We start from the raw sequence: 72,089 nt of genomic DNA, 5'->3' as shown, positions 1-72,089 counted from the left end.
GCGCCAAATGCTAAACTTTGAGATTAAATCCAAAAAATCTACACCCAAATTGGTGTTTTGATATAAAAAGAACATAATACTATTTAAAACTACTGTAATAATTTTTCGAATTGAACAAAAACTGACTTAGTAGAAAATTGTTGAAGTCTGAAAAGATTAAAAAATGGTATTTAAAACTGTAATAACTTCTCAAATTGAACAAAGAATGACTTATTAGAAAATTGTTGAAGTCTGAACAATTGTTTTTTGACGATAAGTTGAAATTTTGAGGATCTATGAAAAATTTCAAGTGCCATAATATGATGTACTCATTCACATCAACAACCTCTGGTAGGTCACTTCAAAAGTAATTAACATGTTTCAATTAAATTATTTACTTTTTTTTAATTAAAAAGCGATTATTTAAACAAAATCATTGTTTTGCATGAAGAATATTTTTGAAAGGATATCCTGGGCGAAACGCATTATTTTGGACTACAGGTCAAAAACAAAACATCAAATTGAATTTATTTCATAAAGTCCATAAAACAAAAACAAATTCTTGTTTACGTTTTCTTCTTCTTCTGGATATTAAAATATACACAAAAAAACACAAATAAATCAGTTTAAACACAATTTCTTATTTTTTTTTTAATTTTGTTGAATTTGAAAACTATTTTGTTTGCTTTCGCCTTGGTTTGGTCAGAAATTAAAAGAATGAATTTCAAGCTTTTAAAAAAATCAAAGCAGGGTACTCTTGTACTGTAGTATGTGTTGCCGTTGTTTTTAATATTTTTTTTTTTTTTTAATTTTAAGTCAAGTTTTTAGAAAGTCTCATAGAACCATCTAAATTTCAATGTTTGATTTAAAATTGATATGACAGGTCAGTTTTAAAATTAAATTACATAGTTAACTTCAGAAATAGAAACAAAATTTGGCTCAATGCTTTTTATATTTTTTACTTTAAATTTGAGGCTAATTTTTTTTTTTAATGTTATTTATTTAACATTTATTTTTGTTTTTTTTTTTTTTTTTTGTCCTTGGGTAGGTGTTGAAATCTTCAAAAGATTCTATGAGGACCGGAAACCGCGTGCTCATAGATATGTGAGACTCTTAACCACTAAAACCACCTCCTCCTCCCTTTTGCAACTAAGTTCAGATGGAACTTACTAGCAATTTATCTGTCTCGAAGTTTTATTTTTTTTTTACTTTAAATTTGAGGCTAATTTTTTTTAAATGTTATTTATATAAATGAAAGGTGTAAGAAAATTTTAAAACTAATTTTTTTTTTTTAACGGGGAGAGATAGACCCTCCCTCTTGGAGTAACATATGCTTGTATTGTCTCCCTCCAAAAACCTTCCTTTTCAATTTAAGTTAATTCAAAAATAGTAAGTACAAAATTTTATATCAGAAGAGAAATGTACACATAATGACATATATTTCATCAAAATTTCGACTTCAAAGTAACTAGAGAATAAAATCTAGTAAGTACTACTGTCTTTAATGCAGAAAATATGCTTTCTATGAAAAACTCACAAAAAAATAAAATAAAATTTGTAGGACCAGGATTTCGTCCTTGATGTTTGTCTGTGTGACTACACACTATTGTGTATTATCAGTTCTCAAATTATCTGTCTATAATCTAGAAATCGCAGCTTTGTTTATTTATTCTGAGGCGACTGTCCAAAGACCGCAGTAAACGTTGAACAGATAAACGAACAAAGGTATTAAACAAAAGAAAATTGAATCAACAACAAATATAAATGAAAAGACGTTTTGTTGTATTTTCAAATAGTGAAGTGAGTTGGCAACCATAAACTTCGTTGAACTATTCTTTATAAAATTATCTAGGCGCTTTGAAGAAAACGTCGTAAATAATAAAAAAAAATAATTAAACGATTCAAGGTTGGCTTACAATCAAAGCCACTCCCCCTGGTGTGATACTTTTTTGAGAACGTTAGCGCTAGGCAACCTTTGCTCAACGAAATATCAAACAAGAGTGATTTGTTTTGAATCAAGCTCTGCCTTTTATATGATTTTTGAAATAATTTTAAATCAATGAAATATATGATTACAAACATAAATTATTTTAAAGAGATTAAACATGAAGTATTAATATACAATATTGAACATTGAAATGAGAATTATATGAATTAACAGTAAATGGATGTCTTATAAATTTAAAAAAAAATGATTGAAAAATGCTTACACTGAACCAAATCCTTACGTAAATACAACGAAAAATTTAATTGGCTCAACGAAATGGCTTTCATACGTTAATGAAGAACTTCATCAATCAACGAAAACTATAGCATTTTAATGAAATTTTTCATAAAAATTTTTGATCGAGAATTAATGAATTTTTACATCACTTTACGAAATTCTTTCATCGATTAACGTAAAATTTAATTAACCACGGTGATATTTTTCGTTAGTCAATGTATTTTTTGATTAATTTATGAAAGAACTTTCGTTAGCTAACGAATTTTTCGTAAATTTTATGAATATTTTAATTAAATTACAAAATAATATTCGGTAGCTAATTGTATTAATTATTTTTTTTAGTAGATTATAGTATATATACTGGACTTGTTAAATTTATTAATTTAATACAGTCCAAACCAAAAATTGGCGTTTCGACCCGGTGGAGCTCACTTGGACCCATCAGTTGACTTATTGTGAAACACCTTGTCAATACGCAAATATATTTTATATTTAGCTCAACTTACATAGATTTTTAAACAAAAACCTAATGTGAACTATATCCAGCAAGATTAAATTTTTAATCATTAAAACAAAAATGCACCCAAGTCTACGTTTTTTTTTTTGTAAGGCAACGATTTTTTTTCGTTTAACTGATGTATTTTTTCATAAGCCAATGTAATATTTCTTTAGTGTATGAAGAATTTTCATAAGCTTATGAAGATTTTAGTTAGTTAATGTTGAATTTCATAAGTTAATGAATTTTTTCGTTACTTAATTAAAACTTTGATAAAGTAAGGAAAAAATTCTTATTTTTATTCTTTAAAATGAGTATGAAATTTTTCGTTAATTGATGAATCTTGAAGAAAGGAAGACTCTACACCGCAGTTGTGCGTCCATGAACTCCAAATTTTCTGAAAAATTAGATTTGAATGCCATCTGTTAGACAAACCTGATATCTGCTGTTCCTTAAACTGAGAATCCCCTTAAGGTTCATAGTTTTTATTTTATTAGCAAATTAGAAAATGAAACCTCATACAAATGCCTCCAAAACGATTTTGTTTTTTTGCTCTCCTATAAAATTTGCTAAAATGGAGTTACATACTTTTCTGGTTTCACCGACGATATGTGACTATTTATAGTCAATAATGACTGTTAAAAATAGCTATCCCGGTTTTAATTATTAAAATAGTTATATGTAGATATTCCCTTAAGGAGAAATTGAATTATTTTCTAAGGTCCAAAAATGGTATACTTCCAATAAAATATGAGAGGCTTATTAAAACAAAAAATAAAGATAAATTTTAAGTGGTCCTCTGTTTTATGTTCTCCTGATTCTGTTTAGTTTTAAATATTCGTTCAAAACTTACCAAAGCCCACAAAAAAAAATAGCTTTTAAAAAAGTGTTTTTTTTTTTTGTATTTTATACTTCCCAGGATAGCTTACATGTTAAATATCCAGTTTATAAATATTTAAAAGTTTAGAAAATAATCACAAACAATAATATGGTTGATAACTTTAAAAATTTTAAATTAACTTAAATTAAGTATGTACTCTTATAGAAAAAAAAAATAATAATACGCATACGCCATAGTGACCCGTAGTTCCTTCGATTTGCCTCTTAAATGACCTGCGGATTTTTATTTTTCTATTTTGGGGTATTTTTTTTTATAAATAACATTCATATATGTATAAGAAAAAGTAGTACTCCATATTATACATATTTTATTTCTAAAACACAACTTTTCATTTAAGTTCGCAATCTCCGAAACAAAACCTACCAACCAACGCCAACGAGACAAAGGTGGAAATGGAAAATATAAGCTTTAATCAACTTTTTTTCAATGTGTCAAATGATGTTCCCGTTATAAAAAAATAGGGATCGGGTCAAAATTCTGGCTTCAAAATTCTGCTTTTCAAAATTCTGCTTTTTTAACGAAAATTCTGTTTTTCAAAATTCTGCTTTTTTTCTATTCTGCTTTTCAAAATTCTGCTTTTTAAAATTCTGCTTTTCAAAATTCTGCCAGCATTATACTTAAACAAAAAAATTCTGCCAATTCTGTTTTTTTTTATAGCATATGTGCTGACTAAAGAAAAATACATCTCATTAATGTAATTCAACATTGGTACTTTCCTAATTTTTTTTGTTTAAGTGTCGGAAATATTTTTAAATTGCATAGACTGACTTTCTTTCGAATAAAATCTATAACTTATTGGAACCGATGTTGTTTGATACAAAATATTCCTTTTCTTATTCAAATTTTTGATTATTCATCTTTATTTGATAAATTAAAAAAAAATTGAAATATTTTCGGAAATGTTTAGTATTAAAACAAAAATTAATATGCATTCAAAGAATGACAAATTATGTTGTTTTCTTGCACTTAAACAAAGCATCTATGGTGCAAAATATATACCAAAATAAAAGAATCCTTTTAAATTAAAATCAACATCCTTTTATTTTTGGTAAATCTTTTAGCTTTAATAAGAATTCACATAAAATTAATTAGAAATCATTTCATTCTTAGCAGATGCTCTTAAATTTTTTGAAAAAAAATCTTATTAAAATGAAGTAAAAAATTCACTTTGATTTTAACAGAGCTTAAACGGATTCAATTATTTTTATAAGAAATCTTATTATTTTAAAAAGATAAATTTAAAAAGAGTATTATCTTTATTTAAAGTGCCTTAAAAACGAACGCTTCAAAAGACCAAATATGAAAGGCAAAGAACAATTACTTGGACATAACCACTTCACCAATTTTTACTTGCGATATAGGTACTATATATGAAGATGCTTCGTATGACAGCAGGAGTAACAAAGCTTGATAGAATTAGAAGTACGAAGATCCGAGGAAGCCTTTATGTTAAAAACACCATCTCCCAAAAAATTGAACACGACCGACTCAGTTGGTATTGCCATGTTCAAAGGAGAGATCCTGAGAACCCCGTCAAAAAAGCAATATCATACAACGTTCCAACACGAAATAGAAAGAAAGGTAGGCCTAAAAACTCCTGGTACAAGCAAATGCAAAACCACCAGCATTCAGTTGGCTTTAGAAATGGAACAATACAAAGCCGGGAGGCTTGCCGCCGATTTCTGAGGTCAACCCGGCGAACCCCACAGGCGGATCACTAGTGTGAAGCAGTTACGTGGGATAGTTATGATCCCCTCGACATCGAGATCATAAGAGCGCCGAGAAAAAGGAAGAAGAAGAAGATGAATCTTTTTATTGAATTGGATTTTTTGGCACTAAAAAGGGAGAAAAAGTGTATGAAACGTTTTCATTAATTGATGAAGGTTTTCATATTACGAAAAATTACATATTTTCGTTGAGCCAACGAAAGTTTCGTTGGGCCAACATAAATGTAGTGTATGAAACGATTTTCGTTATTTTAAGAAATTTATTATTTTCAGTGTAGGAGATGTAGTTTTATCAAAATTTTTGTTATCTTTCAATTCATATATAAGTATAAACGTCTTCTTTTTGTATTCTAATATTTTTTTCGCTTAGCTTTGCCAAAAATTAAATAATTAGCTATTTAGTAAAAATTTTAAAAATCCAAGTTTTTCAATTACATATTTTTAGATTCGTTTTTATTAACTTTTCCTACTCAGCTTTATTTTAATTTTTTTTTAAGCTATTTATACAAGCCCAAAAAATTAAAAGAACAACAATTTTTTCTTTATTCTCACTCAGTGAAAAATGATCGTATAATGATAAAAATAAAAAGAACGTAGGTAAGAGCTACATTCTTTAAGTTTTACGATCTTACAAAATATTTGTTTTCGCAATTTAAAATACAATCTTTGTTTGGCCTAAAAAACTTTTTATTTACTCTATATAACCCATGCTAAGATAGATTCTTTGGCCGACCATTAAGCCTGTTTATCTTTCTCTTTAGGGAATAACCAAATCTAAAAAAAATCGTTTCAGCAACTTAGTTTGTAGTTCGACTCCCAAGCAGACAAAAAGAAAAATGGATCGGATATTAAAAAGGACAGCTTTTTGGATAAATATTTTCTGATTCTATTTCGTTGAATTCTACCTATATACAAATTACAATGTATTACATATACCAATTTCTCCAATATAAATATAATTTGCCAATTGATTTTTAAAAAGCCATTATACCTTTCCATTACTAAATTGACCTTTCTAAAATGTTTAATTAGTTAATTATGACCATTAAAAATTATTCTTATGACCAGGTGACCATCCTCCTTGATAATAAGGCCAACTCTGTTAAAATTTGGTTGTTCAAAAGTACAAATTAGACCTAATAAAATTAACTTTTCTAATTTGGTCCCCATTTTAACAGTGCTAAAGTCCATTCTTTTTAGTATCGAAATTTGACCAAGTCAAATGGAATCCTTTTCGTCATTTAATACTTTTTTCTTGTAAACTCTTGCAAAACTCAAGGTGTCGTCGTTAAGAAACAAGCAAAGCCCAAAGAACTACCTAACTCAAGGATACTGGACACGAAAGGTGTTTCTTTTTTTTTTTTTGTATGTTAAACTGACCCACTTACCCTTTTATTGAAAAAAAAAAAAAATAGGTAAAAAACCATTCAAAGTCTTGACTGAAGTACTTTTATTTGGCAAAAAAAACGTCCGTCCAACACTTTTCAAGACTTTTTCAATACGAAACTTCAAGAGACACTTCAAAAATCTTTTTTTTTTTGCTCTTTTTTCTCCATCATCTAGGAAATTTTCTGTGCCTTCCTTTTTTTCATTATGGTACCTATTTAATGTGTATTTTTTTTTTTTTTTATTTCTTTGAACCGATTTCCATACCAAATAAAAAAAAGGACATCAAGGTGAGCACACCAAAGACCACCAAAGCAGAGGAAACGGCATAACGAGCAAGGAGTGAGTTTACGATTTAATTGCTCCTCATACAAAACTATACTACAGCAGCAATTCGCTGAACTCGTGGGAATGTATGGAAACAGTGGGTTTGTCCAATGTTCTAGTTCTATATCGATATACAGGACTATATTCCGGCCGATATGGCCGTCGTCGTCGTCGATGGTCGCAAATGTGCAAATGCAATCGTTTGTGTTAAGCCTTTCAGCTCCAGTTTGCTGGATTCTATGGCAGTGAAAATGACGACACGACGAGAATGACGAAAATTATAATCAGAGTCTTTGTATTCTGAGGCATACTCCTGGCCCGACTATGAACTGAACGGCCGTTTCTTGTATAGTTGTCACCATTTTGAGTACCCCCATTCCTAGTCGCAGTCCGGTAGGACTTTTAGTATCCTGCTAATGGGTCACGATCTGGTTATTGCAAAATGTATTGAACGAAGGTTTAACATAGCTACTCACTCTCTCTCTCTCTGTGGAGGTGGAGAGGTGTCTCTAACCCTGCTATAAGGTACCTTTATTGATGATGATGATGAGAACGATGATGATTGGAGGGGGGGGGAGGAAAAGGGCAACCAATGGAGCATGCCATTTTGTATGCATATTTTACCATCGTCATTGCCACCATAATCATCATCATCAGCGTCGTCATAGTCATCGTCATCATCATCATCATCATCCAGGAAGGAATAAGTTTTTCAATGTGAATTTTGATTGCCTCGCCAATTAGCATAATGAATAACGTATAAAAGTGCTTCTTTTAAAGTTATCATTGCAGTTGGTGATGAGTTTGGACTTAATTGCTGTAATTTCTTTTACTTTTCTTTTTTTTTTTATTTTATATCTTTTTGAACAAGGTAAGAGAGTAGAGGTAGGAGGTATTCTAATAATTTCAAGGAGTAAAAAAATAAAATTAAAGAAGAAAAAAGGGCAGATGGCATTGCTGCGTGAAATGAATTCTGAGTTTTAATGATGGAAAACAACAAACGGACAATTATAATGTATAAAACCCCTTTGAAAAGATCATCAGGATCTGGGATCTTTACAACATTGTGTGACGATGACGAGGATACAATTTAATGGTCCGTTGACGAGAGTATAAGGTTTATTGCGCATATAATTATAATGTTTCATCGTCAATGTTCTTTTATTTTTTTTTTTTTTTGTTTTTTATTAGTTTGGAATTAGTTCTATATGGAAAAGTCCTTAGTTTTAATGATTTTTCATTCTTGTTAAACAGTCAAATTGGTCGTTAGAAATGTTTATTGTAATTACAATTTCAAAAAGATTGAATTCTATCAAAAATTCTTTTACGATTATTTGAAATGCTGTAACTCAACGAGATTAAGATTTTTTATAGCTATTTAGTTAAGAGGCCGAAAGGGAGTGAAGGATGGGTCCTTTCAGTAAAAAGTTTACATTCTTGCCAACTTGAATATTGCAATTTCAAACCGTTGGATTTAAGCTTGAATAATAGAACATAATAACGGCCATATTATTCACTAGTTTAAAAAATACATCTGGATGTAAAATTGTCAAATGTCAAAAATAAATCCAAATCCAAAATAGTTATCCCGATTTTAACTATGAAAATAGTTTATAATGACTATTTTTTTTCTGTGTGTGATAGTGAATATCATATATTTGGATTTATTTTTGACATTTCAATTTCTTTTCATCAAGATGTATTTTTTAAACGAGTGAATAATATGGCCGTAAGAGACCTTTCTTTTAATGTCTCGCTCGATGGATTTGGAGGAAATTTTTTTAAAAGCATTATTGTTTCGAGGCTTATGTAGATCCAAAGACATCTGCTTTTCTTTTGCGTGTTTATCCCTTTTTAGGGTTCAATGCAGGGTGTAAAAAATCATTTTATTTTAAATTTTATTTTATTACAAATAAAAAAAAAAAAAAAACAATATTTATTGCAAATACAAAATATTTGCATTAAAAAAATATTTATTAAAAATAAAAAAAAAATTGCACTAGAAAAATGATATTTAGTAGAGTAACTAAAGCAAAATATTAGGGTACCCGGCCGAACAGCTCTGATTTTGACGATTTTTTTTTTCAAATGTAGGTAATTAAAAATACTTTAAAATTAAAATTAAATTTTTTTGAACAAAAGATTCTCTAGGTAATTTAAGGAAAAAAAAATATAAGGGAGTAAGGGACAATCTTCCATCGTTTAAGCGATAAATGCAATTTTCTCACAAACTGACTTCAAACACAAAAAAAATATTTTGAACACAACGGCAACACCTACAATATTTACAGACACGTTTTTAAAAAGCCAGAATCTCGTTTCTATGTGTAAAATTTAAATCCACTTAATTTAATCAAGTGTTTTTGAAAGAATAGTCCTCAACTCAAAATTTTGGAAAAAAAAACATTATTAAAAAATTTTAAATGGCTTTTTTTCAAACTTTTTCGTAGCAAAATATGAATTTATTTTTAAAAAAATTTTGGCCATAAATATTATCAGTTGAATTCCGAAGAGGAAAAGGTAATATATTGGTATTACAGTTTTGAAAAAAAAAAAATATATATAAAAATTACTTCAATTTCATCGGATTTTCTTGATAAAAACTGAATTTTTGTATTGAAGTAATTGATTTTCTCAAAGACTTTGGCAATTAAGAACTTTAAACTTTTGCTATTTAACTGTAAACAGTAAGGTCTATTGAATGAATAAAAAATAACTTTATATTTAAATGTTGAATTAAACAAAAAATAAGTTTTAAATTTTTTTCAAAACTTCTATTAAAAAAAGTTCTTCGAAAATGAAATACTTTTAAATTAAATAAAATTAAATACTTTAAATAAACCGTAATATATATTGACATTTCCTTTTAAAATTTCAAATCATAATAAATGTGGCCAAAAAATTTAAAAATAAATGGATTTTATATTACGAAAAAATTTTAAAAACTACATGTTAATATTTTGTTATTTTGAAAAATCTGAGTTCAATTTACCATTCTTTCAAAAGCCCAATTAACTTAATTCTAATTTTACAAATATGACTAAGCTTCTAGCTTTTTAAAAATGTATGTATATATAAATATTGTAGGTGTTGCCGTTGTGTTCAAATATTTTTTTTGTGTTTGAAGTCAATTAATAAGAAAATTGCATCTATCGCTTGAACCCTCCCCACCCTCCCATAAATTTTTTTTTTTAATTTTTTGTTCGCAAAAATCTTCAACTAAATTTAAAAAATCAAAACAGCAACACCGGCAATTTTTAATCTATAGACCTTAAAGTATTTTTAATTACCCACGTTTGAAAAAAAAAGATCATCAAAGCTGTTCGGCCGGGTTCCCTTATATTGCCAATTTATGAGCTTTAGTTACTCCACTAATTTTAACTGAAAAATATTTGCATTGAAAATAAAATTTGTATTACAAATAAAAATAGTTTTTTTGCATTAAAAATAAAAATCTACCTATTGCAAATAAAAAATTTTCTGCATTGGAAAAGAAATTAATGCAAAATGTGTGCATTTAATATTTTTTGTCTAATATTCTTCGAGTTTCTTACAATTTTGGATATTTGACCATACTATTCATTATCACTAGCAATTTCAAATTCGACGAATATTAAAAAACAATATTTATTGCACACATTTTGCATTGATTTTTTTTTTTTTTTTTCAATGCAGAAAATTTTTTATGCAAAATAGTTTTATTTGCAATACAAATTTTGTCTTCAATACAAATTTTTTTCAGTTGCAATAAATATTTTTTTTAATTTCAAATGTTTTTTTTTTCAATTGATATTTTTACAGCTCTGGTTCAATGACATTATCAAATAATCTACAAATCATGTATAGCGTGAAAACTTATGTATATTTTCTGATTGTGTAGGTAGGCAAATATGTATCAGAATGATTCATTATAATAGGCTATTTTATCAACACAAAATCAAAAAATAACAAATGGTCTAAAAAAAATTACATGATTCGTTATCCTCTGGTCATTGTTGTTAACATACTTTTTTTAAATATTTTTATTGTATTTTTTTTTTTTTTTCTGTTAGCTTGAAATGATATCAAACAAAATATTTCAATATTCTATTGTGTGCATTTGACTACCTGACAATATTTTCCAGGTATTGTATATACATATTAATTTTTAGGGCTTTAGTCTCGGAATTTCAAAATAGCAATATTCAATTTCAAGTTAAAAATTGCCAGGGGTTAACAAAATATACTATCAAACATTTTCCGGTTAAATTTTGTTTAACGCTGTGATTGTGCTTGCACAGTTTTTTATTAAAATATTCTTTTTGTATGCATGATATTGTACATTTTTTGTTTGGAATTTGATAAATTACTTTTGGATATGAAACTGAAACTGTTTGGGAGAGTGTGCAATCAGCAGCAATTCCTCATGTTGAGTAGAAGGAACCTTTAGGAAAAATATTAAAAGTTTTAGTAAGTTGCACGGTTTTAACTTTACACACCATACTCGTACAACAGATAATAAGGTCTTATACGACTTTAATATGTGTTAGGCATTTTCCCTATGCTCAATTTTTTTTTTGATTTATTGGTTTTTTTTTGGCAAAGCTATCCGCAGTAGGATTTCCCAAATATCAACACTGACAAAAAAATAATATGCACACACCAAGAGAAAGGAAAACGTTAACTTATACACTTCGTCAAAATTCTATCCGCAGCTTGGTTTAGCTTGTATTCCTATCGGCAGCTGCTTGTTGTTTTTGTAGTGCATGTAAACGCCAACTGCGGATACGGATAGCAATGCCAAAAAATACACCTAATGACAAAAAAATGGTTTTGAGAAAAAGTTTTGAGCTTTAAATACTGTGGAAATTAATCTGTGATTTTTGGGACGTACATCATTTTTGAATTTTGGGAAAGATATACATAAGTCAATACAAAAAATGGTGAAAAAAAAATCAGAAGCTTTTTTAACCTTTTAAGAATAAACTGCCCAAAGTCCCCCCAAAATTTTCATTTGTTCAAGTAAGAGCAAAGATATTTATTATATATATTAAAGTTTGGTTTTGTGTACGTTCGCTAACCGGCCACACAGACTGACTCATTTTCTTAATTTTTTTTTAAATCAAAGAGGCATAAGAGGAGAAGGTTTAAGGCAAAAAAAATTCAAGATTTTATAGGGTAAGTAGGGGTAACACGACATTGAAAAAAGAGGCTATTTTCTAAACGGTAAGTCGTAAAGAGTTGACTTTTTTTTTTAAAGATAGACAAATTTATTCAATAGTTAAAAAAGGTATTGAAAAAATTCAAAAAAATTTCAAAACCAAGTTGTGAGGGTTTTTTTGCAGTCATAGACCTTCGACAAAAGACTAATTAGAGGTACGCAAAATTTTGCACAGAAATTTGAGTTACACCATAAGAAAGATATTTAAAAAAAAAATTAGGGGTCTAAAACGGATTTTTTTCATAGGCCCTGTATTTTGAAATAAAAATTTTTGAAAAACAACCTAATTTTTAGGGACATTTTTGAGTAGTCTTTTATTTTTTTTGAATTTTTAAAAGTTTGCAAAAAAATCAAATGTATAGGAAATATAGGTTTTAATCATGCGCATGCATGTACAAACTTTTGAATTTTTAAAATGATTTTTGACCGAATAACGGAAAAACAATTTTTTTGTGTCCCAAGTTTTTTGGCCGTTTTTAACAGTTTTTTATTTTTATCTTTTTTTCTTCAATAGATAACTGAATGAAATTTACAGTGTAGATAGATAATGAGCAAGACTATATTTGTACATATGTAGTCTCAGTTAATTTTGTAATGACAAATTTGAAATAACGGTAAAATAAAACTCTATTTTTCAACACTTTACATCTTTTGATCTGGAGCTTACAAAAATTTGATTTATCTTTATTGAGCATCCTGATAATATTACCTTTCATTTGATATATTACACATAACGCTACATTCACTACAAGCTTCACAATGGTAAATTAAAAAACTTAAAAAACGTTTTTAACATAGGCCACTTTTTTTTAAATTTTAAAAGTGAATATTTTTAAATTAATTGGACGAACTTTTCAAGTTTTGATTTCCTTTTTGTATTGGGAATTATGACAAATTACAAAGTCGAAAATAGAAATAAATACAAGAAATGGCCGAACGAAGTCCGCCGGGTCAGCTAGTTTATCTATAACTCATAAATGTCGAGGGCTATCTAAAAGAAGTTTGCGAAATTATGTGTTCCTTTTTGAGGACACATTTATTTTTTTTTTCTTGAAGCTTTTTAGTACTTAACTTTAAAAAAAAAATTTTGTTAGGCATTTTTACTTAATTTGATGGAATTTGTTGTTTTTTAAAAAACATTCTTCTTCGGGCTATATCATTTGGAACATATTTAAATGTTTTCCACCCGAAATATTTTGTGTATTTTTAGCTGAATCTATAGAATATGTATCATTTTTTCTACAAAAGGATTTGCACAAGTAATTCTGCATTCGAGCTTCCGTTTAAAAGACATTCCGTTTTTAAAAAAGGTATTGGTCTGGCTTTTAGAAAAAAAAACGTAAGTATGTACAATGTACATATCGTCGGCGTAAAGCAAAATTGTTCTAAGTCCTTAAGAAATCCTATGTACTTAGAACAATTTTGCTTTACGCCGACGATATATATATGTATATATGTATATGCTACATTGGGAGGGATACAATTAATCAACTTAAGTCTTGATTTGATAACAGGTAGGTTCTAGTTTGGTTCCGGTGAGATTTTAATCTAGTTTTGTTTTTGTATGTTTCCTTAATGGCGCAATATTAATTCCAAAACGTATGAAATTCTTTATATTGGTTTCATTTGAACCAGGAATAAGAAATTCATATAAGCTCCGTGAAAAAAAGATAAAAATCTCATATTTACGACAAAAATTAAGAATCTTAGGGGAAAACAAAAAAATTTTAGGCAAAAAGGTGTTTTTCGTTTTAATTTTCTATGATTTACCTATGGCATCTAATAAGCTAATTATATTTTTGAAAACTTTATAGGAATCTTACTTACTGTTTACTTCTTTGCTTATCACAGGATTATTTACAATGATGTCTCTTGAATTTCAAGTATGATATGACTCTTCTAGCAACCTTTCAGTTCCGTTTTTGGCAGTAACCCACTTTGACGCATCTACCTCTATCTACGCTGTAAATTATTCCACACCGTTTTTGTATTCAAAAAAGCTCTTATGGTAGGTATTTTTTTTTTTTTTTTTTGAATTGAGCACAAACATAAGCTTTTAATTTACATTGATGTTTGATGACCACAGGCAACCCTTTTTTCCAAATTGACTTATCTTCAAAAGGGTTCCTCAATTTTCGATTGGGGTAAGACACTCGCTGTTTTCTTAATTGAATTTATTATTTTTAATGAAATTCTTAATATAATTTACAATAATTAAATTATGTTCGCCACTTGTATGTGATAGTAGAAATTGGCCGCCGCCGGTTTTCTCTTGAATGCACATGTCTACTATTTGAACACCAATAGAACTTATATGCGTATGTAGGTACATAATAATTTAACAGCTTATGGAAAGAAGATAAATTTAAAGGCTTTATAATGTTAACTTAAAACCTTCATCCCCTAACTATTTTAATTATTATCTTAAGCTGAAAGTATTAGCCTTGAGACTTCTGCACATTGGGTATAGTAAAGAATTTAAATACAAATGCTCCCCCATTCTGCTAACTTCTACCATTGAAGTTCATTAGTCATTCAAATAAAATTAAAAACATTAATGTAGATATATGCTTGTTCATTCATTAAAATTTAAAAGACTACCCATTTGACTTTCTATTAATAATACATATGTCTTCGACCGATAAGACTGACTATGTTCTTCAAAGCAAAAAAATATCAAACAAAATTATTATTGATTATTTCCTATTTTAAAATTGTATACGCGATGTCGTTGTCGATGATTCTTGCATTTTTCATTAATGGTGGTTCGAAATACACGTGAGCAGCCATATTGCTACTTGACAAAGTATTGCACACGACATAGTCAAGTCATAATAAATTGTAGATTGCGATAACCAGGACAAGTTGTCACCGATTAGTTTTTTTTTTTAATGACCGATATTAGTTCACCATGTTATGTTTTTTTTTTCATTTGATAAGATTTAGTTTTATGACTTAAGATTTCTTAAAAAAAAAAGTAAACAAACAAAAAATAAATAAAACAAACTTCAAATGCAAGGTAATAAAAACTGTTACATATGCACTTTAATCAGTTTACAAATACTCTGGTATATCAATCTTTTTTACCTATAGATAACCTATAGGCCTAAATATTTTTAATAGTAAAAATAGATCTACAGTCAATAATAATCACTATTTTTTTTTTAGAGCACCGCTCCATGCCATTATTGCCTTAGGAAAATATTTAAAATACAAAATCAAATACAACACTTTTTTCCAAGATAAATACAAAATACTTCAAAGAAAAAATAAGAAAAAACAAAAAAAAACTTAAACTAATCCTCATCTTTGATACAATTTTCTACCAATTCTCTAAGATTTGGGTTTTCCATTGCTGCTGCTATTCGCTCCTTATCGTTTATTTGTTTGTTAACTGAAAGTAAAGAAATAATAATTATTGCTTCATTTTAAGAAATTTGTAGTTTTTTTTTTTTTTATAAAAATAGAACAAAATGTCGCGCATACGCCACAGTGACCACCTGAATCGGTGGTTTTTAGAACAACATATCGTCGGCGTAAAGCAAAATTGTTCTTAGTACATAGGATTAAGAACTTAGAACAATTTTGCGTTACGCCGACGATATGTAAGTATATTTTTTCGAAAGAAAATATATTTCCACTATAAGTAGGTACGTACAATTATAAGATTGGTCAGTAAATTAAATGTAATTATAATTTTAATTTACATTAGATTTCTTACAGCAGACAAGTTGAATGAGTTCTGATTACTGACCAAATCTACGATTGATTGCTTCATTCGTTAACTCTTTTAGTTAACATACCATAAGCACGCAAGTTACCGTAATTTTTGTTAAATAAAAAAATAATTTAAAAGATCCCACTGTGAGTTTTACGAAAAACACATCATACGAAGTTAAAGACTGACAGAATACTTTTGCATTTTCTATCATTTTAACTTATTATTCAAGATAAGTTTTTTTTTTCAGAAAAAGTATTATTTATATTTGGATAAATGGGTGGCCAAATCGCATCGAATCCCAATGGCGACAGCCTTTGTCGAGAACAACGTGCAGTCGGTTGAAACACTGCTATTTTGAAATGAAACGATGCTGTGTGTTGAAATTTGGTGAAAATTTCAGTGCCTATCGCAGAATTCAACAGTAAATTACATCTTCCCACACTTTCTTTCAAATTACAAAAGAATTCTGGTATGCGATTAAAAATTGAATCTCTTATTAGCACTCAATAAAAATCAAAAAAGGAATTAATTACCACTACATTATGAGGATCACTGCAATTTGAAAAAAAAAAAAAAGTTTTCTTAAATCACATATTTGCTCTTTATTATGAAAATGTGACTTTGTCCACTCTCATAATTATGGGCACATATGCCTTGGTCAAATATAAAGTGTTTCAATTCAAGATGTAACAGAAGTCATGATGTACACACTACACAGCACAATCTTGGTGGTATTGATATTAAGATATAGAGTACAACACCAAAATACATGCTCAATATAGAAACAGGGCTATCCCCTTTGAAACTACATTTGCTAAAGTATGAATATAGCGATGAATTCAAAGCAGTGACATCAAGGAAAAAGACTACTTTCAAAGCTTAGTTCCTATGTCACCTTCATAATAGAGATAAAAAGCCGCAAGAAAGGATCAAAGAATTAAAGTGCCCAGCACAAAACAGAGAGTACGGAAAAGCATGTATCGTGAGCCTGTTGAAGTATCTGATCCGGCAGATGATGCAAGCTAGGCTTTTCAGCAACTACGGCATGCCAACATGAACAAAGTTGCAGTTATCTTCAAAATTGCAGCGAGGGGTTTCAGAAATTAAGGAGCGAATGATAATACCCATGAAGTAATAACAAAGGTAAGATGCCAAGCAGTATCAACCAAAGATTTTTTTCAATCAAAGTTGTTGTGCACCAGTGAAGCATCTTGAGTCCTTCGCTCTTTATCACAGTCCTTGGCTTTTTACTGTTTACAGTTATTTTTTGGTAATGATTGAGTCATCATCCAAAATCTTTGCAACGAGCAATTGAAGTATGCGTGCATAATCTGGAGGAATGATATCTTATTAGCGCGAAAAAGGTAGAATACCTACGCTGTCCTCTGACCCAGACGGTCCTATTGCGGACATTAACTTGAATGGAACAAGGGCAAAAAGTTCAAATACCGTGGATCTACATGTATTAAACTAAGTTCAACCCGGAGAACTCCACACCCCTCACTAATGTGAAGCAGATATGTGGGAAAGTAATGAACTTCAGAAGCACAGTGTGCAATTTTACATATCTAGTGGAACTTTATTAAAATTCGAAGTCTTCCGAATAGAAATATTTTGGTGTAGAATAAAAGGATAAATTCCATACAATGAAATGTTAAAAAAGAAACACAAATTAAAATTGCGTGCGGCGCGGCGTTCTGCAGTGTCATGAACATAAGATTAAAATAAGCAAAAATATATTTAAAGCCAGTTGACTTTTTCGAGTGAAACTGATCGTTGCGTATTTTATTATTTATCAAAGATAGCTGGACAAACATTTTTTTGGTATTCTATTATGATGTTACCACAAGAAAATATGTGTTGTTAAGTCTTAAAATGGAAGAATATTTGACCTTAGGCCTTTTATTTCAATTATTTGTTCTGACTTCGTCAAGCGTTTTTAAAATGTATCCGCATATATACGTTGTGAAATGGTGCTTAGGACCTTGTTAAGGGTTTTTGTGAATAGCTGCGGCCCCCATACATTATTTTTACTTGCGATATAGGTACTATAGGGCAAGTTTAGGATTCGTAAAAAAAAATCGAACTCGAGATAACAATTTTACATGACATTGCGATGATGGAGAATGCCAAAAAAGTGGGTCCGGCAATTCTGTCTGTCTGTAAGAACCTCGGGCTACAGCCTAAACTACTGAAGCGATTTTCTTCAAACTTGGTAGTTAACAGTTTTGGGTGATTCCCTAGAGGAGAAATTGAAGTTTTTTTTCAGGACCAAAACTAACGGTACCTGTCATATAACGGAAACAGAAAAGTTGATTTATTTCAAAAACGGCTCTAACGATTTTGATTAAAATTTTTCTGCTTACTGTTACAGATAAGAGCCTCCTTTGATAATAAAAAAAATATTTTTTGTACCGTTATTAACCATACCTGCCATAGAACGGTTTCTTGGATTTATGAATTTCTCAAAAACGACAAAATAGATTTCGACCAAATTTTTAATACAGAAACGTTTAAACAATCATTATTTAAAAAAATTTTAATTTTTCAAAAAAAACATTTTTGGATTTTTAAAAAATATTTCAAATTTTTTTTTTTGAAAAATCAATTTTTTGGAAACGACTTGGTGAAAAATTTTGTTTTTATGTGTAAATTAATTATTTATTCAAAATTGCATATCAACTTTTTTTTTTGAAAAATGTTAGAAAATTTTTATATATGGGCAATTCTATGGTAACTCACGTTACATTCACAAAAATTTCCAACACATAAATAATTTTTTTTTTCAATTTTAATGTAAATTGATACGAAATTACTATCCATGAATGGAGCATAACTATTACTTTCATAATTAACTAAAAAAATTGTCTTTATTTTTAACATTTGCTTGGGAAAAATAAAAGTTTGATGGTAACTCACGTTACAAAAATCGGACACGAATTTTAAGAGTCCGACAGTATGAAGTTTTTATATGAAATTAAGAATCTCAATTTGTTTTCAATGAAGATTCCATACATACAAAATTACAAGCTTTTAATATGAGTGACAAAACCAAACAATTTTTCAATATTTCGAGGAAAAATTTTAAAATATTTAGGTAACTCACGTTACATTATTTTGGTAACTCATGTTACCTGCGATTTGTGGTTCCAAAAGTAAAGAAAAGATGCATTTTCACTCAAGTTTTTTTTGTAACGAAGCTTGCTTAAATGTTAACTTATTTTAGCACTCACGAGGGGGTATTGTTTTCGTCACTATTAGACTCGTCATATTTTCAGTTTGCTTGTTTTTCCGTCATTTTCATGTGAAATTCTTCTGTTGTTGGCAAGCTCATGATATAAAAATGCTTTAAGATTATTAAACTCCCTGAATCTTATGTCTATCCATAAGGGAATACAACAAAGAATCTTTTCTTGCAACTTGCATAAAGAGTTGCCGTTTGTAAATAGTAATTAGCTAATAAAAAAAAGTAAAAAAGACTGCATAATTTGTTCAAAATTCGTGTCCACTTTTTCATGGAATTACCCTTCAATAAATTCGAATTATTCATTTTTTTCAACTAAAAATTATTTTAACTAATTTTTCGCGTCGGCTTTTTTTAATTTCTATAAATGCAATTTTGTAGACCGTTTAATTTTATACAAGAAAATGATTAAAAAGTTATAAAATTCCAAACTCAAAAGCACAATCTTTCCCATGTAAATCATATGGGAAATACAAATTTGCGATGCGGCGGTACTTAATGTTAATATTAAGGACTGAAACTTTTACAGTATTTTTTTTTTTTTGTCATTTCCAACAATATTTTCAATAATGCTTTGAACAAAAAAAAATTTTTTTTGAATCAGTCTGTTGTAGATCTTTTTATTATCTACAACTTTGCCTTACAACTTTTTTCCATAGGACTTGTAGTTCTGCCGGAAATCGAGATATACCATTTTTTACCATGAAAAACTCAACCCACCCACTTCCCGAACTCGGCTCGCCCGTAATTTATTTTTCCTTTCATTTTTATCATATTCATCTCAGCGTTACCGCTAAGCGACTTTAGTCGCTATTAGCGACCTTTTTGAAGCCTTAGCGACCAAGCGACGACTTTTTATTCCAAGCGACCTTTTTACCAATTTCTTTATAGCGACTTTTTTTCTAAAAATTGTATTTCTTTTTTACCTCTCAACATTTAGAGCTTCAATTTCTTTTTTCGTTCTGAACGTATTCTGAGCTTGTTCAGAGCGCGATCAACGGAATCAGAATAAGTTATGCTCTCTGAGCAGACCGAGTTGAATGCTTACCAAGCATTTAGCAAATAGAAACAAATTTCAAACAAATAAAATAATGGTACAAGAGTGCAGTAGTCGGTCTAGTTTTTTTATTTTAATTTTAAAGAATTTATTTAGATAAAAAAGATTGATATTTTTGCTTTTTTTGATGAAAACTGATTGGGTTCAAAAAATTCTAGCTCTTTTCGTAGATGTCGTGGAGAAATGGCTGATATGAATATTTACAGCGGAAACAATAGGCTTTCAGATGGTATAAAATTTATTTAACAAAAATGGATTTTTTACCTTTTCTTTAGAAAAAATATTAAACTTTTTAATAGCGTAATTTTTTTGTAAGTTTTTCATATACAAAAATTGATATTATGAGAAAAGAAAAAAAGGTATTTGATTTAACTTTTTCTTGTAAATTATGATAGGATTCAAAAAGTTATTCCGTTTTTCCACAAATCATACAGTTATACACATATATTAGGGTGTCCCTTATATTGCAAATTTCTGAATTTAAATACGCATACGGGCTCAAAAGTTTCGCAATAAATAAAAAAAAATATTCCCAAAGTTTCAAGTCCCTATCTCAATGCTAAGTGGACGCGACTTAATTTTTAATATTTCCATACAAAATATCGATAAATTACAGGTAGTTTTGAAGTGGTTTACTCAAAAAATTCGGTAAAACTGTAAAAGTTAATAGAATATTTTGAAAATTTGCAAATATCTTCAGCACTATAAGGAGTGTACGAAAAAATTGCTGAGTCAGTAAAAAGTAGGTAACCGTTAATATCACTGTTCTTATGATATTTGCGGTTATGTTTTACTTACTAAGCATTGTTTACAAAAGAAAAATATTTTTAAATATATTTTTCGTACACTCCTTAAAGTGCTGAAGATATTTGCAAATCTTCAAAATTTTCTATTAACTTTTACAGTTTTACCGAATTTTTGAGTAAACCACTTCAAAACTATCTGTAATTTATCGATATTTTGTATGGAAATATTAAAAATTAAGTCGCGTCCACTTAGCATTGAGATAGGGACTTGAAACTTTGGGAATATTTTTTTTTATTTATTGCGAAACTTTTGAGCCCGTATGCGTATTTAAATTCAGCCATTTGCAAAATAAGGGACACCCTAACATATATGTTAGGTCTTAATCTTTAGTTTAAGTAGGTACTTTACTATAAGATTTATTATATCTTATAATTTCTCTTACAAGAAAGTTGGCAAATAAATAATTTTTAGATCATTTTTTTAACAAAAGCACACGACCTGTTTTCTTAAGACGTTATCAAGCAAAATCATCATCCGTAAACCAACTTTACAGACAACCACTTTTTAGTTTCTAATTTTGTTATTTTTTTTTTTTTTTTGTTGTTAATAAAAACTTTGTTTCAAGACAACTTGTGTTTATTTTTCTATTTAAAAACATATGAAAACGGTTTAGCGACCTTTTTATTCTCGTATAGCGACTTTTTCGACAAAAAAGCGACTTTTTTTTCAATTTTTTAGATTAGCGACCTTTTTTTTCTGAAAGCGACTTTTTTAACGACCTTTCAAAAATTTTCAACGGTAACGCTGATTCACCTCCTTTTCCAATGGGTTTTATCCTACTATGATTTTTTTTTGGTTTCAAAAATTATTGACCCTGGGCTACAAATGAGCAGAGCTTGTTGATTATAAATTCTACACCGATTAATGAGATACGAACTACTCGCGAATGCTTTTAATTGCAAGCCACCTCAAGAGTAATAGCAAATGATTACTCGCTTTTGCTTTTTGTCAACTACATACACTAAACTTGATGCCCTGCCCTAAGCAAAAGATTCGTTTGGATAGATAATAGAGTTTTTTCCTGATAAGTGACTAACTATGCTAGCGACTGCTCTTAAATGAACTAAGGAACTTTTGGATGAGGATTTGATATCAACCAACGACGAAGAGAACATCCCCTTCTACGCTGATCTTGGATCAGCTCACTATCGTAACTGAAAGCCTCACCCCCTCCCTGATCCAACCTTCACAATGACAACCGGACTTGAACAACCTGAGTTAAGAAGCTGCCAGCAGAATTAATATTTAAAACAAACACAATTACAATTAACTGTAAATTTAGCTTATAAAAAAAAACAATGTATAAACGTTAGACCCCTTTTGTGCCAACATAATACTAATATCATTGAATAATTACAAATAGAAGTGGACACCCAGGTTACTGTCGCTAATATCGTGCGTTGAATTAAAAAAGCAAATCAAACAATCCAAAAGCAAAGCCAACAATCCAAAAGCAAATCCAGCAACCCAAAATCAAGTCCTAAACAGCTTATATGTACATATAGATAAAAGTTTACCTATTTCAAAAAGTGGAGATAGCCTAGAGGATAAGGTGAATGTCTTCCACTGCCGAGTAAAAGTGGCATCTGGCTAGATCAATATCTATATTTCAATAGACATATGGATGCTGCTCTGGCCAGGGCTAGGGGAGCTTTTGCCCTGACGAAACGGCTGTTTTATAGCAGTCGGCTTGACACCAGGGTTAAGGTGATTTGCTACATGGCCCTCATCCGGCCGATGATTGTCTATGGATGCCCTGTGTGGTTCAACGTTGCTCCATCTCAAATGGAAAAGTTTCGGGTGTTTGAGAGGCAGTGTCTTAGACGTTGCCTTGGTTTGCACAGAACACCCGAATCTGATTACACGCATTACTATTCCAATGAGGTTTTATACAATAGGGCCAACATAAATAGAATTGATAACTTTATGCTGAAGCTTGTTCGGGGCCACGTTTCAAGAGCGATGGCCTCTTCAAATAGCTACATTTTTGGGGCTTACTACCCTAACGACGAATACTTCATGAGTGTGTGTTTAAGCGGCTATATTCCGCCTGAGGCATTCCTCTATTTAGATAGTCGGGGGCTTGTACAGGATAGATTGGCAGTTCCGCTAATCTACCACGTCAGGCGAAGAACCGTGGACAGGCGACTGCTGTATGACAGGGACATCCTCGCATTAGGCGGAGAAGGGCGTCTTCGGTTCAGTAGGACTGTGTCCGATCGGGACCGAAGAGATAGGGTAAGGCAGGAGAACCAGTTTTGGTGGCTTCATAATAGTGTAAATCGTTAAAGTGGTCTTTGTTTTTACGCCTTGGCCGGCTTACATAGTTTTAGGTGTTTAGTTTTAAGTAGGGACAGTCGGGGTGGCACAAAAAAAAAAAAAAAAAAATTACAAAAAATACAAAAAAATACAAAAAAATACAAAAAAAATACAAAAAAAATACAAAAAAAAAAAAAAAAAAAAAAAAAATTGATTGCTGTGGCTGTTCTAGTTTTTGAGTAGTTTTAAGTAGTTTAAGTACCTAGTTTAAGTAGTTTTAATTAGTTTGTAAGTTTTAAAATTAAAAAAAAAAAAATAATCAGAGTCCAAGTTTTTTTTAAATTATTTCTTGGAAAAAATAAAACCTTGAAATATATATTTGAATTAAATTAGTTTTAAGTAGAGCTCTTGATTTCGACCGGGTAGTACCCGTCCTCACAAATACCCGGGTACTCGGGTACCCGAGTTTTCGGGTATTACTCGAGTACCCGGGTACCCGGGTATTCGGGTACCCGGGTAGTTCGGGTACCCGGGTACCCGGTAGTTTCATGTATTATAATACCCGAGTACCCGGGTACCCGGGTACAATAAAGCCATTTGTTTGTTTTATTTGGAAGCGTTTGATTTAAGAGTATTAGGGCCATGGGATCTATGAAGGGTGGAAAATTTTTTTTTTACCAAAAACCAAAAATGATTGGTATATTCTAAGCTACAATTTAAGACAGTAAACACTAACGTTAGGTGTGTTTTTTTGTTTATCTATATAGATTTTGTGCAAAACAACGACATCGGGATTTTTGAAATCCATGAAAACATTTGGCACCACTGTACATACACTTTGGCAGCTGTCTGTCAAAAATGTTGCTGCTGTTTTTTTTTTATTTTAACTCCGAAGTGGGGAGGCCATTACATCCATGTTGGATACAAAAAAAATTTCACAAAAAAACAAAAACCATTTGTATAGCCATGGCATCCATGTTGGATTCAAAAATTTTTTTTTCACAAAAAACCAAAAATCATTGGTATATTCTTAGCTATATTTTGAGCCCATAACCATTAACATTAGTTGCGTCGTTCTTGTGCTATAAGCGTTTGAAGGTAGCCATATTGATTTTTTTTTCGATTTTTAAAAAATCAAAAGTGGAAACTTTTTTATTTTTATTTCTAAGTTTTCAAAAAAACTTTGGCAATTGTATATCGTCGCTTTTCTTTCTCAACCTCGTATCTGCAAAATTTTGATTTTTTGTTTTTTCCGGATATGGCATCGTTTCTTTCCGTCTCATAAGTGTAACAAACCCATATCTAAATAGCTATCTTAAGTTCTCCAAAAATGACCATGCAAGTTCCTTTCATCTTACTTCCTTTGTCCTTGTTTACTGCAAAAACCTCGTAACTCGAAGTTACGAGGTTTTCAACAATTCCTCGTTACCCAAACTCGAAGATACGAGGTTGTTACACTTCATTCATTGCAAGAGAGACCAATGATATTACTGTTGTTTTGTTTTCAAATGCAGATTATAATGAAGACGAAACTTCTCTTGAAATTCTTATGGGTAACCTTCAAATTCACCGTAATAAGAGTGATTTGTACAAGTTTGATTGATTTTCGTTAATCGTGTAGTCAACAAAATCGCGCTGATAAAAGTATTAAAAGTGTTTTGTGAAGCAAAATTAATTTTCCTTAGCGCATTTTCAAAGGTATAATATGGGCTTTTGTATTTTTATTATTAAAATTTTATACTGATAAAATCCATAGATAGTGATATTTTTAAGATGAAAAAGTGGAGCAGGGGTGCAGAGTTGGTAAATTTGGCAAGGGGTAATGCTGATGATGACGAACCATCTACGTCGAAAAAAAAAACACCTGGTAAATTAAATAATCTCATTCCTACTATATTTTACTAATGGCATCAAATATGTTGTATATAGTTTTGTCATCTTCAGTGCATTCGTTAAAAACTACAAAAGTTCTAACAAATAAAGAGGAGAATGTCATTTTAGATGAAACGACTGGACAGTTTGTTTATCAAAATGCAGAACCGGCAAAAAGCGAGGCTATCAATGTAGACAATTTTATTTTGGATGAAACAACTGGTGAACTGAAGCAAAACCCATCATATTTGAGCTCAAATAGTGATGATTCCCATTGTGACTTCTCGGTTTCAACTGACGATACAAATTATAAGTACAGCGAATGCTCTAGCGATTCAACTGACCTGGGCACGTCTTTCAGGACTCTTGATGAAACCAGTGGTCTATGTTTGAATAAAAAAGCCAAGAAAGGGCAAGGCAATAAAAACGGATGGATGAGAAATCAATTAAAGCGAAGAAGACAAAAGGGAAAGCAGTACACCTCAATAAAAAGAAAGAGAGGAGAGGGCGTAATTGGAATGGAAGTGCGGGAACAGAGAGCTATGAAGCCCAAGTGTAATTCAAAGAAATGTGCGAGCAGCAAGACCAGAAAGTGCCAAGAAATATCAGAAGATGACAGAAGTGAAATTTTTCATACTTTCTGGGACGTTCTTTCTTGGGATCAACGAAAGCTTTATGTAAATTCGATGGTTGCACTAAAGCCTGTTGAAAAACAAACCACTGGCATTCCAAGCAAAAGATCACATACGCTTGAGTATAATTTGAAAGTAAGTGGCGAGATGAAATCTGTCTGCAAAAAAATGTTCCTAAATACACTCTGTATCGGTGAATGGTCAGTTTTGAATTGGGTCAAGAGTGCTAAAAATGAAATTAGTATGACAAATAAAGCTGCAACAGTAAAGAAACTCAAACCCATTAATATAACAAAAACAGAGCACATCAAAACATTTTTGGATGCAGTTCCTAAAATGCCATCACACTATTGCCGAAAAAGTACGAGTAAACAATACGTTGATGTAGATTATGGGACTTGGATGGAACTGTATAAAACTTTCGAAATCTACCTAAGTCTACCTAAAAAAAAACAAAGAGCTCTTCGTTCCTGCAGACTTTGTGCGAATTATTAAGGAAGCAAGGTCTACAAAACCATATAAAGTACGTTACTTAAGCCACGATTTCTTTCTTAATTACGGGACAGCAATTAAATACTTCAAATCTATACGCCCAGGGAAGAAATCTGGAGATCCTTGTGTAGTAAATATCAAGGCACTCAAATACACCAATATTGGAATGCACTACAAGTTGAACTTCGACGATGACTGGAAATTGTTGCCCCAGCGTTTTGAAAGCAATGCCTCAAGTGAAGTAGAAAGACTTTACAATCATCAGTTACTAATTACAAAAAGGAAAATGGATGATCTTCAGAGTTTGAAAGAACTTTTGCCGAAAGACTACCATACCTTTTATGATAGTCTAGCTCATGAAGAATAATGCTCCAACACATATGTATTTTGTTATTTCTTAAAATTGTTCTTTTCTTTTGGTAAATAAATAAAAAAATCTTGTTTCTTAATGATTAGTTTTAATACAGCAACCTCGTATCTAAAATTTTCAGTAAATCGCTTGGACTGGAACTCTTTATACTGTAACCTCGTATCTAAAAATGTCTCTCTCACCTGGAGAGCGTAATTTAATACAAGATTGAAACACGTGCAAATCATGCGTGTTGTAAGTTCAAATGAAATGGCATTTAAACATTTGGCTTAAAAAAATTACAGTACGAAATAATAAGTTTTTTCTTCCTACTGAAAACCTATTGAAAGACAGATACGAGGTTGAGAAAGAAAGACGACGATATATATATTTGTTCAACAATCTTATCAGGATCCATTTAAGACTTTGATCTGAAAAATGCATTGCATATATCTCGAAATATAAACATTTCAATACAACCATGTCAAACAAATTTTTGATTATTTTTTTCTATGGGAGCTTTTTTCAAACCTCATTTTCTCCGCTTTTTTTTTTACTTAATATTTTGGAAAATTTTTAAAAATCAAAATAAACAAAATGAAAGGTATCTTTGCACACGGCAAGGACCCTTTTCCGGTGGGCATAGTTCGGCCACCCAGAGAAATGGAGACGATGCGGATATTGCATCTTTTGATTTTTGCTAGTAAACCAAGTTAAAACTCTTTTTGACGACAATTCTTCGCTTTGACTGGAGAACTGCTTTGAATTTATTTTTGCCTTCAATCTTATACCTATGGTGTGTTATTTACCGTTTAAAATGCTCAGTATTAACAATTTTCCTAACAAATACTTTTTTTTCTTTTGATACCCGAGTACCCGGGTACCCGGGTATTCGGGTAACTAAACAACCGGGTACCCGGATACCCGGGTACTCGGGTACCCGAATACCCGGGTACCCGGCTACCCGAGTAATACCCGAAAATTCGGGTACCCGGGTACTCGGGCGAGTACTCGGGTATCCGGGTATCAAGAGCTCTAGTTTTAAGGCCGAAAGGCATTAGTATTAAGAAAAATGAAGTATAACTTAGAGTGCCCGTATAGGGCCAGTAAGTTAGTTGTAAGTAATTGATAAGTAGGCTAGTTTTTATGAATTTTTGTCTAGCTTTAAGATAGTTTTAAAATGATGAAAAACAAAAATGAATTTAAAATTGAAAAAAAAGGTGAATGTCTGTTAAGTTAACCTGCCTAGGTTCGAATCTGACGGGAAATTGAGATTGTTTTTTTTTTTTTTTACATTACTAAAATAAAAATTAATTAAATTTCTCAAAAAAAAATCACCTCAAAAAAAAAAAAAAAAACAATTTCAAATTTTACCGGTATTCGAACCTAGTAAAAGGCATCGTCCTTGTTCTCTAGACTAATATGACTTTTCAATATACGAAAACGTATATCAATATAAGCTCTTTGATATGTATAATAATAATTATTAATTTTTTTATGAAGGTTTAAAAAAATTATTAGTTAAGACTCAACTCGAAAATACATGATACTTGAGGCGCAAACCTGTAGTTCATCTATCTTCCGGTACTCTTATAGTCGCATGAGTAATCTGCGGTGTCACTTCTATTGGTAATTATTCAATGCTAATATAATCAACGTAAATTTTTAGATAACTTGCTTTAAGCAAATTGTATATATATAATTACTGTTCAATAAAAATATCGTTAAATCGCTCTTAAATGATAAATAAAACCAACATAAATTCAATTGAGCAGGAATGTGCTTACTTACTTTCATCTTCTGTTGAATGGGCACCTTTTTTAATATAAATATCCAATTTAACGTTATGTGGCAAGCTTCGTTCCACCTTCACTCGAATGCATAGACCAATTAAAGTTGCTAGTGAACAGTGTGGCACAGTGGGATTGAATTCAACTCGAACCTAAAATTAATTACCAATTTAAAACCACATAATTCAAAACCAAAATTAATCTCCTTTTTTACCACATAAACATTAGATTTAGTTGGTGGCAATACAAATATTCCTTCTTCATAAATAACATTCAAGTCTTCCAAAGTGCATGGTTTTTCTGGGTCACGAATGCTACGCAAAACATCTTTTTCAAAAAAACAAAATTAAAACTTATGCAACTTGCAAACCAAAATAATATTTCGCATTTACCAAATAATGTCTCTTGTAGTTCCTGTGCATCTTTGTAACCTAATTCCTTTAAAAGAGCTTCTTCGCCAATTGGAATTTCCTCGTCAAATGAAGATTGCTGGTGTTGTAAATTTTTGTTATCTATTATTGGACTTTTGACTGGTGTTGTCGTTGCCGTTGGCACATTGTCCGTTGTCGACATCTTACGAAAGAATGATAACATAATTGTGGTTTGTTGTTTTGTTTGATTGATTATTGTGTATTTAAAGAAAGTATGTAGTTTTTTTTGTTCAGTGTTTATCTCTTTAAATCGAGGGCTTTATTTTTTTTTTTTTTATTTGATTTGTAGTTCTTTTTTGTTTCGTTTTTTTCTATAAAGTATGGATAAGTGTCAAAAATTGAAAAGTTTTTGACATAAATCAGCTGACTTTGTTAGTTTGTGTTTTGTTTGAGTAGGTGGCAGAAGGAACATTTGAGAGATATCTATACAGCGGTTGTTTAGTGTTTATAAAAAAAAAACTTTACGGTGGGGTGTTTCTATTGAAAAAGCGACCAAAAAATATTTGTTTATATCAAAACTATTTTTTCTGATATTAGGTGTGTTTTTTTGTTTATCTATATAGATTTTGTGCAAAAAAACGACATCGAGATTTTTGAAATCAAAACAATTTACGTGTTAAAAACAAAAAAAAACTTTATCTGTATAGATTTTTGAAAAATCCAGATAATTATCCAGATTTTAGTTTCTCTCGATAAAAACAGTAGTGCCAAGGTAGTTTATTTGTTGTGTTCATACAGAAATATCTGAAAATATTACACATTGAAATTACACGGAAAATTTAATTGGAAATTCTTATTCAACCCTAGCCATATAAATCTTGGAAAAAAATTTTGACCCGATTCCCATTATCGTATCGAACTGAACTTTGTACACATATGAAGTTTGGATTGCAACGCAATATTTTGGGGTCCGAACTCAGGGGAGGGGCATTAGGGGGTTGAAACACCCCAAATCTATTTTATCCCATTCTAAATATCGCAAAAGCTTTTGTAGGTAAATTGCAAGAGAGGGGCTTTGGGAGCTCATACCACCCAAGCAAATTATCATCTTCTTTCAAATATTATACGACTAAAAAGTAAAAAAATAAAGCAGATTAGATTAGATTACCAAGCAACAAAACATATAAAATAATTAAATTGACTCCATGGAGTCCCTTTAAATGCCGTCCAAGGGCTCCGGTTGTTCCACCGGGACAAGAAAAACGGTTGTTTTGTTGTGAACTACATAAGTCACAGTAGGCATTTGTCCCTTCTCGGTGGGCATATTGCCATACCCAACTCCTTGGCTTCATATTTTAGTTTTATTTTAAAATTTATTTTGATTGAATTTGTCGCTTTATTTATAAAACACCTTTTACACTTTCACTATGAACTTAGTAAACCATATGATCTTCAAATAAACGGTGATTAACAAAAAAAAAAAAAAAAAACATGTAACAGTTGGTACACTTTCTTCTGAGAAAGACACAGTAGGCAATATGCAAATATATCTTGGAAAAATTTATTAGTTTTTTTTTAATGAAAAGGCACATCATTATTTTTAATTTTTTAATAAATTATTTATAAGGTCTTCAAAAAGTTCAAATACTATTTTTCCAATTCGAACTATTTATTTGCACAATAATCTTCAGTTGTTTAGTTTTAAAAACTTTTATTTTACCCCCAAAAAGCAAAAAAATCATTTTGTTTCGTATTTACACGTGTAAATATAAATACACGTGTATTTAATAAATACACGTGTAAATAAGATACACGTGTAAACGTTTTTTAGATACACGTGTACACGTGTATCGGGTACACGTGTAATTAAATACACGAACAAAATCGTAGGCTCTAATTGAAATGTTAATATCTCGAGATATACGCAATGCACTTTTCAGATAAAAGTCTTAAATGGATCCTGATAAGATTGTTGAACAGATATGTATATAAAATTACCAAAGTTTTTTCGAAAAATTAGAAATAAAAATAAAAAAGTATTCACATTTGATTTTTTAAAAATCGAAAAAAAATTCAATATGGCTACCTTCAAACGCTTATAACACAAGAACGACGCAACTAATGTTAATGGTCATGGTCTTAAAATGTAGCTAAGAATATACAGATAATTTTTGGTTTTATGTGAAAAAACAATTTTTTTTAATACAACATGGATGCCATGGCCACATGAAAATTTTTGTTTGCATCCAACATGGATGTAATGGCCTTCCCACTTCGGAGTTAAAATAAAAAAAAAACAAAAGCAACATTTTTGACAGACAGCTGCCAAAGTATATGTACAGTGGTGCCAAATGTTTCCATGGATTTCAAAAATCTCGATGTCGTTTTTTTGCACAAAATCTATATAGATAAACAAAAAAACACAGCTATTAATAGCCCTGTTCCTTTGGTAGGTGGCAAAGTATTCAACGAATTCAATACTTATCGTATCTACTCGTTAAGAAGAAAATTAGTAGATGATAATACTAGATTAACCAAAACATCTACTACACGGAGAAAAAATAAGGTGTGAACCACCTTATTTCTGGTACATTTAACTTTAATGTAAAGTTAAAATAGGGATGACTCCCCAATAAAATGAAATTTACCTTACTTTTCTAGTAAATTTATAGCTTATGATTAACTTTACAGTAAAGCCTTATTTGTATGAATTCCTAATTGAAATTACTAGAAAGTTAGGTACATATTTTACCTTACTATAAGATTGAAAATATTGACTTTTAAAGTAAATTGAACTTCTCTATTGAAGGTATATAATTTAATTACAGATTGGATCAAATAAAGTCAATTTCATTTTTATTGATGACATTTTTCTAAATAAAATTGTATGCATCTATCTTACAAAAATTAATTAAAATAAAAAAAGGTTTGTTATTACTGAAAAACATAACTGGGTAACATATACTTTATCCTCAAAGCCATTTAGGAGTAAGTACGTATGACCCTCTGTTATGTTTTTCAATAATTACAAAAATCACTTTTTTTTATTTTAATTAATTTTTGTAAGATAAATGCATACAATTTTATTTAGGCAAATATCGTCAATAAAAATTAAATTGACTTTATTTGATCCAATTGTTTGCGAATTCTTTATGAATTAATGTAATTATCCCGCACCCGCCACATTAAAGCTTTGACAAAAAAAAAACATCCAACACAAATGGAGGACAAATGGCGCACTTTTCAATGACAGCTTTAAGAGTTTTTTTCTATGTATCGAGGGCACTGATCTCTTTTGGGGAAAATTCCTAGAATTCAGTATTATTATTACCTTAGTGTAAGATAAAACTTATTCATAGAATAGTTAAATTTGTAAAATATGTTTTACTAGAATCTTAAAGTGAAAAGATTCATACACTTTTTTGGTTGAAGGTATATTTGACTCTACGTAAAGAAAATATTGCTACTCGTAAGGTATATACTACTTTAATTTGTTCACCATAATTTTTTTGTAAAAATTACTTTACGGATCCAAGAAATGTTCAATACGTAAGGTAAAATTTACTTAAAATCTAGGGCTTTTTACTTTAATTATCTTACTAGTCATATGGAGTATAATACTATGTTTCCACCTACGCTAAATCCGAGATTTAGCTAAGTAGATTTAGCAAAAAACTCGAGATTTATTCTAAATCTCAGATTGAAAATGGTTGAAAATCTTGGATTTGGGGTAGGTGAACCCAAATCCGTGATAAAGCGAAGTAGATTTAGAACAAATCTCGAGATTTATTCTAAATCTACTTAGCTAAATCTCAGATTTACGGTAGGTGGAAACGTAGTATAAGATACTAGATTCATTTTTCTCCGTGTAGTATTAGACTACCACCTCCAATGGAACAGGGCTAATAAAATAGCAAAGTGCCGGGCTACACAGTGATTTTTCAATCGCCTAACTAGTCAGGTTAAGAGGGGTGAGGATTTTCCTCTTTTTGACGTTTGTTTCTAGAAAATGTGAATCGGAACGTGTTTGGGCACAACACTGTGTAGCCAGGCCCTATAATCGAATTTCCACAGATGATTAAGTCAGCTATTACATGAAGCCTCAAGAGGCTTGACTCTTTTTTCGAATTTCCTTTTGATAATCATTCTGTGAGGCGCGTACTATTACACGATGCCTCTTGAGTCAAAGACTCAAATTTGACATTTCTCATTTGATTTAAGTATTGTTGTTGTTGTATTCCACCAAGAAGCAAAAAGAAATGAAAGGGAATGTTGAAAAAAGAAAGAGTGGAAAAAGAAACGTCAAAAAAGAGTCTCAGAATTTTGTGCCCACGACTCTCCGGTCGGATAATTTTTTGTTTTATCTTCTTTCTCTTTTGCACTCATTAGTTTTGAAAAGAGGCGCGCCTCTTGAGGCTTCATGTAATAGCTGACTAACTACGCAAAGTGATAGTTTTTTTTAGCGAAGGTATAGTCTCACTAAAATATTCCGTCTTTTTGTAAAGAGGCATCTATAAAGTCATTTTACGCTGTTCGTCACAAGCTAAGCTTGTGGGTTGCCTGTGAAGCAAGGTCTTGAAGAATTTCGGTAATGAGGGCAAAAATGATTCGCATAAAACCTGTGTTAATGCAAGTAAATATATGATACTTGGGATCTAGAATTCTTGTTGAAGAAATACCTATATACCATGCCTGCGCTCTTTTTATATTTCTGTTTGACATTAAAAATGTCAAATTTTGTATAGTTAAGTCATAACTACAATGGCCTAAAAATTGAAAAAGTTGCCATTTTAGCTCAGATAAAATTTATCGATAATTTGTATGGGAGATAAAATTTAGCGCGAGCAGCGTACCGCAGGCTTTTGTAAAAAGTAGCCGTTGTAGTTATACCTTTGGGTATTACAAAATACGCTATGAATAATTATATTAATTAATAGAAAAAAAAATACGTAGGTGCAATATTAGTTGGACAAATAAGAAGTTAATTTCAATTATGTCCCCCAAACTTACATAAGTATACTTATGTTTTTTTTTCTATTTCAAAGTTTTTGCGATCTTCTCACAAAAACAAAACCATATATGTATATCTATACCTATCCAATCAAAATTTTACAAGATTAAATAACACCCATTTTCGGTTAACTCATTTAGTTCTGACCAATGAGAAAAATGTGAATCTTTTGTTTGTATTTCCATAATTCCATATCGTTCCTCGCAATTGTTGCCAACCCAAAAATCACATGTCATAGCTTAACATAACTTTAGAATTCGTAACTGTAGTTTTTCGTAACTTCGGTTTCGTGTAACTTTGACGCTCGTAACTCTGTCGCCCGTAACTCTGGTATTCGTAACTTCGTCGGCTTAAATCAAAGTTTAGAAATTTTCCATACAAAAATAGAAGAACGAAATCTTAATCGAAAATTTCGTTATGCTTTTCGTTTTTCTAGTACGCAGCTCTGAGAAAAATTGAAGAATTCTCACTTATTTTTTACTCACAGCTTATTGTCCTTGGCTTGTTTTCGATTTTTATTTAATTTTTCTTGTTAAAAAACTTATTTTTTTTGTACCTATTATGTTTTTTATCGATGATATTTTTTCGTTTAGTCTAGTACGCAGATCGAGATCAAGGGGCACGGTAGTGCCCAGCCAAGTTCTCTAGCAACTTTGGCACTACACCCTTATTTACAGGAAACAACTCAGGCCATTTTCGACCCCCCTCTAACTTCCACACCAAAGATGCCAGAAATTTTAAACTATATATGTTGAGCTCGCCGAACCCAAATTCCTCACAAAATTCCAGCTTCTTACGATGAGTAGTTTCTGAGATAAAGGACTTCAAAAATCGCGAAAACCGTAACTGACTCATTGACTCACTGACTCACTGACTCACTGACAGATCATCAAAATTATGGAGACCTTCCCGCTATCGTAGAAACTTGAAATTTTACACGGTGATAGGACTTGTGGTGTATACAAAGGAAAATATCGAAAATTTGAGATTTTCAATTCAGGGGGCGTGGTAACCGCCCATTTTCGCCGAATTTTCATCAATTATTATAGAGCACTTCTGATTATCGTAGAATCTTGAAATTTGGTAGAATGGTAGAGCTGATAGTTTATACAAAGGAAAAAATTTAAAATTTGAGAATTTTAGGCAGTGAGCGTGGCAGCCGCCCATTTTCACTGAATTTTCATCAAATATTATAGAGCACTTCTGATTTTCTTAGAATCTTGAAATTTGGTAGAATGGTAGAGCTGGTAATTTATACAAAGGAAAAAAAATTTAAATCTGAGAATTTCAACCAGGGGGCGTGGCGACCGCCCATTTCCGCTGAATTTTCATCAAATATTATAGAGCACTTCTGATTATCGTAGAATCTTGAAATTTGGTAAAATAGTAGAGATGGTAGTTTATACAAAGGAAAAAAATTAAAGTTTGAGAATTTCAGCCAGGGGGCGTGGCAACCACCCATTTTCACTGAATTTTCATCAAATATAGAGATTTTCAATTCTACAGCCATACCTTGCAAAAAGTAGTGAAATCACAACAAAAACATTACTGTTAAAAAAGAGCCAAGTTATCCTATGTTGAAATTATGCTGGCACAAAAAGTATTGAGATATAAAAGTGTACCAAGTTCTAAAGCTTGGGTTCAAATTCGTATCAATAAAATTTTGATTGTTTACTTGGCAAATTTTTGAAATAACTTTAAAAATCGGTATTTAAAACAAAAATTGTCAAGTAAGCAATCAAAATTTTATTGATACGAATTTGAACCCAAACTTTAGAACTTGGTACACTTTTATATCTCAATACTTTTTGTGCCAGCATAATTTCAACATAGGATAACTTGGCTCTTTTTTTAACAGTAATGTTTTTGTTGTGATAAATTTTAGCTGACAATACGCACAAAATAAATAAGTTTCTCTCATTTGACTTGTAACCGTCCCTGACTTTTTCAAATTTCCCTGCATTTAAACGTACAGCGGCTTACCTCACAAAAACAGCTGATAAAAAATATTCTTATCAGTTTTCGGTACTTGACTACTCGCCTTCTCCTAAGCACAAATCAAATTTCGCACAGCATAAGGTGGAAATTCTCTTTTTTTTCCACACAAATTTTCCAATTTAAAAAAAATCCCATAAGAAAACTTTGCAAATAAAATTCAAATTCAATACCGGTCATACAGGTAAGTGATAGTTAAAAAATAATTATGGAATTTTCTTCTAACATCTGTTTTGTACTTGAACACAACAGTGACTCATAACGTTATATTTATTAATTTCTACTTTTGTGTCCTATTTGAAAATGAAAAACTATTTTCGATTCAATTTGCAAAAAAAAAAAGTAGAAAAAAAATTGAAAACGAAACAAGAAGAAAAACTACTTGTGCGTGCCTCCCCCTTTTTTCCTATTCACTCCACCTGTCGTACCCTCTCACTTCAAAGCATTCTTTGATTGAATATTTGTATTTGTATTTTCCATTTTGCAAAAACAAATTACATAGAAAATAGCAAAAAAAAAAAAAAATCCCAAAAAAGGAAAAATAAAATAACGGCCCTCTCCGTCTCCATGATAATTTTTTTTTTGTTGTTGTTTGATTGCGAAAGAGGAAATTTTCACACAAAGAAATTTTCTTTAGCAAAGCTCTCATTTGAAAATCTAAGGTCAAACTGCGAGGACTGATAATAGACTGAAATTTGTGATTGCACAAATTTTTTTTTTCGACACGTGCACACAATTAAACTTGTGGAGAAAAATTTTGCACTTTTTTTTAAATCTGGAGAAATAAAAAAGAGGTTTTTTTTCTTTTCGTTTTCTTTTTTTTTTTTGCATTCAATTGAAAAATAAGGTAATTTTTTGTTCTAAGAAATTCTATTTGTTCTATTTTCTTTTTCTTGTTTAGATTTGTCTGCATTCTTTTCTTTTTATTGCAATTTTTTTTACCGTTTTTATTTATTTTTTTGGTTGTATTTTTTTATTTAGCATCTCATATCGATAATGGGCTCTTTAAATGAACCAAAAACCGTTAAGACTTTGCCAAAAGGAAAATATACGCTTGTAGGCGTAGATATTGATACAACCGGCAAAAGGCTTATCGATGAAGTAAGATTTTTTTACAAATTTTTAATCTAATGATCGACATGTTGATAATCTTTTTGCATGTATTTCTGTAATAGATTGTTCAATTAGCAGCTTATACACCAAATTCACATTTTGAACAATACATTATGCCATACATGAATCTTAATCCAGCTGCAACTAATCGACATCAAGTTCGTGTGATAACTATTGGATTTTATCGGATGTTAAAATCTTTGCAAACTTTCAAGGTTAGTTATTATTTTTTAGTATGTTTTAAATTAAATTTGATTTACTATTGTAAAATAACTGTTAGTTGATATAAATGAAAAACACTCATACAGGTAGAATTTAACAGTTAGGTATTAACAGGTTATTTTCGTATGGAACATGTGATTTTAAATTTTCATAGGAATAAGCTTCTGCGATAATGCAACTGTTTTGATTGGCCAACCCTAATTCTAAGATGTAAGATATTTGTATACCTTTTCCAATTGGAAACATAGACTGATGGGCATTTTTTTTTTTTTTTTTTTTTTTAAGATCTTGGATTGAATCTATGAGATCAATGAGTACAAATTATAAACTGATGTATGTTTTCAAGTGTTATTCCTGCCATTTTTGTAATTTAAGTTATAACTACCTTTTGAAAAAAAGTGGGAAAATTACAAAAACAAATAATTTATTTTTTCCTACAAAAGGCAATTTTTCCCGAAAAAAAAACTATAAACTAAATTTTTGAAGCCAATATCTATGATTTCTGCACCATAAAATAAGTTTGAAAATTTTTACTTTAAGAGCCGTTTTCTTCACTAAAAGTTGAAGTCAACTTGAGGATTTTTATTCTCAACTTGAGATTTTGTTTTTCTTCACTCAAAGTTGACAGTTCCAACTTTCGATTCTCAACTAGAGTTTATCAACTCTCAAAGTTGAGCTAGCAAACTTGAGATTTTGTAGGAAAACATCATATATTTTTTTTTTCTTTTAAATTGTATGAAAATGTAATGATTCCTCTTTTTAAAAATGGAAAATTAAACTAATAGATATCTAGTAAAAAAATGGCTCTAAATTTTTTTATTTTTTTAAAGAAAAATATTAAATTGTATTCGCTTTTTCATTCAATTCAGCAATAAATTGTTGCACTTTATAGTTAATTTATGAGCATTATGTACATTATAATATATTTTCGAATCACTGACAGTTGTAAATTATGAATATATCATTTCACATCCCGTAAGTTTTTTTTATATCGCTTCAAAATTATTGCTACCAAATAGAATCTTTTGAAAAAAAAAATCAACACCAAATAAAAAAACAAATTTATCCACCGATTTTTAATTTGTTTTAAAACAAATTCGATAGAAATAAGACAATTAAACAAAACAAATGACATTTAAAATTTATTTTAAATTTATTTGAATAAAATGTCACAAATATCCCAGGGATATTTTGTTTAACTGAAAGTTGGCCAACTTTTGTTTTTCAAACTCGAGAGTTGAGAACAAAATAGTGAAGAAAACAAATGTTCAACTTTTGCTTCTACTCTCGAGTTGAAGTCAACTCTCAAGTTCGCCAACTTTGGAGTTTGCTTCAAGTTGAGCAATAGTGAAGAAAATGGGCCTAAGACTTTTTGCAAAAAGTACTTTATTAATAATATTTTCTAAAATGAACTCGAAATAATTTGTTTTATTCCCCCCCTAGTCACGATGTGGATGTTCTATCAGTTTTTGCTTTTTTTATAAATCATATTTTTTCAACTGAAATCATGTTTTTTATCATGTTTTTTTAAATCTCGAAATGGCAGCACTGATGAGATGTGAAATGTTTTCTTGTCTCATTGGGTGATATGCATACAAAATAGTAAATGCTTTTACTTGAATAATCATTTTTATCAAAAAACTAAACCGACTTCCAATGCTAAAACTGGGTTTTATGGTTTTTCTAATAGTTCCTATATCCAGAACTGAACGAAATTAAAATGGGCCCACATTGTAGCCACCAGCTTTCCAACACAAAAAGAATTATCAAAATTGGTTCACTCAATCCTCCTCCTTTTTGGAAGTCGGTAAAAATTGTAAAGTATGAGCTTTTTTTTATCAACATTTTGTGCATATCAAACCTAGTTTATACTTATTAATTTCCTATTGTTTCCTATTGTTTTATGCATACGAGCCATTGCGGCAGTAATGATTTAATTTGCAATAGGTACCTAACAATTAATTTTATATGACCTATTCGTATGTCTTAGAAGTGTGTGCTTCTTTATCAGTGGAGTAACTAAAGCCCAAAAAATTGAACAGCTTCGATTTTGATGATCTTTTTTTTTTTCAATCATCAGTAATAATTAAAAACACTAACCTCTATAGGTTAAAAATTGCTGCTATTGTCATATTAATTTTTTAAATTGAATTAAATATATTTAATTCAGAAATTTAAGCAAAAAAAAAATTAATTTTAACAAAAAAAAAAAAACAATACGGCAACAACGCCAATTTTAAATCTATACTGCCCATAATCTCGTAAAGACCCTAACCACATTTTTCTTACTTCTGAGTTATAAAGGGGAAACACTAAATCTAATCAGCCCTATGATGGTAGCCGATCGGAAGAGATTTGTATCCGATTTGTACGATTTTTTCAGTTTTCATATGATTTTAACCCTTCCGACTGTAAAATCGGACAGATTTACGAAAAAAATCTTAGGTGCGTTGAAAATTCAAAATACATGCGATGCTATGCAGTGAACTGTCAAAATATTTGCGACGGGTAGTGCTTTGTGCTTTTTTTTCTTTCCGATTCCTTCCGATAGAAAATCAAACGTGAAATACTATCCGAAAAATATAAAAACCAAAAAAATTGGAATAATAAACAAATAAATTGTTCAAAAACACACAAATGAGTGCACAAAACAGTAATGTGCAAGTAATTTCTATTATTGTATGTTTTTGTGTTTCTAGTGTTTTGTTAAATGTTATTTTCACGATAAAAAAAATATTTTTGCAAACTGGTAGATGTCAAGTGAGTGCGTTGTTTGAAGTCAATTTTTCTCCTCAAATTCGGGTACCGTGAATACAAAAATCTTCCGATCGGAACTTTTCTCCGATCGGATATTTTTCCGATCGGCTACCATCATAGGGCTGAATATCGCAATTTGCATATAATGAAAAATTCAAAAGTACATTTTGAATTTTCTGAATAATTTGAAGACCTAGGCTAAAAATAAATGAGAATAAATCAGAGACAATGCCCTAACTCGAAATACGCAAAAAAAAATCAAAATCGAAAATTTTGTAGTTAGGGCCTTTAAGAGATTATGGGCAGTATAGAGGTTAAAGTATTTTTAATTACCGACGTTTGAAAAAAAAACATTGAAATCGGAGCTGTTCGGCCGGTTTCCCTAATATTTTGCTTTAGTTAGGGTCAATGTGGGTAAATGTAAACAGGGGTAAATGAAAACATGGCTCATAACAAGCTTCAGTTAAATCTATTTGATGCATACATAAGTACAAACCGCGGACGCATGTATCTTTTAACTTATACGTCAAGCTCATTGCTGTCAAGAGAGAATTCATTCGACGAGCGTATTTTCCGTGAAAGATAATTTTTTAAAGTGCCAAACAAGTCGTTAGTCTTTCAGAAAAATTAAATATTTTTGCAGATTCAATTAAGTCAGTATAATTTGCAAATACTTTTTTGTTTTTAATTTTGATGTAGATTCTATGTGATACAAGCAAATTTTAAAATACAGGACATTTATGTCGATTTGCATATGTTTACATTTACCCCAGAATATTTTTCATAATGGGTAAATGTAAACAACGTATTCTGGGGGTAAATATAAACAAACATATTTGGTGAAATTATTGGTTTTAATAAAAATAAAGTATTTTTAGTCAATTACTATTGCTAAAGTGCCGCGGAGTCACATTTTAAAGTAGCCAACACCATCATTTTCAGTAGATGATGTTGCAAAATCGGTCGTTGACGTAAAAAAACAAAAAATATGACGTTCAGAGCTGCTCAGGATGCATATTGGGCGCCTATATAAAGAATCAAAGGAAGAAAACAAAAACTTTTATTGGAATTTGAAAAAGTTTTTGTCAAGTACCTTCTTGAACGTTTTTCAAGTCGTTATCCATATGATAAAGAGGAAATTCTAAATTTTAAATCAGTGTTCACATTTACCCCGAATTTGTAAAAAAACACAAACATGGTGGGGTATTTGTAAACATGCCATATTTGACAGTAATGTAAACAATTTGGGAAATATTTGTTTATATTAATAAAGAAGAATTGCCATCATTTCATATTTGCATTTGAAGATACCATTCAAGTTGTTCCGTGAAAACATAAAAAAATCTAAAGTCGAAAGAAAAAAAAGACATGAAATTGTTTACATTTACCCACATTGACCCTACTCAACTATAATAGTTTCCAAATGTATATAGTGGACTCTTTCTAACTTGAACAATTGACAATCCAATAACTTAAACATGTATGGAGGTCAATCTGTGAAACTGAAGTGATAAGTTTTATCACATTTTCATAACAAATTCGATTCTGGATTTATAAAAAAAATTAAAACAAACTTCAAAAATTTTTTATATGAAAACTGAAATGATAAATTTCAAAAGTAGAAATGTTTGAAAATGAAGGGTCCAGGGCAGGCATGTCAAACTTGCGGCCCGCGGGCCGCATGCGGCCCATAACGCATAACTCTGCTGCCCAGTCCACATTTTTTTTTATATTAAGTTTTTATTTTAGATTTTGTGTTCCCAGCTTTCGACATATGTACATGCATCTCCTTTTTTTTCTAATCAACAAATAAATAAGTATGGAATATGTACTTAAAAACAAAATTATAAATTTTATAAAATCTCGTGGCGTTAATCAGGGGATATGCGATTTCTTAAAGTGAATTAAAAGCGAATATTCTGATTTAACCTACCAAACGGCTCTGGGTCTTGGGAATTTTTTTAGGTTTTGATGGTGAAAACCTTAACACCAGTATGCAATATGTCAAATTTAGGTTAGTTTGCATCGGTGGTCGGTCGTTTCAAAAATAATCCACTAAAAATTTAAACTTTAATACTGAATATGACAAAAGGCTTGCAGATTTATGTCTTTGTAAGACAAGATATCTTGATTTTTTTTCGCTCTTTTTCGTAAGTCATTAAGAGTAATGAGTTACCATTAAGCTCCAGCCTAACTAACCTTGGTCTTAGAAAAAACATGGTAAATGGAATACATTTATGTTATCATTCTTCCTGTTTTTTTATAAATTTGTGTTATAAAGATTTTAGTTTTACTTTTTTCTGCGGCCCATACAAATTTTGATCTAGCTGTTTTGGCCCTTCGTAGCCATTGAGTCTGACATGCCTGGTCCAGGGGAAAAACAGCATAAGTCCATTCCAACTCATTTCGAAAAAAAAACGCATTTTAAAATTTTGTTCTCCATACAACTAAGTACTAAAAGCACACAATTTATTTATTTTTTCAGCAAGGCTTAAATTTTTAAAAATTTATAAAAGTAAGGATGCCATCAGATAGTGCTGTTTCAGTCGATAAAGTTATCGACTGTCAAAGTTCCAGAAACCGTCGATGCGTTTCCATTTTCACCATTTCTCGAAAAATTTTATCGATTCCATAATTACAGAACATGGGTCCAGATTACTTTGGTGGAAGAAAACCGATTCATAATCAATATTAAAATCAGGTGCATCCCCAACGATAACTGATCTGTAGAGATTTTCCTAACCCATTAAACAGCAAAATGTGTTTTACAATAACACATTTGCTTTTTAATGGCAATTTTATATTTTTTTTTTTACTAAATAGTGCTTCTCAACTTTTGTGGTAGGTATCAGCTCAAAAGTTTACCAATATGTATTGCTTTTTTTTCTTTTTGGCGTGCAGTTCGGAAGAATCAAACTTTATCTCAAGTTTTTGTTTGTATTTGTGACAAAAATACAAAAAACTAAATTAAAAAAAAAAAGTTATTTGAGGAGCAGTGTTATATGTACATAAAGAAAATGTTGGCACTAACAAAATATCACCATTCCATGATATGAAAATGTTTGGTTCAAGTGGTTTGCTTGTTGTCTTCTACCCAAAAAAATGCAATCGAAAAGCCATAAGTCAAAAATCTAAATAAATCTTGTGATTTATACGATATTTTTCATATCAGGGATTGAATATCTATAATTCCAGTGGCAATAATTTATTTTGGTTCCATAATTATTTAAAAAAAAATGCATCATTGAATTTTTTTTTGGAAACGGCGGATGAACGTATTTGTTTTCACTATCAATTGGCCAGTTGTAATATTTAAAAACACAAAAAAAAACTTGCAATTTCAAGATTATGTATGTGTTTCCACTTTTCGCATGATGAATATATTTGAAAGATTACGAAAATTTGTATATCCCCAAAAAACTAAACAAAAAACCTATTGTAAATCTGTTCCCACTTTCCCAGCTTACGACTTACGAATTGTTAGTCTTCTCCCGATACCTATTGCCATTAATTTTCAAATTAAACAGAACAAAATGTGCTTCTTAAGCGATTAAGGCAGATTAAAATCGCGTTTGCTTGTATTTTGCAAAACAAATGTTTGATTCGCATTTAAAGCGGCGAATATTGATGCGTTGAAACTTCTTACACACGCAATTTTGTTAAACGCGTTGCATTGTACTTGAGTTTTATTGCACTTAATGCAATAATAATCGTCACGATTTTGAACTTTATTTTACTCAAAGTAACAATTAACTCCAACATCCATTCGTAGTTTTTTTGAGTACCTAGATGATAAAAATTTATATTTCTCGAATGATTTTGATTTAATATTTTTGAAGTTGTACGTTTAACAGAACGGTTTTTTATTTTTCTGTAAACGGCTGAATTTCTCTGTAGGTTTTAATTAAAACTTGCGTATAATGATTTAGAAATCCAAAAAAGTGGTTTTCGTCAAACCGTTCGTCGGCCATTGGCTAAGAAATTTGTTTGCATGTCCACTCAAAGATCTGACAAGTCCATAGAAGAACAGAGCAGGCAACTCCATGACCTCAATCAAGGGACAAGGTAGTGCCCAGCCAACTTTTTCAACTTATTCCAACTTTAGCAACTTATTCTAACTTCTATACCAAATAAGCCTCAAACTCTTAAAATTTGTTTAGCTAGCCTATAAAAATTAAAAATTAAATTCTTTCCTATCTTTCTATTCCTTCTAATTATTGCCGTGCAGTATGCATTTAAAAGACCTCAGGTCTTACAGGCATATAGTTAAAATTATTATTATTATTATTATTATTATTATTATTATTATTATTATTATTATTATTATTATTATTATTATTATTATTATTATTATTATTATTATTATTATTATTATTATTATTATTATTATTATTATTATTATTATTATAGCAACTACCTGCAAAATTTTTGCAGCTGCATAAGATGAGTAGTTCCTGAGATATCGACCTCTAAAATCACAAAAACCGTAACTGACCGACTCACTCACTGATAAATCATATTAATTTATAAATTATGACGCACTTCCCGTTATCGTCGAAACATGAAATTTTGCACAGTAATTAGACTTTTCGTAAATGGAAAGGAAAAAATCGAAAATTTTGAAATTTTTGATTCAAAGAGGCTTGGCATCCGACCATTTTCGCTAAATTTTCATCAAATATTAAAGAGCACTTTTGATCATCGTTGAATCTTGAAACTTAGTAGAATAATAGAGCTGATATCTTGTTGAAAGGAAACATTTTTAAAATAGACATTTTCTTCTTAGGGGCGTGGTACCTAATATCTGTTAACCAAAACTTGTTTCGGGACTTTGATCCGAAAATATCTGCTTTCGAAAGAAAAAATAAAAAATTCGATTGCAAATAATTCAACAACCCGAACTCCTACAATCTTTTGGTTTTCAGTTATGAATAGAGTCTAAAGAGTCCTTTTTTTTGATGTCTCATTCGATGGATTTTTAAAAATTCCGAATTTTTAGACAAGGGGTACCCCTTGGATAATTTTCGAAAATCTTAAAAAAAAAAAGTTGTAATTTTTTTAGCTGAATGCATAGGCCTGTTCACTGTGATCTCATTTCTGTCAACCAAAGCTTGTTTAGGGAATTTGATCCGAAAATATCTGCTTCCGAATGAAAAAAAAAATATTTCGATTGCAAATAATTCAACAAACCGAACTCCTGCATTCAGCTAAAAAAATTGCAATTTTTTTTTTTTAAGCTTTTCGAAAATTATCCACTGAGTGTTGCCATAACTTATCTGTTTTTAATGTCAAATATTTATTTCCGTTTGTTTTTAATTTATTTTAACTGTAAAAAGTTTTTTTTTTTAAATTTATTTTAAATGCCAATTAAAACAATCAAAATGCAATAGGCCAATCCTAAAAAAAAACTAATAAAGAAAAATCCCCTGATGAAGCCGGAAAAAAACCGGAGAAACGTTGGGAAAATAATGAATTAGTTCTTATTAATTTCATTAATTCTCTGAAAGATCATTAAGCCCGAAAACTTAATTTTTATCATTCAAACAAAATATATTTTTTCCTAAGGACCAATTTTTCAATAGCCAGTTAAACAGTCAGTTAGGACTTATTCCCCAGATAGACAAAAAATCAATTTTTCAAAAGTCAGATATAGCTTATTCTTAGAATAAAACATTTAATAGAAGAATAAAACTATCTTCTTCTTCGGGTCTAAGATAAATAATAGTAAAGAGTAAAACAAAGTTCGTGTGGGTCCTTTCCCTCATTTTATTTGATATTCTTCCAAGAATTGTACTAATTCGTTTTATTTTTATTTATATTTTTTTTGGGCCGATTTCTTTATTATTAAACTTAAAAGTATAATTTCTAAACAAACGCATTCCTTTCTAGGTGATTAAGTCTAAATCAGAAGTAGCTGCATTAAAAGATTTCCTTAATTGGCTGGAATCGCTTAAGAAATCTAATCCCGAATCCGATGGCATCGTAATGATCTATCACGAAGAAAGAAAATTCATTCCTTATATGATTTTGGAATCACTTAAAAAATACGATCTCCTGGAGAGATTCCAACAAACGGTCAAAGCATTTGCAAATGGCTTCCATTTAGCTCAGAAAAATGTCACGAGCACAAATGAAGATGGTACCATACAGTATTTGAGTTTGAGAAAACTCGCTAAAACTCTTTCGGGAGTTGGTGATAAAAATAACAACAATGAAGAACAAGTTGTAAGCTCATCAACATCTACACCACCAAAAGTAGAGAATGGAGGTGATGCATCTGTTTCACCAAAAACAGAAAACAACAAAAAACAGCGAAGAAATCGTAGACGATCAAATAGTGAATCTGATTTATTCGATGGTAGCGCCAGTATTCGCGCTAAAATGACTTATAACGTAGCACTTCGATTGACAAATAACAACAATAATAATAATGATGATGCTGAATTAATGCACGAAATTATCACACAGTATGCCCAACCAATCTCCTGTGATCTAGATGAACTAGAAAGCCAAAATTTGATGCTGGAACGTCAGAATTCTTTCCGACCGGTATTTTTGAATTATTTCAAGGCAACTCTACAGCATCGTCTGCGTGCGGTCAAGTATCGCATTATTTTGGCTGAGAATGGTCATGACTTGACTAGTTTGAATACCATTTGGACAGAAAAACAAAAGGAAGGTTTGGCAGAAGTTATCCAAGCTATCGAAGATTTGAAGCAAGAAGACAAAACAGATTTGATTGAACTGTTTGATAGTTTCTATGATCCAGCCAAGACAACAATCAAACCAGTGATTAAATCGACTAGAAGAGCTCCGAGACGATCGGGTGGTGAGTAAACATTACAACAAATAAAAATTTATTCTTTTTAAATGTTTATTTAAATTCCAGGTCGTAACAAGGAGAACCAAGCTGGAGGTGATGCAAACAACGTTGCTGGTGATAACAAAATGCAACCTGACTCAACAACAAAAGATGGTACCCCAGCGCGAAGGACCCCACGATCACGCAGGGGTCCACGTTCTCGTAACAATTCTAATGCCAAAGCCAATGGAGCAAACACAACCATTTCAGCCACAGCTGTAGTTACACCTGTTGCAACACCAATTGCCACACCTGTGGCAGCAGTTGTGCCAGAGATTGCCAAGGTGCCTTTGGTTTCTAATTTGTAAACAATTAACTGTCATTGAATTCAAATCGGCTCAGGCTCAGCCAAATTGAACTCATTTGACCACAAAGTGCCTTAAAAAAAAACAACGACACTAGTAGAATTAATCAAAAATTCTAACACACTTTTTATACAAAGCACAAAACATGTTGCATTTATTTGCCAACATATCGATAACAGATTTTTACAAACTTTGATAGTATTTTTACTATAAACCATGAAGTTCTTTAAAAAAAACAAAATGAGAAAATATATATTTTTTTAAAAATCTCATTTCAAATGCAGAAAATGTAAGAAAACACAAAATTGGAGTGGAAAATTGAGAACAAAAAAACAAAAAAGGAGAAATGTCGTCATCGTAGTTTATTAAATTATCAATATTTTGCTACTTTCGGATTTAAAACATTCAGATCGTACCGAAATTATTCTATGTGGAAGAAAATAACCAAGAGTAGAAGAAAAAATGAAGAAAAAAAAAACAACAAAAAAACTTATGAATTAAAAAAAAAAAAAAAACAAACGTACAAAACATCAATCCAGTTTTGGTTTTAAGAAGCATCTATTTCCACCAAGGAAAAACCGCTTTGGAATTATGGTTCTATGAGTTTTATTATTTTTTTTTGTTAATTGCCATTATTATTAATTTACTGCATTTAATTATTAACCTTTTTGTGGTAAAACCTTTAATGAATTACATAAAAAGCAAATCCAATTTTGGAATGCAAACAATATTACAAAAAGGTGAACATTGAATTGCACATTATTTGTTTAGAACAAAAACTTTGTAAACTCACATTGAACCAAATAACATTTTTTTAATAATTATTATTGGTTTTGATACTAACTAACATAACGATCATGATTGTTTTTGAATACATCTCTTGATGATCGATGTATAGAATTAGAAGAGATTTATTATTTTTTTTTTATTTTTTTGAAATAGTGCAATTTATGCATATAAAAATGCGATCGCTTTCCATTTGTTATTAATTAAAAATTGTTTTCTTTTTTTTTTTCTTAATATATGATTATATAATATATTCTGTTTAGAAATAATAAATTGTTGAATTGAACCAAAAAAGGTATTTTGTTTAAATTTCTTCATTTTTAGCAGTTTTAGGTATTTTGATAGTGCATCAAACTTTTTGGAATTTGCAATATCAATGATATTGATTCTGATATTTTCGTGAAACTAAAAACCATGAAGAAAAAAGAAAAATTTAATGTAAAGAATTTTTTGTACTTTAAGGGTGTAAATTGACCAAAATTTTAAAAAAATTGTTTCCAATATTGAAACTTTGAAAAAAAAAAAGTTCAATAATGCGAGCTAAACGAATGTTTATCCATTAAATAATTTAATTTTCAACTCTAAAAAAGAAAACATACCTACAATATTGATTTTACATCTGCCAATGAACATGAAACTCATAATGTACTAAAATATGAAAAACAAAAATAATTATACTTGAAGCCTGAAAAATTAAAAACAAAATTAAAAGTCTCATACAAAAAAGTGAATGCGTTTTATGGAACATTTTTGAAAGCGGCTTGGCTCCAATACGGAATACGAAGTCGAACTTTTTAGTAGGCGAATGTGAAGTTTTGTATTATTGGGTCTTATTGCGAGTGTCGTTCAACTTTCAATGCGATAAAAGTCTATGGAATCGATAAATATCTGTTTTGGTATTTTGTATCTCTTTCTACCAAATATTTGCTCTTGTGAATTATGATTTGGATTTTAGTCGAAAGCAAAATTGTAAACGAAAAAGATCGAATGATTAAACAAAAAATATCGTTCTCAATCCCAAAATACCTTTTTAGCTGATCGACTACTATAGACAAAAGTCGTCTGTCGACAAAGATTTACAATACCAAAATTCATTTTCGATGATCGACTTTCGACAAAAGTCATCTATTGATAGATAGACAAACGCTTTCGCCTCTATCGTTTAACCTTCCAATGGATCTACGACAGATTTTTTTGACGGATTGTTTCTTCGACAGACGAAAATTATTTTTTCTGCTTTTTTTTCTATTAAAGACTTATTGAATACACTTTCATTTGTTTATTTTTGGAAACATTACTTACCACGCAAGTTAATAATAAACACACCTATTTTTTACAAATTTAAGAAACAAAATATATAAACTCAACTCGTAAGGCCTTGCATTATCGTTTTTATCTATCACCCGTATTGCGATTGTCAACTATAAATTATTGATTGTTGATAAATACTGAAATTTGGTATTTTAAAACTCCATTTATTATAATTTGTTATCAAAACATTTGTTTATTAAATTATAAGATATCAAACTTTTATCAACTATCAATAATTGATATGTAGTTGTTAATCGCAATAATTCTGAATGTATAATTTTTTGTTTCTAAGTTATTCTGTTGAAATTTAACATCCTGAAAAGTTGTTTTAACTAACATTCGCGATTCGGTCATTGGTTTACAAAATTGGTTATTTCGAAAACCATTTACATACGTATGTATCGTTACAGGTCACTGTGGCGTATGTGTATCATTTTTTTCTATAGACAAATATTAAAAGTATTGTATAACTAAAAATGCAGAAAGGGCCAAGGGCTGTTTTTTTTTAACCTAGCACCGTTAATTTTAGTTTAAAAAAAAACTTTGTCTAGTTTGAAGTAATTACCTTCAGGTTCTTAGCGCGTAGATTTTAACGATTACTGGGATTACACAGTTAAGTTGTACATCCAAAAGTTAAGCACGTGAGGTAGTTTAGAAAAATGACTTAAGTGTAAGTAACTTAATTACTGTGATTTCTGAACTTATGTACATACGTTAGCCCTACGGTGAAAAAGATTTGGAGCTGGGTACCTAAATACATTTTAAAAAACGTTACAGCCTACAAAATTTGTAAGTTATCAACTCAAATTTTTACTTGTTCTATAAGGTGGTATTGATTTCGTGTCAAAAACAAATTTGAGGTTTTAATCCAAACCAACATTAGGTCTGTTTGGGTACTGTCTAAAACAGACATATTTCTGTAGTTTTGTACATTATTTTTGGCAAAACTAAAGAAAATTCTGTTTTAGGTAGTACCCAAACCAGACCTATTATGATGGAGGAATCCAAAAAAGTGGGTCTCGTAATTTTGCCCGTCCATCTGTTCGTCTTTGCGTCAATCTGTACACATTTCTACAGTTTAAAAGCGTGGACGGATTTTCTTCAAAATTTGGTACAACGATTTTGTGTATATTTCTGAAAGTTGTTTTTTGCTTTATATATTTTTAAAACGTGTAGGGTAGAGTTGCCTATTTTCAGCCGTCTCCAGTTTCCGGCCACCTTTCAGAAAATCGTTAGCTGTTCTAACATAATAAGAGAACAGCATAAGATCAAAATTTTGGAATAAACCCTACAAAATCGCTAGTTATAACGATATTCCGAAAGGTGGCCGGAAACTGAAGACTGCCAAAAATAGGCAACCTCTATCCTATACATGCGACCCAATCGTACATTTTATTTAAATTTGTCAATTCGAAAGTATAGTGATCCTCGTAGTTATTAACATTTCTTTCAACAACTATAGAGCTATTCTGTTCCAAACTCAGTCCCTAAAGGAGGTTTACTGTGCAAACCATATTTACCGCTTCAGGACTATGTATCGTACCTGTAACGCTACCATATAGGTACTTTTCTAGTGTATGACCTCCATTAAGAAGATCAATTCATTTCTAGTAAATTTTATAGTAAATTTTTGTTTTCATACTCCACAGTACAGTACTGTGGTTCAAAGCAGCTTTAAGTACTAAAAAGTAGATAAATATTTCCAAAGGAACGCAGCTTTTCGTCGTAAAAACTGTCAGAAAATGAGTTTGAAATCTATCACTTTTTGACTTTTTGCAAAAAGTGGTCGTTGTAGTTATACCTTTAAAGCCTTAACTACATTGGCTCAAAAAGTGAAAAAGTACAAAAGTGTACTGTGTTCATACCCTACTCATGTCATATTCCTCCATTAATGTGTTCCTCCAAAGAACCCAGAGTTCGAATATATTTAACTCCTTACAGAAGCTGAACATTATAATCATCAATTCGAGCAAATCGATGGATGTAGTCACTATACATTATAATTACGATTTCCATATTCAAACTTCCAGGGATTTATCACCAAAAAAAAAAATTATTTTGAAAAAATATTTCCTTTTTGAATTTTAACCGCCATTCATATATTCTTAAAATGTATACTTCCGGTATAAAATTGTACTAGATTCAAAACCAATCAGCTGACAAACAACAAACTTGTTGCTGAAAATAAACGTCAAAAAAAAACCCCAACAACAACAAAAATACTACGAAAATAAACCTCAAAAGAAAATGTCAAACAACAAAAAATTTCCTTCTACCTTCAAAAATCCCCCAAATGTCATTTCGCATCCACTTGTCAGTGTTGATGTTTGTGTAGAAGAGAAATTTTTATTTTTCTTTTTTTTAATTCGGAGGAAAAAGTTGAAAATTTGCAAAATTTATCATTATTTTACGCATCATTTAAATTTGTTATTCATCCACGTGACGTTGATAAGTGATTTCTATATTAACATTATTTATTCAAAAAAAATATAGATTTGGGCTAAAGTTAATAAAGTCACCCAACGAAATACAGTAAAGTTTAAAAGAATTACCCCCAAGAAGAATATCGAAGCAAATTTCATATAAAAGTGCAATAGGATTGTGCTTTAAAATAAAGTGCGTTGTATAATCTCCCACCAAATCAAAGAAAATCAATCAAAATTTATCAAATGGAAGAATTCGTGATGGAGGTCCTCCTGGACGAATGCCAGGAGGCCTTTCCTGATCAAAAAATCCCCGGAAATATCCTAACAAAGATTTACTATGGGGCCAAAATGGATTTGGCCAAAACACTAGTTGCAGCTTTGAATGATTTGCCATCTAGAGAAATGTGCAATTATCTTTTGAATGTGGTAAGTTTTCAATTCAATTTGCTTTGTTATTATTGTTTCTAGGACAAAGGATTCTGGGACACACAGAAGAAACAACAACAATGTCATCTCTGTCAACATATCCACCTGGCTAACATCTTTAATAGATTAATGCGTAGCTTATTGTGGGATTCTACTTTCTAGTATAAACATCGCAAAATACAAAATAGGTGAACGACGGTGGACGCGATTTCGTAGAGATTTTTTTGTTGCTCCTCTTCTCTTTTTGCTTGTGGCCTGTCATAAAATTATTTATAGTGTCAGTGGATGGGCCCTATTTTTAGATCTCTTCTCTCTACTCTGGTGTTTTTGCTTTTGCACTATCATCAGTCGGGTCGGTGTTTTGGGTCTGTTTGGTCTGCCTTTCTCATGATTTTATTGTGTGTACAATGGATACAGACGTGGCGGAGAGCGTAATTGATGATGATGCTAGTTTTGATTCTGATCAAAACAAAAAAGCGTTTATTTGATTGCACATAGAAAAGAGCAGAGAACTAGACTACTTTTGCCTTTTACAGTGCCACCGCAAGGGGGGGGGGGGAGGCATTGACGAGCAATGCCTTACCTTAAACTTAAATTTAAAATGCCCTACCTTAAATATTCTCTACCATCAGTAATGCCCTAATTGAAAATGCCCTTCTTTTAAAAATGCTTCAAAAACTCCCTGCCTTCAAAATACCTTCAAAAATGTCCTACCCAGGGACAATCCCAATATTCAGACCCTGTCCCGATCTGTTCTAATTTCAAAATAATCGGATTTATCCCGATATTCCGTTCCTTAATTCATATGTGTTCAAACTTTCAAAGTAACATTTCCTTGCTAGAAAAGTTTCATAGACGAAAAGTAAAATGATTTGAAAGTCCGCATTAAAAATTAGAAAACTGTCGAATCGCATTAAAATTCTAAGACTTCCAGTTTAAAAAAGGCGTGGGGCGTGGTAACTATATTAATTAAGAGATCCATTAATAGGCAGTTTTTTTTTATTTTTTTTTTTATGGATGAAGACTTTTTCGAGGAATGGAATTTTTACCAATTCATAATTGAAATCCACAAAACTGTAGGGAATAAGTCATACATATATGCAAGGAAAAGTTTAGAATCAGACACGTAATTCTTTTATTTTTTTTTTTTTAATTATTTTTCGATTTCATGTATTTTTTTGCTGTCCCGACTTTTAAGATCTGTTGTCTCGACATTAATAATTTTAACTGGCAGCCCTAGTCCTTCTTATGAAAACGTCCGATTTCCAAAAAAGCTCTAGCTTTAAAAATGCCCTTCTTATAAAGATGCCATACCTTCAAATATCACATGCATTAAAAATATCCTATCTCCAAAATGCCTAACTTATGAAAATGTCCCACCTTCAAAAAAGCTCTAGCCCTATCTTCAAAATTTCAGGCCTTCAAAAATGTCTTACCTTTAAAAATGTCCTACTTATAAAATATGCCCAAATATTTCTCCTTCATGATTATTATAACAAGCCAAACAACTGAAACTATCTCGGACAATAACAAATATATTTCAAAAGATTTAAACAGTTTTTGAAAAGAGACAAACACCGAGAAAAACCGGTATATTAAAGCATAACCTCAAAAGCAGTCAAGAAAACGTTTTTTTTTTTTAATTTTTAACGGTAATTTTTCAAAAAAGAACAAAGTAAATATTTTTGGCTTCGGATTCGATTTTTATGTCGTTTTCGATTATGTCGAATTCCTTTCAATTGAAAAATCGAATTTTCGGCGATCTCGAAGCGAATTTTTTCTGAAAATCATGTTCCATAGAAAAAAATTCGCCTCAAACGAAGCAGAATTCGAATTTTTTTTAATCCCTCTTTTTTGAGAGATTTACACGGATTTGCACACACACTTGGAACATTTGACATTTCTCAAACGTCAAGCTGAAAGTTTTCTTCGTGTTGTTTGTTTATTTGAGAACACCAACTTCAAATAAAGAGTAAATTTTAATTGAATATCGTATTTTTATTGCGGAAAAATATGAAATAAATAAAAAAAAAAAACAATGTGCGATAAAAATATATTTTTTCCTGGCATAGTTCTTGTGAAAAAGTCAAATTACTGTGACTTTTCTTCTCGTAATTATCGTCAGAAAATTTTTTCTCTGTAAAACCACAGCATACGGCCAAAATAATAACCTTCTACTTCATCTTCACTCAGGTCTTAATAATAACTGCAATTTTCTGATTAAAATAAATCTGTATTACCGAAGAAAATAAACAAAATTATTGATCAAAGGAATCTCTGGTTTTATTTTGCAGAAATTGTTTTGGTTTCAGCTTGACGTTCGTGTAAAAATTGTTGTCAAATGACACACATACAATCGCAAAAAGAATTCGGTCTGTTTTCATGTTCCTTTTTAACACCAAAAATGAGGCGATTCAAAAAATTGAAAGGAATTCGACATTAGTTTCACTCAAGGATTTACTCATTCTGAAATCCAATAAAACAGTTTTGTCGTTTTCGATTGGTTTCACTCAAGGATTCACTCATTCTGAAATCGAATGGAACAGGTCAAATCGCTTCCACTCAATTCGTTTTTTTTTTTGTGTTTTTCTCTTAGAGGATATACCTAATACATTGTAACGCCATATGCATGGATAGGGGTCGCTGCCTTCAGTTTTCAGTGCGAGTCCGGTTCCGCAGCTGTAAATAGACACGCTTGTTGATGACAGCCATCAAATGAAAATAAAATGGAGGCATGCACTCATCGAAAAACTTAAAGAAACTATAGCCCTCTATAAAAGCTTCACGGAACTAACAGCACAAGCACTCCATATATTATATCCTCTAATGTCGTTTTCGATTGGAATCACTCAAGGATTCACTCATTCTGAAATCCAATAAAACAGTTTGAATCGCTTGCACTCAATTCTGTTTTTTTGTGTTTGTGTTTGTTTTTCTTTGAAATTTAAAATGTCAAACATGGCATACGATTTGAAAAATAATTAATATTTATAGAAAATTGTACCTAATTCTTAACGAATTAATGGGAAATTCCTTTTGGAAAATATTTTAAAGGCATAATTTATTTGTTTGAAAATAAATTAACAAATTATTTGCAGAAAACAAAAAAAAAATTGAATGGAAAACAGAAAAAAACAATAATTGAGTTTTTCTTTGACATGTAAGTATAAATGTATTAGTGCTTCTTGATTCGATTCTGATTTGAAATCGAGAAGAGAATTTCTCTTTTGAGAAGCGTTCTGGCTGTCATTTTCATGCCAATAAAACGGTATCAGAAGGTTTCTGAATGCTTCCGGACGCTTCTGGACGTCCAATCGAAAACGACATAAGGTTTTTCTTTGAAATTTCAAATGTCAAATATTTATATTAATTCATTTTTCTTTCAAATGAAATGTTTTAAGTTTTTAAAAATTTGTAATGTTGAAGAAATTAATGGGGAAGTTGGTTTCCAAAATATTTTAAGTAAGTTTGAAAATTAATTAAAAATTAATTAATAATTAAAACTTCTTAAACATAGTAAAACGGCATTTTTGTTTCTTTAATATACCGCCAAAATCTAGATTTAGGAAAAAAAAAAAACAAATACCTACATATTATTTTTCCGTTTCATAGTAAAAACTCACACCTGAAATGAAATTCTTTTGGTATATCTAATTTTCGATTGAGATGGCGATGACGTCACAGCGAAACTGTCATAAACCTATCGAGCATACCTTGTTTTCTGTTTATCAAGAACCTCAGAGAATGTCTAACAGACATGAGACTTTTGGCGTTTAAAAAAGAATTCAATAGATCTCATTAAAGTCCTTCGACTTGATAAAATGAGCAATAAAAAAATTTAATTTTAATAAAATTTTATCACTACCACACGTATTAACTTTTTTTTCAACTTTGAATTTTTTAATTTATTTGAAGTTTGGCAAAAAATATTTAAACCTGAATACATTTATGTTTTGCACTTTACCATTTTGACCCTTTCCCACATCAGATTGAATACAAAACTTACCAATGCCCTACCTTATGAGACCGTTGCCCTTCCTTGAATTTAACTCTGTCTACAGGCCTGGCCTTTTATCAAATCGAAAACAAAAAACAAACGAGGCCACTAGCTTCGAAATGGAAATGCTTTGCTCTGTGCATCGTAAAGGAAGATGTTTCTGGTTTCGGAATCTACCTTCTATGAACGTCTATCTCTGTCTAACCTACCTTGTGATTGTCTGCCTCATCTAACCTATACCCAATTTGAGCATTTTTTTTTTTTCTAAATCAAATATCTCAGCTGACTTAGAATTCGGCTGAGGCATTCCGTTTGGCAATGACACTTGCACTCTGAGCTGATTAATTTGTTTATGTTTTTATTTTGTCGATTTTTTCTTCTTTCCCCATATCGTCCCCAATTTGCATCAGCGTCCCTTGATGTGTCGTTTGTCGTTTTGTATTATAATTTATTGAGAAAAAGGGAGAGTAGGTATAAACGTTGATGCAAAATTAAAAAGGTGAACATCAAAGTATTGCAAAATACTTTTTTTTGTGCGCTTTGAATACATTTTTAGGTGTATAGCAAAAGTGCTATACTTTTTCTCAGGTATTATGATAGATATACTTATTAAAAAGGCAAAAAATAATAATATCTGCATAAAATCATAACGTGGGAATGCATGCAATTTTAAAATAAATTTAAAAATCTTGCAGGTAAATGTAATTTTTGTAATTTTATAGGTATTTAAAAAAGTTTAATAACATAAATTCGGAACCATTTTCATGCATAACCTTGAAATACGTCTTCTGAAATAAAAAAGATTCAAATTGAAATTGATCCATGAAAGGGATCCATAACTTAAAGACAGAGAGCTACGTTGTTCTCAATATCTTTCGCTATAAACCTCATCGCCTCTATCTAAAAGCCTACTTGAACTTTAGACTGAGATCTATGAAAATCATCTTGGCAAGCAAGAGCTAAATGGAGTCTAGTTTTAGTTTTAGGACCGCATCTTTAATATTGCCCAGTTCCATAATGTACATAACTTCTCCTCCATTCGTCCTTCTCAAAAAAATTTTTGCTGGTGAGATTTATACATATTTACTCCCACATAGGTGACCTTCTTGAAGTTTCTGCTCTCAACAAACAAAGACTTTTGTCCTAGGTGATGGACAGATGTTTGTTTGTTTATTAATAGCATGTACTTAGTTTTGCTTTCTATGCGGTTCATAAAATAATTTAATTAATTAATTTAGAAAAAAAATGTTACGCATACGCTACAGTGACCATTTAACTTTATATTTAGCAAATTGACATAAAAATATAATTAAAGTAGAATTAAATCTTGCATTTGCATTATTATAAATTTCAGAAAAGGAAACCAAATTTTTGTTCTATGTATTTTTCATTATAACTTTGAAAAAATCAACTCCTATTATTATAAACTTTTGTTCCCAGAAATAAAAATATTCAGAATACGTTTTATTTAGTTCGGAGCCAGTAAAAAGTTGAAAATAATATAAAAATATTCTATTGTTAGTGGAGTATATTAAGATTTATCCCTCGGAATCCAGGGAAAGTCGATGAATCTGTAAAACGAGTATTAAGCTTTATTATTAAAAAGCCAAACAAAAAAGTTTAAAAAAAAATGTCACCGCTCTCGATTACAACAATTTTTAAGGGCGGTTTGCTGAAAAATATGTCATTCCGTATGAAATCGTTCAATCGGAATTGCTGTCTCATTTTATATTTTACTCAAGCTTTGTAGGGATGATCTCTAGGACTGTAAGGAAGCAAATCCATGATGATTTAATTTTAAGTTGCGTGGTTTCCCTGCTACACACGTTCGAACTTTTTAAAAACGTCATTTTCATGTTACTATAGTTTTGCGTCTCTTAACCCTTTGTTCCCGGAGTAACTTTTTTTTAAATTTTTTTCACGAAAAATTCCAAAAATCTTGAGAAAAAGTTTTGATATTTTCTAATAACACACCAAAACGAAAAAATAATGATTGAACTAGTAATAACATTGTATAAGGAATGTTTTGAGCTGAGAGTACAAAAGTTGAAGTCCATTTTTTAGTAAAAAAACTAAAAGATAAAAATGCGCGTACAAACCAATGTGTTTTACCAAAAAGTCTTATTAATCTAGTATTTAGATTGGAAAATCAAATTTTTTGATGAAAAACATGTTCATATATTCCATAGATTGAAGAACCATTACAATCATTCTCTTTCAGTGTTACCGTTATTTAATTTTATAGCTCTTAGCTTAAAGCTACTTGAAAAATTGAGAAAGCCCTCAGAAATCCTGCATTTTTTTAACTTAATTTTAACTTTTATACAGATATTAAATTTTTTGTTGGTCGTACTACTCATAATGCAATAGCTCATGCAATAATTTTCAAATTTTGGTTATTGCAATAAAAAATAAAAAATAATTAATAGGTGGTTGCATGGTGAAACCACTAGGGAGCAAAGGGTTAAAGGTATTTTGTTTTTGTTTGAAACGGTATTTTAAAGTTTAAGAATAATATTTTTTCAATAAATATTAGAAAATTATCCCTGAATTAAAAACAATTTTTTTTAAAACTGGTAATTTAGCTGATTTCTTATGGTTTTTGACTGGCTCCAGAACCTTGGTTATTATATGTACGAGGCTTATATTTACCAAATATTAAATATAGATATTTTTTAACAAAAACAAATCTTAAATCAACTCGATAGCTGTACTCCTAATGCAAACATTTTTAGCTCAATGTTTTGAGTTTTTGAAAAAAAAAAACACTTTTAAGTGATTTCCCACAATTTGACTAAAGATAGAAATATGAAACTTACAGTGTGTTAAGTTCCAGTCTTTAACTTTTAGTCCTACAAATAAAAGTTGTGTTATTTTCATATCTTCCAAGTGTACCGCTTATTTGAAAAACGCTAAAAAGCCAAAATAACCCCAAAATAACATAAGATAAAAGCATGAAATTTCCAGTATATTAAGTTCGTATTCTTAGCTGTATTTCCCAGAAAATTTCGTTTTGATATGTTAATATCTTCTAAGTTCAATTATCAATTAAAACTCCAAAAACGCTAGAAAGCCAGAATAAACCTCTATTTATCTTTTTGTTTAAAGCCTTTTTTTGAAAGATAACTCAGCCACACAAAAAAAAATAAAAGTTCTGATCTGGGGTTGCAACTAGGTTTTTTATTTAGTTTTTGGGTTGCTTAAACCGAATCCGAAGTCTATTTTGCCGTATAACGTCAGGTTTTTGAGATATCCTCAAAAAATGTCAGATAAGAACTTATTTTTTTTTAGTTTAGACATTTTTTGAGGATATTTAGCGACCCAAAAACTATATGAAAAACCTAGTCGCAACTCCAGATAAGAACTTTTGTTTTTTTGGTTTTGACATTTTTTTAGAGATATCTCAGAAACCTGACGTGATAGGGCGAAATTGACTCCGAATCTGGATTCAGCGATCCAAAAACTATATGATTAACATATTCGCACATCCAGATCAGAGAAAAAAATTTTTTGTTTTCGTGAAATTTTTTGAGGTTATCTTGTGATGGGGCAAAACGGACTTTGGATTCGGTTTCAGCGACCCAAACACTATATGAAAAACCTAGTCGCAACCCCAGGTCAGAACTTTTATATTTTTTTTGTGTGGCTGTGTAATTCTTTAGCAGATAGCCCATAAGAGAAGGCGGGAATAATATCCGTTTCAGCGGGTTTGTGTATTTCAAGATTTCTCAAGACTTACGCTTTGGTTTATTTAACTTGCTAAAAATTTGATTGATTAAAACAACACCATACCGCTGCATCATGGAATCCTTTAAATCAATCAACAAACTCATGTCAAAAAAATGTACATTACCAAGCTGCAGTGATAAATTGAATTTTAAGACCCATTAGCCTAGTTTCGTTTGTTGAACCTTAACCAATTTTCTTAAAATACGTGAAATTAAATGGGAACCATAAATTTCATTTTATATGTTTTCTTTTTCCAGCATGCAAAATATCAGGGTTGAACTGAAGAAAAAAACCGTTTTATATTGCCTCAATTAAAAAAAGATTTTTTATTTCAACGCAATTAATAGCATTACATCTTGGTGTAAGGACAAAAGAAATTCCGTAGTTCGTCCAAATTGGTAAAGACTTTGTCCACAAAAAATAAATCTCTTTATTTTACTTTATTTACGCTTCTTAAAGTATTTAAAAAAAAATTTCAGCAGCTGCAACGTCATTCACCCACCTATATACAAATACTTTGGTTGGTACTAAATCGACAGATAAACATTAGGTCAATGGTTTATGTCAGATATCACGAGTGAGTTCTTTGAAAACAAAGTTTATACGGAAATTTTTCATTTTTCTTTCAAATACGCGAATTCCAAATATACCTATTTAAACACACGCTGCTCTTCTCAGCTTGTTCTAGGCATGTTTTCTTTTTCAAAACAAAATAAAAACAAAAAATATTCAAACAAAATATAAAGAAAACGAAAAATATTAAAAATTCGCACTGTGTGGAACGGAACGAGGAAACAAAGAGCTATTCACTCTAAAAATAGTTATTTCTCATACAACGCGTTTTCACATAAAGAGAATCAATTTTTCATCACCATGCCCTCCTTTCTTTACCTCCTCAATTCAATTCCACTAAACGAACACCGAAAAATTAATCATTTTCAACTGAAGGACCTTGATTTTGAAAAATTCTGAGAATAATTTTCTCACATTTTGGTGTTTACCTGTTTTTGTGTTTCCAAAACGTGGAAAATTTTTACCCAAAAATTAAAAACTTATGTTTATATGACTATTAAAATGGTTTTTACTTATAAATTATATCGCAACTAATTATAATTAATTTCAAATTTGTGAAATAGTAAACAAAACAGAATGGTTTTTTTTTCTCTCTGGCTTTTAATTTGTAAATAAAATAGCGTGAGAACTAATTCGCATGGTAGTTTTGTGGAATCTTTTTGTTTTTTTTTTGTTGTTTTTGAATGATGACAACGAACGAGTAGAAAAATATAATTATTAAAACGTATATAAGATCGTTGTTTATGGGTTTTTGTATATAATGAAACTCTGTGATTCTGAATGAATATATTTATATATTTATAAAGATGATCCGTATCTGATGAAATTGCCGTTGGATGTATCATTTCACGAGTTAATCATGGCTCGTTGAAATTAAACCAAACATTTAAGAAAATATAATAAGAAAGAAATAATTTAATTTTCTTAAACATAAGAAAATGTCATTGTTCTTTGAACTTTGCTGGGATTTTTAAGGCATTTAAATTTCTTAATTTATTTCCATTAAATGGTCACATGAAGGAAAAAAATGGTACAAGATTATATAGCCAAAACACTTTTTAATAAAAATAGGCCTTAAAAAGTTTATTATGTATATGTATGTACACTCCTTTTCATCAGAATAGGTACACAACTTTTCAAATGTTCATTAATCGTTTGTCCCCAATAGTGATGCGTGACCTAACAAGGTTTTATTGTTTTTTGATAGTTTAAGATGTTAGGAAAAGCAACGGCTAAAATTGTTTCAAAATGGACCATAACTTTCGCATTGTTTTTCTTGTAAAGTATTTTTTGAGGAAAAATCTAATTATTTTTTTCTTCATCAGAATAGGTACACTAGACTGGGCCAAAAAAATAAAATATTTTTTTTTTTGAAAGTTACTTCGAAAATCTTGTTCAGGATGATGAAAAAAAAATTTGGTGAAAACTTGAGCCGTTAAAAAAAATTTTAAGAGGTCTATCATCGGTGTTTTTTATTTTTATACATGATATGATGTTTTACAACAGAACTGCTAGACGATCAAAGTAAAAAAAATTTCTGTTCATTTTTTCTTATATAAAATTAAATTTCCTACAAAAAAGATCTAATTGAAAATTTTCGTCAGACGAGCCGTATTCGAGTAATTAAGCTTTTTAAATCGAAGTGTTTTTTCAATTTGCCTGTTTCACTTTGGAATTTTGTGATGAGCAAATAAGTGAATAGAAAAATAAAACCTCGACAGATTCTTATAGGAAATTTAATTCTCTACAAAAAAGGTCTCATAGTAATTTTCCCTAAATTGAGTTTTGAAGAAGTTATTCACGATTTAAATCGAGAAAAAAATTAAAAAATCAATTTTCAATTTCAAAATTTTCTAATTCACTGAAAATTCAATATTTTCAAATTAGCAAGATGTTTTCTTGTAGGGAAATTAAACGTTCTATAAAAAGTTTCTTGGCAGCAAATTAATTGCTTTAACCGTTAAGAAGATATTCGTATCAAAACCAATGCCCACTGATTTCAATAGTTTTCTTATGACAAGTATGCATTTGCGATTTGAATACGATTATCTTCTAAACGGTTAAAGCAATTAATTTGCTGCCAAGGAACTTTTTATAGAACGTTTAATTCCCTACAAGAAAACATCTTACTAATTTGAAAATATTGAATTTTCAGTGAATTAGAAAATTTTGAAATTGAAAATTGATTTTTTAATTTTTTTCTCGATTTAAATCGTGAATAACTTCTTCAAAACTCAATTTAGGGAAAATTACTATGAGACCTTTTTTGTAGAGAATTAAATTTCCTATAAGAATCTGTCGAGGTTTTATTTTTTTTCTATTCACTTATTTGCTCATCACAAAATTCCAAAGTGAAACAGTCAAATTGAAAAAACACTTCGATTTAAAAAGCTTAATTACTCGAATACGGCTCGTCTGACGAAAATTTTGAATTAGATCTTTTTTGTAGGAAATTTAATTTTATATAAGAAAAAATGAACAGAAATTTTTTTTACTTTGATCGTCTAGCAGTTCTGTTGTAAAACAGCATATCATGTATAAAAATAAAAAACACAGATGATAGACCTCTTAAAATTTTTTTTAACGGCTCAAATTTTCACCAAATTTTTTTTTCATCATCCTGAACAAGATTTTCGAAGTAACTTTCAAAAAAAAAAATATTTTATTTTTTTGGCCCAGTCTAAGGTACACCCTTGTTATCTTTAATGTTTTTGATGATTTCGAGCAAATTTACCATTAAAACAAATAACTGGACTTTCCTAAGTGTTATTTAATAATCCTACTGCCATTTTGAAAAACATGGGTGGATTAAAATCTCTAAATTTGCGCGAAAACACCTAAAGAAAAAAAACAAACAATGAAGGATCCACCAGTACCTACTGGTATGGTTTAAAAAAATTACGAATTTTGAATATGCTCTATACAGACTTCAGATACAAACATTCTGGTGTTAAAAAGAACGAATGGTGGTAAAAAAATGCAAAAAAACACTCTTAAACGAGTAAATTTTTGCATGTGCTACCAGTTTGGTGGATTAAAGACAAGAATAAAAGTGAAAAACAGTTGTTACTTGTAATTTTAGGACAGTAAATAGAATAGTCATTAGTCCCAATCTTCTTAAATGGCTGAATTTTGAAAAGAGACCATCACTACACCAAGAACAGAATTGTATGCGTTTGAGGTTTTTGAAATCCTTTACCACATGAAAAGTTGAGTGGTATTTCTTGTTATTTTTGGATCAACGGACATTTAATTTTGATGTCCTTGGTGAGTTAAACTATCAGTTTAACATTCTGCGAAATGAGAAACCATTTTGAGACCAACTTCATTGTTAAAAAAGAAGTGTTAAGGCATGGAAGAAAGTAATCTACTACGATAATACAAATAATGAATTTCAAACGTGAAGAATGGTCACAATTATTTGTAAATGCATATTCAAGAAACTTTTCCTTAATTCTCTAGTATTTGTGAACCAGTATTCTGAATTTTTCAACAGGACCACGCCTCCTACCACAAAAAATGCTCTGTAAAATATTGGGAGGAAGTGCAAATTTAAAAAGTACTTCAGTATCTGTCATGGAAAACAACCCTGAACTTTGTTTAAAATGTTTGGAAATGGCTAGCCCGTACTGATAAAATTTGTGATAATCGATTTTAAGACAAAAATATTTCCTAACCCACCATTTAACAATTTAGGGAAGAGATTCAGATAGATTGCATAAAGAGATTTAACAATGCAGTTCCTGGACAGTTTTGTTATTTTTTATGAATAAAAACGCCACTATACAAAAAATAAAATAAGTAAAATACATTTTTAAGAAGAACTTGGTTTAAATTCATTTCATGGACCACTTTCACATCATTTTCTATGTGTACCTATTCTGATGAAACAAAAAAATTACTCAGTTTTTCGATGTGAAATGCTTTGCCATAGAGAAACAAGAAAAATAACCACACGTTTTGAATTATTTTTTTTTTTGCTGATTCTGCTAACATCTTAAACAATGACTTGACATCAAAAAATTATTATTTTTCCTACACTGTAAGGAAAAAACGAGTACTGAACATTTGAAAAGTTGTGTACCTATTCTGATGAAAAGGAGTGTATATGTAAAGTCACTATTTTTTATATTTTACCAAAAAGTTAAGACTTACCGAAAATCACTTGGTTCTAGACATTTGATATCGAGCTTTATCTTTGGATGAGTTTTAAATTATTTTATTGTTTGAAATAAAAAATTAAAACATGTAATTCATACAGTTATTTTGAAAAGTTCAAATTTAATTCATAAAAAATAAGAGAGAGACCAAAATGCAGTAGGTCTTGGTAGATCTAAGAAAAAGAGTTACACGTAGAAAAAAGATATGCTGAAAAAACAAAGATTCTGCTAAGAAGACTTTTGTCTAAAATTAAGCGATCAAATCTTTTTAATTTCTTGAAAGTTAAAATTTTAAAGAATCCACTTAATTTAACAAGAATTTTTTTTAAATTTTATGTTTAATTTTAAAAAGAATCAAAAAATTGGCAGCTAATTGTAATCGATTCTTCAACACTACAATCAGTGTATAGATGCTGAATTCTTGAGTCTTAATGCTTCTACAGCTGTATATGGGAGAGTTCGTAGATTCTAGGTCCTCTTGAGCCTACTTGGAGTAGTTTAATTTTATATGATTAATTTCGTCATTATTATTGCTTTCTTTATATTAGGCAGTACAGTGACATATGTAAGATTTTTAAGAGAACATCCAATTAATGAGCCATTATATTTCAAAGTGGTATAAGTGCATGTAAAAGAACCATTCAATTAACTTCAAAAGTACTCGCAACTGTACAATATCGCTTTTCTAAACAAAGAATTGCAGCCAATGTATGTGTTAGTTACTCAATTTTAATATATAAACAAAAAATCCGTTAAATTTTTGTTTTTGATTGAAAAATTGATATTCTGTGGAAAGAATGCAAAATGTGACTTATCACTTTCAAATATAACGACTCAAATAGTTTTTGAAAAATCAATTTTCAACCCCAGAGTTTTGAAAAATTTAATTTTCAATAATGCGGCAATATTGTACGGCAAACCTATCACATTTTTTATCTGAGCCATACGTTTCCTACACACAAAATTAAGTGCGTATCATGGGATCTTAAACCATAAAAATCGAAACAATATTGGCAAAGATACATCCTGCTTTATAATCTTTTTCCTTTCGACTTGGTCACTGTGGCGTATGTGTAACCTTTTTGTATTCATTTAGAAGAGATAAAGTATTAAAATAATTTCAAGTTTTCATTAGTTAATCAAAATCAAACAAATTGATCTTTAATAACTTCACTTACTTTAACATAATTTGCCTGTTGTTGCGTAAATGTGAAAAAAAAATAAATTTTTGAAACCAAATGTCTTAAAATATTGTTGAAAAGGTCTATGTATCTTCTTTCGAAAATAAAGATATCTTAAATTGATGAAATTTTAATGCATCTAAAGTTTTCGCATTGAATGAACCTCAAAAAAGGTTTTTTTGGGCCGCGCCGGCGGGCGTACTATTTTTTTTTTTTTTGTAACAAAGTGTAATAAGAAGCGAATTGACATAAAAATTATTTTCACGACTGGGAGAAGTGACAATTGCTCTGCAAGAAAAGAATTTTTTTAATATATGCAATGAAAATATGTAAATAAAATAATGTTAACATTTAATAAAAAAGGGTATTTAATATGTATTTCATAATCTGAGGCAATCCCATAATTTTTCTTTGTGTTCAAAGAATTTTACATTTTTGTCCATTAAAATACACTTGCCGTCAAAAAAATCGGATCGCTGACAATGATTGATTTTTTTTGTTGGTGTTTTAATCAATTTTGCTGCATTTTTTGGATGAGTAGTAATAGTTTCAGCAATTACACATCGTCTCAATAAAAATTCATCTCCGCAACTTTTTTTCTTGGGAGAAAAGTCATAAAGACCAAAAAAAAGCTAATTATGGTATATTCGACTGACTGATCTAATAGACCTTATCCCTTTAAAATTTCAAACTACTTTGTTCATTAAGTGAAAATCATTTTTTTAGGGATTCAAAATTTAGTTGGTTAAAATTATTTCCATAAGGCTTGAGTTTACTGGAAACGCATCGGTTTTAATACTTTTAACAGTTACAATTGCACCGAAATTCTTCTATATCTACTTTTTAAGAAATCGAACTTGAGAGACAAACATTTATCATCTTCTGAATCATATTTACTTTATTTTCCTAATTCAATCTATTTTTTCTTGCAGAAATTTGAAGAAAAAGATGGCCAATCCGTCACACCACTCGTATTGGCAGCAAAATCTGGCAACACAAATTTTGTTCGAACCCTTTTGTCACATTATGATTTAGATACAGAAATCGAATGCAATGTAATATTTGATGGCATTGTAGTCTATGGAGCCACAGCACTATGGGTAGCAGCTGGAATGGGTAAGTCCACATTTCCATTCCCACTTAAGATTTAATTTAAAAATCAATTCCAATTACACTTATAGGCCACTTGAATATTGTTAAGTTCTTAGTGCAAAAAGGGGCTGATTTAAATCATAAAACAAAAGCACATTCTTCACCATTGCGAGCTGCTTGTTATGAAGGTAATTAACCTCGGTGATTTTTTTTTTTAATATTGCTTAAATTTTGATTTTCTATTTTTTAGGAAGGCTTGATATTGTTAGATATTTAATTGAACATGGAGCTGATGTTAATTTGGCTAATACCTGGAATAATACTTGCATTATGATTGCAGCTTATAAAGGTCACTTACTTGTTGTAAGGCGCAGATATAATAAAGATTATGTTCAATCGTTCTTAAACGGATGCCATTTTTCTGTTCTTTTAGGTTGATACTCTTTTGAAAAAAGGCGCTGATCCTAATGAAAAAGCCCTCTGTGGTGGAACGGCTCTTCATTATGCTGCTGAATGTGGTTATTTGGAAATATGCCAACTGCTTCTTGACCATGGGGCTAAAATACAGAAAAATGAAGATGGCTTGACACCAGTTCTACATGCCGCTGAGCGGTCACATGAAAATATTGTTGAAATGTTCATCAATCGACCAGGTTTAATGAATAAAGAAGAAGTAAGTTTGACAAAAAAGAAAAGAAATTTACTTAATTTTGTATTTTTCTTTAGAAAATCGAAGCTTTAGAACTGATGGGAGCATCATTTGCTAACGATAAGGATAACTACAGTGTTGTAAAAGCCTTCCAGTACATGATGAATGGCATGGAACTTCGTTTTCAGGATCCAGATAATATAATCCGAAAACGGACAATACAGCCTGTTCCTGCTTATGACAATTGGATAGAAACCGAAACAATTGAAGATCTTCAAGCTATTAGACTGAATCATCACTCCATTCATATGGAATCATTAACTGTAAGAGAACGTATATTAGGTAAACGCCATCCAGACCTGCCACAGCCAATTGTATACAGAGGTGCAGTTTTTGCCGACCAGGAGAGGTTCGATATGTGTTGTAATTTATGGAATTATGCAATTGATTTACGAATGGCTACTGATGTAAGAAAAAGACCCCTTTTGTTGAAATTATTGTAAACTTTTTGATCTCTTCCAGCTATCAGTCGAAAGGGATTTGCTGAGATTTGCTCAACTCTTTTCACAAATGGTACGATTGGAACAGAATTTAGACATTTGTGTTGCTATATCAGTGTTATCCAAGTGCCAACAAGAAATTGCAAATAACCAACGAAAAATGGCAAATCCTGGACCTAAAGATAGTGTTCCACGAATACTTGTTAGTATATTTTTTATATAACTATTTTCTTATTTTTTTAATTTTATAAAAATTTCATTTTAGGATGAATATGATTCAAATATTATCACTGCCCTTTATCTCATAAAAATAATCACAATTCTACTTAATAACAAAACACGTGTTGGAATTCAACAAGTTGAATTATTGTATACGTCAATTTCGAATCTAATTCGAATGAATGCAAAGATTAGAGATGGACAGACTTTATTGCATAGAGCTGTTAATGGAGTTACACCACCTGATGATTTTTATACCAACGAAATTTGTAGGTGAGTGTATTTTTTATAATAACGGTATCGGTATATAAAGTTGATAACTTTGACAATGAAATCTTGAATAAGCATTTAAATTTTATTAAAAGCAAAATGTTGGGCATAAATATGTTACGGGAAATTGTTAGTTATTAGATATTAAATGGTGCATGAAATTAGACTTAGAGAACCTAACTTTTAAGGTATCATGAAAGGTAAGGTTAAATCAATGGGGAGATAGTTGGATCGGTTACCGTCACTATAAAATCTGGCAAGATGCGTTATTGATTTGTGAGAAATACGTCTTCAATAGTATTTTATCCATGTTAGAAATTCTATTGTATTTAAGATTATTAGAAATTTTGATTTTGAAAGTCGTTTGGATGTTTTTTTTTTAAAAAGGTTTTTTTGTTCTAAAAATTTTCAAATATTTCAAAAAAAAAATTGATGCCAATAAAAAGTAAATATTAATTAAAAAGTCCGTTTTCAAAAAATTGGTTTTTAAAAAATATAATTTGAACTTTTTTTAAACTTAAAATTTTTTTTTTTTAATTCTTATTTTTGAAATTATAATTACATAAACGTTTTTGTTCTGATTATTAAAATCAGTTGTGTCATTTACGAGAAAGTCAGAAACCCGTTCTAGGGGTTAAAAGCACAATCTTATTTGCCACATAGCATGTACATTTTGCTTTTGAAAAAAAAAACAACCTTTTCCATTGTGTGTCGTATGGCAAGTAACGATAATTTTGGTGCTAACAAAAAATTACAATTTCCTCTCTAGCAAATGAAAAAAAACTATTAACAACGAATTTAATTTTGGTACATTTTTTTTAAGGATTTAAAAAACCTACAGGCTTTTTTAGATCGCTTCCCCCGGCTTACATTTTTTTCGACATTTAACCTTGAATAACTTTTATGGAATTTTCAGGTGCTTTTGACACTTTACTTTTATCAATGTTTCGGGCTTTTCGGTCGGGCCACCCGCTAAATTTGTTCCACTTATCTATTCGATTAACGTTGTGAAATTTCAATTCGCTATCTTAAGCGCAAGAGGGTGCTAGTAACAGTTTAAATTTTAGGTTTTGTAGTTAATCTTGATTAAAAAATTATTTTTTGTTATTTTTTAAAGAAAATATTTTATTCAAGTTTTACTTGTCTTTATAAAACATACAAAATATTTTTTTTTTCGAAAAAAAAGTGAGCAATAATTTAAAATAATAATAAGCAAAATGTGCAAAAAAAGTCTGTGTACTACCTGTTGACGAAATTTACTTGTAAGTGGCCCCAGAAATTTTTATTTTGATATTTTTTTCAGAATATGTACAACAACCACACTTTCAAGCAATTTTTAACTTAAAAAAAAAATATTTTTTTTACTTTTTTACAAAAAAATAATTTTTTTCAATATCGATCAGCACCCCCTTCTATATAAGATAGAAGGCTAAATACCAATAGTATGTGGGTGGCCCAACGTTTATTTGAAAATTTTATTTTTCCCATAAAAGCGTGGACCACTCTACCCAACACATATTTACTGGAAATAGTCCGTTAAAAAAAACCGACTTCTACTGGTTTTCTCACGGATTCTATAATCGAAATGAACGAAAGAATTATGAAAATTGGTGCACCCAGTCCAAAGTTATGAGGTAAAAACATATAAAAAAAATACAGACGAATTGATAACCTCCTTCTTTTTGGAAGTCGGTTGAAGGTGAATTCCAGTAAGATTTTTTGGATTTTTACTGAGACTGCACTTCAAAGTCTTACTTAAAAAAAGGCTTATCTTATCTCATCTTTAGTCTTTTAGGTAAGACGTTTTGAATCCATTTATTATGATTTGCTTACTTTACCACGGTCCTAGCTGCCGATCAGGGCGTTGGGAAAAAGTGTAACAGTTTATTTTGCTGTAGTAGTTTCTTTACAAGAAATTAAATCACAAGGCTTCTATTTTGGTTGTCATTGAACTGTATTTTTATCTTTTAGTAGAATTTCGGACACTATCCTAAGCATTACTGAACGCTTATTGTGCTCCTTCACTTCTTTTTGAAAATTGACAATTCCTTGGTTTAAAATCAATAGATGTGTCTCATTGTATCTGGCCATAAACTTTTTGTGGTCAACTATACAAATTTGAGTGAAAAGAGGTTGACATCGATCGAAATTTTTGTTTTATTATTTCCAAGAGATCCGACCACCGTGGAATAAATATAGTCTAATTTTTTAAAATTACACAAATATTTATTTATTTTTGTTTTGTTTTGTAGATTCCCTTGTTACAAAACAGCTTTATTGTTAGTTCATGTTGGCGCACCTGTCAATGCTGAAGATCTTGAAAGAAATACACCTTTACACGTATTAATATCAAGTGTAAGTTTTCTTTATAATTTGACTATCATTCAAGTATATCTAAAGTTTAATAAATTATCTTATAGATTCGTCGTGATAATACTCTAGTTATAAATCAGGCTGAAAAAATCATCAAACTTTTCACAGAGGCTGGCGCACACTTGGACGCTGTCAATTCACTTGGACTCACACCTGCACAATTAGCTTCAGTTTGTAAGTTTAATTTACTACAAAACTTTTTTTCCTATAATAAATAATTGTTCCTTTTTATCTTATAGCCTCCCTCAGTAATATGATGGCGATATACCAAAACAAATCCATCACCCTCAAGTGTCTTGCAGCGCGGAGTATTGCCTTTTATAAGCTCAAATATAAAAACAATATACCAAAAAGTCTTGAAAATTTCATACAAATCCATAGTGCAGATAAACCAGAAGTTTGATTAAAGGCTGTTTTTTTTTTCAAAAATAAAAAATTAAATCTAGGAGTGATTTTCAATGCAAAGAGCTGTGAATTTGTGTTAAACATAAAAACATACATAATAATGTAATTATATACTTTTTGTTCTAACGATAAATGTCTTCATAGTTTGTAAATATGTAATGACAAAACGATAAGAAAAAAAAAAAAAAAACTTACGAAATTAAGTCTAAAGAGTAAAGCTTAAAGAGAGAGAGAGGGAGAGAGAAAAGATAAAGCTTGTGTCTTATGCATTAATGTATCCAATAACCCTAGATTCTCGATATTTAAAAAAAAAAAACGAATTTATTTATTATTATTATTTTTTTATACAATTTATCACACATTATTTATTTTTTATACGACAATGATGTAAATTTGTTTTAATTTTTAAATTTTATAATTGAGAGCACTCATTACGATAAAAATACTAACTTATTACTTCTATGATGAATACCACTAAGAACTGATATTGCTGGCATATTATAACAAAAACTAATAAGAATACACTTTTATATTGTATTGAGCTTATACTATATTGTATAGTAATAAAAAAAAAAAATACATAAATGCAAAAGAAATATGTACAAACCTTAAATGTTATTGTTTTTATTTCACTGGATTCACAGGATAAGTTTGCTCACTACGAACTCATATTTTAAAACAAAAACTTGTTTCGAGCCTTGGATCAGAAGTAAATTTTGATTTTGATTCATGAATACAGCTCAAAGAAAACTTTCTTTTAATGTCTCATAGATTTAGAAGGAAAATTTTCAAAATGCATTTTTTTTCGAAAATCAAAACAAAAAAAACTATTTTCATTTTTTTTTTTTATATGATTTCAATTTTTGTTAGTCTAAGAAATTTTTAACTTTTCT

At 30.2% G+C, this 72,089-nt stretch overlaps 3 protein-coding genes across 5 annotated transcripts; 2 read left to right on the top strand and 1 right to left on the bottom strand.

The window, feature by feature from the left end:
- Positions 1-15,253: 15,253 nt before the first annotated feature.
- On the bottom strand, positions 15,254-29,197 carry LOC129907195 (MIP18 family protein galla-1). Its single transcript, XM_055983292.1, has 4 exons — positions 28,856-29,197; positions 28,678-28,790; positions 28,465-28,615; positions 15,254-15,634 (listed from the first exon to the last, which is right to left on the bottom strand). Exons 1-4 carry the CDS (start codon positions 29,055-29,057, stop codon positions 15,537-15,539), a joined length of 564 nt encoding a protein of 187 aa, XP_055839267.1. The 5' UTR covers positions 29,058-29,197; the 3' UTR covers positions 15,254-15,536.
- A 6,673-nt stretch (positions 29,198-35,870) lies between these two features.
- On the top strand, positions 35,871-47,618 carry LOC129907182 (maternal protein exuperantia). Of its 3 annotated transcripts, XM_055983276.1 has the most exons (6): positions 35,871-36,024; positions 36,822-36,941; positions 37,016-37,168; positions 45,822-46,761; positions 46,822-47,078; positions 47,384-47,618. In XM_055983276.1, exons 2-6 carry the CDS (start codon positions 36,837-36,839, stop codon positions 47,390-47,392), a joined length of 1,464 nt encoding a protein of 487 aa, XP_055839251.1. In that variant the 5' UTR covers positions 35,871-36,024; positions 36,822-36,836; the 3' UTR covers positions 47,393-47,618. The 3 variants fall into 3 exon arrangements, with proteins under 3 accessions (XP_055839251.1, XP_055839249.1, XP_055839250.1); XM_055983274.1 differs by lacking the exon at positions 47,384-47,618 and having other exon boundaries at positions 46,822-47,187; XM_055983275.1 differs by lacking the exons at positions 35,871-36,024; positions 47,384-47,618 and adding an exon at positions 36,472-36,687 and having other exon boundaries at positions 46,822-47,187.
- A 3,872-nt stretch (positions 47,619-51,490) lies between these two features.
- Positions 51,491-71,797, top strand: LOC129907175 (protein fem-1 homolog B). The gene is made up of 11 exons (XM_055983263.1): positions 51,491-52,048; positions 66,621-66,804; positions 66,870-66,968; positions 67,031-67,143; positions 67,214-67,453; positions 67,507-67,896; positions 67,952-68,131; positions 68,195-68,421; positions 70,671-70,773; positions 70,839-70,965; positions 71,031-71,797. The coding sequence occupies exons 1-11, from the start codon at positions 51,866-51,868 to the stop codon at positions 71,192-71,194; spliced, it is 2,010 nt and encodes a 669-aa protein (XP_055839238.1). The 5' UTR covers positions 51,491-51,865; the 3' UTR covers positions 71,195-71,797.
- The last annotated feature ends 292 nt before the right edge of the window (positions 71,798-72,089 follow it).

This window comes from Episyrphus balteatus, chromosome 1, assembly GCF_945859705.1.
Source record: "Episyrphus balteatus chromosome 1, idEpiBalt1.1, whole genome shotgun sequence".
NCBI classification, from domain to species: Eukaryota; Metazoa; Arthropoda; class Insecta; order Diptera; family Syrphidae; genus Episyrphus; species Episyrphus balteatus.
The sequence above is the reverse complement of the archived record's forward strand: the minus strand, read 5'-3'. Positions and strand labels throughout refer to the sequence as shown.

Bases quoted from the DNA above. Each gene is read 5' to 3' on its own strand.
- LOC129907195 (XM_055983292.1), bottom strand. From the start codon at position 29,057: ATGTTATCATTCTTTCGTAAGATGTCGACAACGGACAATGTGCCAACG. The intron at 28,791-28,855 runs GTAAATGCGAAA...TTTTTGAAAAAG, and splicing joins ACTACAAGAGACATTATTTG to ATGTTTTGCGTAGCATTCGT. The intron at 28,616-28,677 runs GTAAAAAAGGAG...AATTAATTTTAG, and splicing joins CTAAATCTAATGTTTATGTG to GTTCGAGTTGAATTCAATCC.
- LOC129907182 (XM_055983274.1), top strand. From the start codon at position 36,837: ATGGGCTCTTTAAATGAACCAAAAACCGTTAAGACTTTGCCAAAAGGA. The intron at 36,942-37,015 runs GTAAGATTTTTT...TTTCTGTAATAG, and splicing joins GCAAAAGGCTTATCGATGAA to ATTGTTCAATTAGCAGCTTA. The intron at 46,762-46,821 runs GTGAGTAAACAT...TTTAAATTCCAG, and splicing joins AGCTCCGAGACGATCGGGTG to GTCGTAACAAGGAGAACCAA.
- LOC129907175 (XM_055983263.1), top strand. From the start codon at position 51,866: ATGGAAGAATTCGTGATGGAGGTCCTCCTGGACGAATGCCAGGAGGCC. The intron at 52,049-66,620 runs GTAAGTTTTCAA...TTTTTCTTGCAG, and splicing joins GCAATTATCTTTTGAATGTG to AAATTTGAAGAAAAAGATGG. The intron at 67,454-67,506 runs GTAAGTTTGACA...ATTTTTCTTTAG, and splicing joins GTTTAATGAATAAAGAAGAA to AAAATCGAAGCTTTAGAACT.